The sequence below is a fragment of the Citrus clementina genome, unplaced genomic scaffold (genome assembly GCF_000493195.1).
Source record: "Citrus clementina cultivar Clemenules unplaced genomic scaffold, Citrus_clementina_v1.0 scaffold_3, whole genome shotgun sequence".
Lineage (NCBI taxonomy): Eukaryota > Viridiplantae > Streptophyta > Magnoliopsida > Sapindales > Rutaceae > Citrus > Citrus x clementina.
Genome location: NW_006262339.1, coordinates 40,699,185 through 40,769,703, shown reverse-complemented (window position 1 = coordinate 40,769,703; position 70,519 = coordinate 40,699,185). Strand labels below are relative to the sequence as shown.

The window sequence follows — 70,519 nt, the reverse complement described above, 5'->3', positions numbered from 1 at the left end:
AAGAAAAGAAAAGCTGTTTGTGATATAGCGAAAATATTTAAGTTTTGGTGTTGTTTTAGTTTTACTGAACAGCGAACAAGAGAGAAAAATGTAAGACAAAATAAACGTGATAAATTGATACTGACATTCATATCATTTTTTTAAGGTATAAGAGAGTGGGCAGAGTCCCTATTATCTTCTAGCCCTTACCTCCCAAAATTTTGAACTAAAAGAAAATTACTTACTAAAAACCATTCGCGTAAACATCCATTATACATAAGAAGAAAGAAATAAAACATTGAGAAGCACAATTAAGGACGCATAACATATATTTCCTTTAGCTAGATCAAACCCTTATTAATGGAGGTGCCTTAATTTACCTTCTTATTGATAGAGGTGCCTTAATTTACCTACTTGATGGGTGTCGAAGCCAACAAAAATAAATTCCTACTCTAAATAAATTGTGTATAGTGATTGAGCAGGGTCGTGTCCACAGAGATCGGTAATTATTTAAATCCTTTTGAAACGTAAAACGTAAAATGGGGGAATTGTAGACAATAATAAAAATCAAATTAAATAACAAGAATGCAAATTAAAGTTGTAATTCAAATTGGAGAAAGCTCTGGTTGAAGGAATTAACTAAGCTTGATTCGACTACTGATCATTGATTCAAATATAGATTATTATTACTTATGAATAGACCGGTTATAACTATTGAGACCCTCTAATAGCCAATCTCTCCTTATCTAGTCAATAACCAAGGTACGACCGTTGGATATTTCCCTAAACAATAGACAACCCTAGATACGATCATAGGATTTAATCAATTGACAGCCTGAAAAATCAGAGAGACCCAAATCCTAATTAACACATATGATGATTCATTTAAATTAGATTGTTTATTCTCACAACACAACTCTCTGCTATGTTATTTGTCACAAACATTAAATTCTTCATACGATGAATCCTTTAATTGACAATAGATTAAGTTGATAATTAAATAGTGGCCAATTACCTAATTAACAAACATAATCATGAAAATAATTCAGAGAATAAACAAATACCCAAAAAGTACTAAAACAATTAAAGCATAAGAAAGATCTCACAGTAGTGATGAATCAAAACTTCATTATCCTTCAACCAGAAAAATAGGTTTAGTTCTTCATAGAGAGAAGAGAAAAATTAGATCTAGGGTTTCTTTCTTTTTCTCCAATCCAAAATCCCCCTTTTTCACAATAGATTCCTCCCTTAAATACTCTCTCTCTCTTCTCTTTTAGAATTCTATTTAAAATAAAATACTAATATCTGAATATTAAATTCGTAATTACAAAAATAACCAAAAATACAAAACACGTTAAACTAAAAACTGCAGGTCCGCAGTTGACAGCACGCGCCCACGCCTTATCAACAAAGTTCTTCTGACGCTCATAATTTCTCCAAGAGAACAATCATCCTTAAACATCATCTTTTAGCTCAATTTTACCACCAATCAATAGAATTGCACCTACAAAAGTAAAACACAAGTAAATCATTATTATTAGGTGCAAAACATAGATATTAAGGGAAGTAAACAATGCAAAACTAGTGCATAAATTGCACTCTAACACTACTCAACATGATACTTAGCCCGAAGAGAAAGAACGTTCTTCTTATGCATGGCAAGTCCGGGCAGAACATCAAAGTCATGGCTCTTCAATCCAGGCGGCATTTCCCAATCAAATTTGTAAAGAAGATTAGCAAGTGCAAGCTCCACAGTTACAATTCCCATATTCAACCCAGGACAAATTCTTCTGCCAGCACCAAACGGTATTAACTCAAAGTTTTGCCCTTTAAAGTCAATACAACTATCAACAAATCTCTCCGGATAAAATTCCTCAGGATTCTGCCAAGCTTCAGGATCTCTCCCTATCGCCCATGCATTTACAAAAACACGTGTTTTAGCTGGTATTTCATACCCTTCTACTATGCACTTTTGAATTGCTTCTCTTGGAAGTAGTAACGGCACTGTAGGTTGCAATCTCATTGTCTCCTTCACTACGGCTTTAAGATAATGTAGTTCTTGAACATCATCTTCATTGACAAAGCCTTTGTTGCCCCCAATCAACGATCTAATTTCCAGTTGAACTTTTTTCATTGCTCTAGGATTCTTCGTTAGGTAGGTCATGGCCCAAACCACAGTTGCTGCACTTGTGTCCGTTCCAGCAACGAATACGTTCTGCAAAGCAAACAATATACATATTAAATTAGTTAAAGCGAATAAAATTATATTAAATTAATCATGCTCAGGCGGAGACGTCAAAGAGCACTTTACAGCATTATAAAACGTTTTACAACACTGTAAAATTGGGCATCTGCACAAAATTTTGAGTCTGCGCCTAAGCACGAGTCTACATATAACTATTTATAAAATTATCCACCATGAGCACTGCTTTGATGTTATCCAAAGTCAGGTCAACTTTAAATCCACGATCTTTTCGTATTTGAAGTAAAACATCAATTATATCCTCCTGTTGCGGCAATTTTGATTTTGTTCTGTTTGGATCCAAATGCTCGTCGATGAGTTCCTGGTAGAATCTATCAAGTTCTTGGAAGTTATTTTGCAGACGTTGCAGCGTTCCTGTGAACTTATCAATCCAGCCCATGAAAGGAAAATAATCTGTAACAAAAAAGCTTACAAACAAGGCTTGAGTTTCATTAAGCAAGGCTTGGAATCTACTTCTTGCACTTGTTGCTTCATCTTCATCGTACCTCTTGCCAAAACCAATTCTACAAATAATAGTGCTAGTAAGAGACATCATTACCTCACTTAAGTTTACGAGCTTAGAAGCAGCAACTGATTTTGAAATCTTTTCAATCATTCTTGAAACTTCATCTTCTCTAATGGGTCGAAAATTTTGTACCTTATTAGAGTTTAAGAGATGAATGACACAAATTTTTCTAATCTCTCTCCAATATTCATCATAGGGTGAAAAAGCCAAATCAAGACCATTGTAAGATAACTTTTGTTGCCCTACCAAGGCTGGCCTGCTACAAAATTGAAGGTCATGGGTTTTCAATATCTCTTTAGCCATTTTTGCTGAGGAAACTACTAAGGACGGCACAAAACCAAGACGCAAGGACATGAGGGGGCCATATTTTTTCGATAGTTCCCAAAATGACACATGAGGCTTTGAGACATCAAACTGATGTAAGTTACAGATGAAGGGAAGGCCCCGGGGGCCTGGTGGTAATTTAGTATTATTTTTCGAGGTTTTGTGCCTTTGCAAAACAAAGAAGAAGAGGAAGAATGGGAGACACAGAAGGAAGCTAACGATGATAAGTAAAGCCATAATATCTTCAATGCCCTTGACCGCTGCAAAAACATAACTGCCTTTCTCCATTAATAAGGAAACAGATATGCTATATTCAGTAATATCACGAGTCTCTGTTTTGTAATCTTGTAGAGTCCTTATCACTTGTGAGGTTAGCAAATCGTCGTCGTCGACAATGATAGATTAAATAAGGAAGAAAAATAGCATAGACGTGTCATGCGAAACAGCCAGCTTGTGATGAAGCTTCACATGTGTCATGCGAAACAGCCAGCTTAACTCTTGCTTGCGTTTGTCGGATTTGCTTCACCGCTTCCCTTCTTGAGCTTTTGACTTCATTGTTGGCTTGTTGCCTTTTTCTTGCCTCTTTTGCTAACTCTCGGTTGCCTCTTGGCTGCCTCCTTAGCCGCCCCCTTTTTGGTATGTTATACTGGATAAACTTCATTTCACCGAACCACAATCTTCAAATAATTGTGAGAATTTTAATTTATTCTTCCTATCTTATTATACTAATGTGTACAACAACAAAACCTGATTAAACCTGTAGAAAATGCATATGTATTAATTATTAGTTTTCAATAAAAAAAATAATTAAATGAAATACTTTTAATTTAAATTTTTTAATTAATATGTTTACTTATTTGAGAGAATTTAAAAAATTAGTTTGTAAATTCTCTCTTATTTAATTATATCAGTTACGGTGGAAGTAATTCTAGTTAAAAAAATATATATCAAATGATTCTAATCCTTTCATTCCCATGTTTACTGTTTCAGCTTCTGCAAATGCTGCATTGTCATCAAATAAGGAGGTTACTGTCTTGTTCCCATTTGTCACAAATAGATTGGTTGGTTAACTTACAGAGCAAGGTTTTCAAAAATCGACATATGAATGAAATATACTTGCAACATTCGCCTGTAATTTTTATTTTCATTGTGAGATTTCTTCCAGAGTTGCCACATAAAATGTTAAGCTGTGTGCACAGGTTTTACTCCGCTGTACTTGAAGTTTAGTTTTTATCATTCCGTAGATAGCATGAATGTAATGCACCGTGCATGCTTCACCGCTTCTTTATAAGCCAAACGTGGCTAATTATCAAAGCAGCAGCAAGCTACCAGATGCTTCACCCGTATGCTCTACTTGTGTGCTTGAGTCGGTGGACATATATGAATTTGAAGGAATTGAAACCAGCTCTCATTTTGCATCATTTTTTGAAGTGAGACAGAGAAGAAAAAGAAGAAAAACTGAGAGCAAAAGAGAAGAGGAAAGAAAAAAAATAAAAGAAAGGAAGAAGCCAAGAGTGGGAAAAGAAATTTAAAAGATAAATTGAGGGGGAATGTTATAGGAAATGAAATTAAACAGTTACATTAATATCCAATGAATTAATGGGTAATAGATATATGAAGTTTGAACAGTTATATTACAGTTTTTGTGATACGTATCAATTTTTATATCAGTTTTAATAGTTAATTTTTTAATCCTATATTTTAGGAAGAATTCGAGAATTCAAGAACCCATAGGAGCCCCAACAAACACCCCGAAGTGAAACATGATCTGTGAGTGGATACTATTATTACTAATATGTATTTCGTGAAGCATTTATATTTGATAATATGATTTAATATCATGATTATATATTTGCATATTATATGTTTGATTGAGTCATGAGATGTGATTGTCAGTCACCATATATGTACCCTGCTCCATAGGCTCTACGCATGCATATTGAGAGTTAGGCTACTCTACTCGTGCGATTTAGTTAAATTCCGCTGGGTATTGAGAGTTTTCCCGCTCTTCTCGTGCGACGATGATCCCGGCAAGTACTGAGAGTTATTTCCCCTGGGTACTATTTGGTACAATTTTGTCATGTGTGTATGATTTTCATGTTTGCTGATGCATTACATTCAGTGCGGAATTATGTCACATAATTATGTATATACTCTAGTACGCTACTATATTTTTCTATATATAAATTATATCCACTCACTGAGCCGCAAGCTCATTATTTTCTTATTTATCCATTTTTTTTCCCAGGATTCTACAGAATTTCGTGCAGATCGGTTCCAGTCAATTGGGGTGGGCCCACGAGACGCATTGTTGCATGTCTTGTATTTTGAACACATTTATGTTGTTTATGTTTTTTTTATATATATACTTGTAATGTAAGTATGTATAATGAGACATAAACTGTGCAAGTTTTGAATACATATATATTTTCGGAGGAGACACAAAGGTTGTTATGTGTTTATAGTAAAGGTCATATATATATATATATATATATATATATATATATATATAAATGTTCCAGTCCGGAATTTTAAAGTGCAGGAAAGTGCGGGAAAGCTTTAAAACTGCACGGCTTTAAAAGCTTACAATTCCCTAACCAGAAAACTATTAATATATATACATGAATTAAGTTAGTGCCACGAGTTTTAGTTACTAGACCGCATGATTCGCCTCGGATCCAACATATAAGTCGGGACGGGGTGTGTCAGTGAACACAGTAGAAAATGTTCTCTCTCTCTCTCTCTCTTTCTTAAAAACAAAAAAAAACAAAAGACGTTTACCTACTTCTTTTTTAGGTAAATATATATGGATATACTAGAAACTAATGGTGCATTTACTTCCCAAATTGGGGAATCGAAATCCAGAATCGGAATGATTGACGCGTTTACTTCGCAAAAATGAAGCAGGAATGGAAATCGAAATGGTGGGGCCCACAACTATTTGGGAATGGGGAATGGGAGATTGATTCCCATGGGGGAGGTGGGAATCAATCTCCCATCCCAGGAATTCCCATTTTGCCCTCCCCCAAAACTAAAAATACCCACTTTGTCCTCAGTTATAATTAATTAATATATTATTATAATTAATTAAATAAATATTATGATTAATTAATATATTAATATATTATTAACTATAATTATTAATAATTATAGTTCTTGAATAAATAATCACAATAATTAATATATTATTATTATAGTTGATTAATTAATATGCTATTACAGTAATTATCAATATTATTACTATAATTAATTCATATATTATTATTATTAATTAATAGAATTATTACTGTTAATTAATATATTAACATATTATTAACAATAATTATTATTAATTATAATTTCTGAATAAATAATCACAATAGTTAATATATTATTATTGTAATTAATTAATATATTATTATAATAATTACTATTATAATTATTAGAATTAATTCATATATTATTATTAATTAATATAATTATCACTATTAAATAATATAATAATATATTATTAACAATAATATATTAATAATTATAGTTCTTGAGTAAATAATCACAATAATTAATATATTATTATTGTAAATAATTAATTAACATGTTATTATAATAATTATTAATATAGTTATTATAATTAATTAAATAATATAATTATTAGTACTAATTAATATATTAATATATTTTTAACAATAATTATTAATAATTAAATTTTTTAATATTAATATTATTTGTTAATATATTTTAATAATAATTGTTAATATAATTATAATTATAATAATTAGATAAAAAATTTAAAATTAATTAATATATTAGTTAATAATAATAATTATGACAATAATTCATTAAGTATTTTTTAGTAATTTGTTACAATCTAACTCATTCTGATTCCGATTCAAGACAAAGTAAACACATTAATGGCAACCCAGCTCATTCCGATTTCGATTCCTACAGTTCAAGTAAACAACTTATTTTGATTCTCATTCCAGCTCATTCCGATGTTTTTTGAGATCTGTCATCTACAACTTAATCCATGTGAAATATAACTTAAACAAAACTCTAGTGTGTGTGTGTGTGTGTGTGTCTATATATATATATCTCCTTTGGCCGCCGCAAGAAGACTCCATTTTAATGTAAGATGTTTGCCTTGTAACCAACACTTTATAAAAATTAAACCAAAAAAAAAAAAGCACTGATATATGTACAAAATGCTGGATAAATCTTAATAAAAACACATTCAAAACGATGCCGTTTTGGATTAATTTACTAATTTAATTAAATTTTAACAGAACATCAAGGACCTTTTTGTAAATTATCTCATTACTGGTGGGTGTGATTACATAAAAGGTCGGAAAAAAACTTCAATATACTTTTGCAGGGTCTTGCTACGGTGCAACTGTGGTACTGTGCTACAGTTGCATTCAGCCGTTGGATCCATTTAGATGGTTGGGGTCCATTGAGATCCAACGGTTGAGTGCAACTGTGGCACGGTACCACAGTTGCACCACAGTTTTTCCCACTTTTGCAAGTGGATCCCCAAGTGATTCAAGTTCCCTACATTAATTTTGAAAGACAGGTCTTACAAATAAAATCAAACTCTCTTGTATCTGGCTATTGATATTTATTCCACAAATGAATATAAAGCACTTTACACAGGAACTGCCAAACCTATACCAAATAAAACTATTACACAGGGAAAAAAAAAAAAAAAAAACTCAGGTTAAAACGGGACAAAATTTGAAGTTCAGAAGAATGAGAAACTCAAGCAACAAACTATTACAAGTCCATACATTTTAGCAAAAACATTTTACCATTTGATACGAACATGATCTTATTCTTGCATTTACATCTTTCTACAGCTTCAACAACAGGATGCACACAAACACAAATACGAACAGAGTAGGGGAGGGCTTGCAATATGTAGTTTATGTCAAAAGTTATGACTCCCATGACAAGAAATGGTCCATATTAACCTTAAGTTGTCTTTAAACCCACTGTAGATGGAATCAGTAGCGATCTTCCCGTCCTGACGATTAAAAGAAAAAGTAATAAGCACATGTTAATGAAAGACAAAAGATATCAAATGCAACTCCAATTTTGTATGAGCATGGAGACAAAGCCATAGGAATAGTGTGCTGTAACAATCATGAAACAGATTTATATAGCTTAACCGATAAATTTTATGTTTCAAAACACTACTCCTGGGATTGAATCAATTAACAAACACTAAGCACTCTTCCATCCAATAGTGATTGTAAAACAAAAGTGCAAGATACAGATACAAGTCATAAGCTGGAAGCTCAGCTTTGAAATCAAATTTGATAAAAAATCATTCGTTACATATGATAGAATAAATAAGCTAACACAGTGGAGCAACTGTATAACCACTAAAAGGTAAAAAGAGTTCGTGAAGATTATTTATTATAATATTGCTGTCTCATTGTCAAAATATTTCTATGTCAAACTTTTTTTTTTTTTGGGTAGATAAATCTCTAAGAAAATACCCGTCTAATAGTAAAAATTGAAAATTATAATTACAGCTCAAGACACGAGTTCAATAAGAAATGTGTGAAGACAAAATATGCATTAACATTATGACATAACAGCAAGAATTTCAAGATCCATGTAATCACACACAAAGATAGTAGGTTATGTGATAAAAGTTAAAGCAAAAAGCAGCAAGTACCTGAATCTCTGAAACTAATCTTCTCAACTTTAGATTAATCTCAATCGTAGCTTCCCCAGGTCCAGTCTTGAAAATAAATCGATCAACATTTCTTACCTCAAGCTTTAGTGATGGGCTTTTATATGATTTAAATTTATTGTGCCAAACCCCAACAATTCTGTAATCCTTGGAATATGATTTCCCCATGGGCCATCTTAACCCACCCTTGACCTCTGGATCCGGAATGGCTGAATTTATCAGAATTCTGATGCTGTTCTTTTCATCATCCTGAATATTTAAAAATTTCAGTTTGATCATAGAATTCATTTGCTGCGAAAACATAGAAAATATAAGATATGATAAATATATCAAAGATGGATTAGACCGTGTGTTTGCATTTAAGAAGGTGGAGTTTTTGTAGTATCTTGCCTGTAGCACTTTGGATGCTAAATAATTAGAAAACTACAGTAACCTTCATCCTTGCTTGGCCACTAGTGCTTGATTAAATCTAGTGAAATCCCCATTCTTCCTCTATTTTTTGTATGGCTAAGCTCGTTTCATCTTTCCCAATGGATGTCATGCTTGTCTTCCTTAGATCCCCCCAGAATTTCACAATGGCTCTTTGGATATCATTACATAAGCTTCTCGGAAGTTTGGAAGTGCTGATAGTGTATGCTTGTACTACTTGGGCTACTGCTTTGATGAGAATTTCCTTGCACCCACTAGAGAACATCTTATGTTGTCAGCTTTATATCTTGCTTCGCACCTTAAGCTTGACATCTTTAAAAAAACTTGTCTTCTTTCTGCCTATCATGGATGGGAGGCTTAGGTATTTTTCATGTCTAGACACCACCTTGAGCTTGAAGGTATCTTTGATTGTTGTGATTCGGTCATTTTGGATTTGGCCTCTAAACAACATAGATGACTTCTAAAAATAAAAAATCTACCCGGAAGCTCTAACATAACATTCAAATATTCCCGTTAAATGCTTGTAATCTGCCACTGATGCATTTAAAAAGAAAAGGCTATTGTCTGCAAAAAGTAAGTGAGAAATCGTGACATCCTTTGTAAACCTTAATCCTCTTGTCAGCTGCTTTGCTTTCTACCTGTATCAGTAAGTTTGAAAAAATTTCTATACATCAAATGAATAAATATGAGGAAAGGGGACATCCCTATCTTAAGCCTCTTTCAGGTTGCATTAAACCCTTTGGAACTCTATTGATTATCACTAAAAAGGAGGCTGTTGTGATGCAATTCATTATCATACTCACCCATTTATCAAAAAACACAAGTTTAATTAGTCATTGCTTGTTTTAAAAACTGCCATTCAACCATGTCATGTCCCTTACTTATGTCTGGTTTTAGTGCTACCAAACTATTTCTTTTCCCTTTGTTATATCAAATCTTATGAAGGCATTCATAGCCAATAATAAAATCATCTGTGATGAGCCTATTAGGTACGAATCCGCTCTGTGTTGGGGGTATAATTTGAGGATAGAATTGGTTTCAGTCTGTTAGCAATAGCCTTAGCAACAATTCTATACACAATGTTGCAGAAGATAATTGGCCTAAATTCAATCATTTTTCTAGGCTTAGCCATCTTAGGTATGAGAGCAATGAATGTATGATTTGGGGAAGCAAATTACCTTGCTCATTTAGGATGTACAGACAGGTTTCAACCAAACCTCTGTGAATTGTTTGTCAGTGCTTCTGGAAAAAAGCAGCAAGCAAGCTATCTAGACCTGAGGCTTTTGTGGGGCACATTTGAGACGAGGCTTCAACTATATCTTCTAGTGTGAAAGGCTCCTCCAGATAGGCATTCATCTCTAGGGTTACCTTTGTTGGCACTCCATTTAAGGCAGCTTGAATTTGAGTTTAAGTCAGGCTGGAGGATGTGAACAAGTTTGGGAAGTATTTGTAGAACTCCCTTTCTATTGTCACTTATTCCTCTATCACTTGTCCTTGAGTATTCTCAATTCCCCAAATTTTGTTCTTTCTTTTTTTAGCAGATACTTTAGAATAAAAGAATTTGGTGTTTTTATCTCCTTCTCTTAGCCATTCAGCTCTTGATCTTTGCTTCCAGTATATTTCTTCATCAACGAACATGTTATTGATCTGGTTCTAAATCTTTTTTATCTCTTTCCCACTAACACTTTGAGTATTGTTCTGTTTGACATGGGGACCGGAGAACATTAAAAGTATATTTCTCCTCTTTTCTTTATTAATCATGACAAACAAGATCATTTTTATCTCGTAAAAATAAAAATTCAACAGTGTAACCAAACATGTTACTATCATTTTTTTAATTTTTTGTAAAACAAAAAACAATAAATCAAAAGCAATACCCGACACCCTTTAGTCTTCTTTTTTAAAGTTTAAAATTTTTAAAGGAAGATGATAATTAGACTTCCATAATTTACTTATATATACATGTGAACCTCAAACCTTTGGAAACAGTTACAAAAATCTATTTTTATCCATGTATATCACTCTTTGATTATGTTAACTCAAAAAATTTGACTATAAAATTTTTATAATACATACAAATATGTTTAAGGAGTGGTGATGTTTTTTTTTTTTTTTTTTGAGAAGATAAGGAGTGTTGATGTTAAGTCCAAAAGGAGTGACACAATGATGACATAAGCAACATCTCATAGTGCCATATTCATGCCCCCACAATTTTTTGAACTTAAAAAAATTAAAATAAGATTGGCCAAACAAGGAAAATTTATAAAAATAATCCTGAAACCCTCTTCTAATTTTTTTTTTAATCATAATTAGTCAAATACAAGTTTTTTGGATCTAATGGCACTTATCACTTTCAACAAATCAATAAACCAATACCACTCTTAAAAAATCACCAAATCTCACTACTTCATCAAATTACCAAATCTCATCTCTCTCAACAAATTGCCAAAATTCAACAAATAAATGTAGTAATAAAGAATTTGTTGTGGGTTTTATTGTAAATGTTATTATTTTTCATTTATAAAATCATGTGGATTCTTAAAATACTTAGTTTAAGTTGATAGATAAAAAGAAAAATAATAAAAAATTTGTTTTAAAACGAGATTGGAGGCAAAACTCAAAATATGTGTGACAAGTATCTATTGCTGGCGATAAAAAAGATGACAAGTGCATATCACGCATAATTACAACCATTTAATTATAAGTAACAGGCACCTGTAGTGAAAAATGGATGTCTCTTGCACATATACACAGTACGTGCAACAGCCAGTGATATGAAATGTGGGGGGTATTTTGGTCCAAAAAGTTTACATTTTTGCTAATTATAATATAACAAGTTAAAGGGTCAATTTAAAAAAAAAAGAGTAAAAGCTTATTTAATCTCTATATTTTAAGATTAATGTCCGTTTAATCCCTATATTTTTAAAAATGTCTCGAAACATCCTTGCCATTAAAGTATTGATACCCCTACCGTTACTTTTTATTTCTTTTGGCTTACTTTTACAATAATACCCTTTTATAATAATTTTTTTGTTTGGACATTAATAAAAAGAAAATAATTAAATTATCAATTTCACCTTAAAAAATAAAAAAAAAAATTATATTAATTTTTTTGCAAGCACCATTTGCACACTTGATAGTTTGCATATAATTTTTGACAATTAAAAATTATTATAATTTTTTTTTATTTTTTAGAGTTAAATTGGTAATTTAATTATTTTCTTTTTATTAATGTCCAAATAAAAAATTTATTATAAAAGGGTAATATTGTAAAATTAAGCTAAAAGAAATAAAAAGTAACAGTAAGGGTATCAATACTTTAACGGCAGGGATGTTTTGAGGTATTTTTAAAAATATAGGGACTAAATAGATACTAATCTTAAAATATATGGACTAAAAGGGGTTTTTATCCAAAAAAAAAACTCAAAAATTTTGAGTCTATTTTTATAAATATTCTGCAAAGCAACACGAGAGTGTCATTCATGTCGCCCATGTGTTGTGATTTATCATTATGGGTGGTACTTTTCACAACTCTTTAAAACCGTTATAAAACCTCACATTTATAATCATAGTTCTATTGCTAAAGGAAATTATATAAAATATTTTCATGAACTCCCCTATCTTTAAATGATATAAATAATTATTTTAAAATCAAAATAATTTTGAGACACTAAAGTAATAAATTATAAAATGATAAGATTTTTATTATAAAAATTTTTGTTTAATATTTTATTAAACTCTATTGCAACACATTGTAATTTTATATAATTTTCATCAAAATAAGAATTATATATCTAATAAGTGGAGTTTCAAATGGGTGTTAACAGCTTCACTCTTATCATTATTCATGTCACACTGTTTGAGTCCACGGCATGCAATACTTAGATTAAAATAATCTAAAGTCAATGAAATGCTACAACAGAAAATTAAAAAGAAATGATGTTGCCATATATTTTCTATTATTTCTCCATCTCGCCAATTGGCATTTGTCTCGTGGGCACTTTTTGTATACATATATGTGCGTGCGCGCGCGCTCATGTATAAGCTTAACATCTGGTGCATTCCATTGTCATGGAGATCAATAACGTTTCTTCAGAAATCATTAAACCATCTTCTCCAACCCCACAGCATCTAAAAACCCATAAGCTTTCAGTTCTTGATCAGGTTGCTGGTGATTCTCTCTTCCCAATCATTTTATTTTATCCCCAAACATGCAGCAATAATACTTCTCTGAATAAAACTACTGATCTTCTCAAAAGATCCCTCTCACGAACACTAACCCTTTACCACCCATTTGCAGGGAGACTCAAAGATGAATTCTCTATTGATTGTGACGATACCGGCGCCACCTTTATCGAAGCTCGTGCCGCCGCCAGCGACATGTCTGAGATCGTTAAACAACCAACCGTCGATATGCTTGAACAGTTAATGCCGTACAAACTGAATGAAAAGCCAAGTGTTGCTGTCAACTTAGCTGCCAAGGTCACTTACTTTGAACATTGTGGTGGCATGGCGCTTTGTGTTTGCTTTTCTCATGTGATTGCTGACATAACCACAGCAGCAAATTTTATCAAAACTTGGGTCACCTTCGCTTCTGGTTCTGATACTTCCAGTGAGGATGATGATGTTATTAAGCATGCGGTTTTTGGTTGCAGCTCGATCTTCCCACCGCAAAAGTTCTCAAGCTTCTCCAGGAATGTGATTGCGGAGAATCTTTCTAAGTCAGCAGAAATTCTAACGAAAAGATTTATATTTGAGGGTGACAAAATAGCCGCCCTGAAAGAGAAAATGGGCAGTGAATCGTCTTCGGGGTATCATCCAACGCGTGTTGAAGCTGTGTCCGCGATAATTTTAGGTGGCATAATGAGTGTTGAAAAAGAAGCAGATGATTTTAATCATTCACATTTGGTAGCATCAATTGCTGTGAATTTACGAAACAGGGTGAACCCACCAATTCCAGAACAGAGTATTGGGAACATTGTTCAAGCAGGGATAGCAAAGTTGCCTATAGAGAAGAAGACAATTGACTATAGGAATTTAGCTGAAACACTTCATAAATCAATTGAAAAGATAAATGATGAATATTTGAGGAAGTTTCATGCGGATGGTGGGTTTTTGAGCAACATGAATGATGTGTTGGAAGGTCTATTTGATAAAAATTGTAGGTGGTTTACCATAAGTGCTTGGTGTAGAAGGCCATTGTATGAGGCTGATTTTGGGTGGGGAAAGCCGGTGTGGGTAAGCACTGTGATGAAGCATAAAGACGTTGCCGTTTTGTTAGACAGCAGTGATGGTAAGGGAATTGAAGCATGGGTAGCACTGCCTAAGAAAGACATGGCCAAATTTGAACAAGATTCTGGCATTCTTCGTTATGCTTCTATTGATACAAGCTTAATTTAAATGCTGTGTGGGTTCACTTTGAGATTTGGGTATTGGGAAATTTATACGAGTAGATAAAAGGATGTTAATGCCTGGGTTTTGTTACATTACAGGGGAAAAGATGCTGTATCTGTTAAGTGTATGAATTTAACTTTAATAAATTTCTTCCAAGTTGTATGACTTTTGATAAGCAAATCTGAGGCTAAAAGTTTTAACTTAGGCATAGATACTAACTAGACCATAGCGTTACCATTCAAAGAAAATTTAATAGAAATTAAGTTTTCCAATATTTCAGCGATTCATATGATCAATCTTGTTATTACTAATCTATACTTTATATATAAAACTGTGGGCTTGGGGGTTATTTAAGATTTGACAACAAAAGCCATTTCCATCAACTCAATAAGCATTGAGTAAAAACATGGAACCAGACCAAAGTTATACTATGCAATAAACTATTGTGACACCAAAGAAACTATTACTCCGGATGTATTGCATAAATGTTCTAAGATTAAATGTAAATTTTTTAAAATGCTTTTCAATCGTGAATCAAATATATATGCGGTTAAGTGTTAATATCATCCTCTTGCATTTATTCAGTACCACAAATAAAATGCAAAAAGGTACATTTTGTTATTACTAATCTATACTTTATGATAAAGGTACTTTATCATCCACATCTCCATGTGGATGATAAAGTCATCCAAGATCAAGTCCCTTTTGCTTGTGCTTTCATTATTAGTGACTCTAACTTGTTGAAAATCAAAGCCTGTTGGCAAACCGATCATAGTGCCAAGTTCTCCACTGCCTACATTTTGAGCTTGCTTATTGCCCTCCTCTCTTTGCTGAAGCACTTGATGATAACACTGTTCATCAACTGTTAGAGGCTGCAATAATAATGGAGTTGATGAACTACCTTCTTCTTGTTGTAGTGACTGTAATTTCGGTGCCTTAATTCGCTGTTGGGGCTTAAAAGCTTCTACTTTCTTCATGATTTGCTTCTCTTTATTATTTTTCTGAGAATTGTTCACGATCTTTTTACTCAAGTGGCAATTCCAGTAATTCTTTACATCATTGCCTGCTGGTAATCTACCAGCAATTAATGACCACCGGATCAAAATCAAAACAAGAGCGCTGTCTTGAGTACATCCGTCGTAACTCAACAATCTAGTGAGAATATGACATGTGGATATTTTTTAGGGATGGCAAAAATCCCCACGGGGACGGGTACCCTCGGGGATTTTCCCCATTCGGGGAGGGTATGGGGATAATTTCATACCCAATTTCTTATTCGGGGAGGGGACGGGGAAATTTTGTTACCCAATTTCTTATTCGGGGAGAGGACGGGGATGAGGTGGAATCCCCATCCCCTACCCATTTCCCCATTTTTATTTTTAATTTTTTAAAATTACTAGTAAATAAATAATAAAATTTAAATTATAAAATTATAAATATTGGTAAAAATAAAAATATCAAAATATTTATATTATTAAACTTTTAAGCTTAATTAACTAATTAAAGTCCTAAATTTTTATTTAGGACATTAAAAAGACCGAGTAGATTCTATTAGCCCAAAAATTTTTTATTTTTAATATTCTTTAAATATTTTAAACTTAAATATATTTTTTATTTATTTTTAGATGTTATAATTGCCCACAGCGAATCACAATTTTAATATCTAATCTAATCTAATCTAATATTTACTATTGATTTGCTCCGATTTAACTATTGTGTTGTAAAGGGAATAGTCCACATTTATAAAGTGCCCACGCCACCATTGAAAAAGTTAATTTTGAATCTAAATTCGATTTTATTTGTAACAATTTTGTATTAGACTATTAATTTGTTCATGATAGTTTGTAAAAGAAGTTTGTATCCCTTGCATGCTGCGTTACTTACTAATTTAATGTATGTGACTTTTGTAATGGATATTAATGTAAGATATATTTCAAACTTTACTTTTATTTGAATTTTTTATTTTAATATGATTAACTCAAAATCGAAAAAAAATATATATTAGTTATTCGGGGATCGGGGACCCTCGGGGATCCCCTGTTATTATTCGGGGAGGGGATGGGGATTCGCTCAAGTAATTCTGACGGGGACGGGGAGGGGACGGGGACATACGCAAAATATCGGGGATGGGTACGGGGAGATTGGTCCCCTCCCCTCCCCTCCCCATTGCCATCCCTAATATTTTTTTTAAACTATATATTCAGTTGTTAATTTGTCAATTTTCCAACATAAGTACATCTATGAATGAAGAGATATTTTAGAATACTTCTAAAGTATCATATCAGTTATTTAACAAGTAGATAATATTATAGTATATATGTATTTATTTTAAAGAATCAATACACAATTAGTGGTTATAAAAAATTTAAATACACATGTTATACATGTATTAATTAGTTGTATTATCTCTGATATATTCTAAAATTTCTTTATAAGTGAATGTGATTGGCTCGTTGTAATAGTTATGTAAAATCTTTTTTACATCACAGATACCGCATAATGGATCACATCCTCCTCGAGAAAAAAAAATCTTTTATATTTATATATATCAAAGATATCACATCATTTATACAACAAGCTAATGATCACAGTAGATACTCATTTAATTCATATTTTTTATTTAAGTGCTTGTTTAGTCCATATATTTTAAAAAATACTTTAAAAACATTCTATAATTAAATATATTACATTCTTATCCCTATTTTTTTCTTTATTTTTACAATAATATCCTTGCAACGATATTATTGACATTATTTTTCTTCACTTTTACAATAATATCCTTGCAACGATATTCTTGACATTAATTAGTTTATCTTTAAAAAAGTTAAGTTCATCAAATTAACTAATACATATCAGTGCTAATATTCATTCATAAATAGATCATTATTAGTCAACTTAAAGTAATTTTTAATACACTTACAACAATCTAATTAATAATTATTTAATTAAAAATTAATTTACCAAATTAGTCCTAAAAATAAATAATAATGTAAAAACTTAGGTAAATTTTTGTGCTATTTTTAAGGTTGTTTTAATAATTTTAAAAATACATATATATTTTTTTTTTACAGAATTTCACTTGAAGTAACCGTTAAGAGAACTAACAAAATATTGTGTAAATAACTTTTTTATCCTTAAATATAAAAGATAAATTATCTACCGACCACCTTTTTTTTTGCATGTTTTAAAAAATACATAATTTTTAATTATTATTTTTTACTGAACTCCACTTAAAGTTATATTGTTTTGTACATGTCTACCACTGTATCATTGTGAAATGATAATTTTACCCTTATGATATCAGTAAAGTTCTAACAGTGTTATAACGAGAGTGAATTAATAAAAAAAATGTTAATTTTAAGTGGAGCGCTGTAAAAGAAAAAAAAATTATGTATTTTTAAAAAACGATGAAAAAACAAGTGGTCGGTGGATAACTTCCTTATTTCTTATTATATACCAACATTGCCTGTGCAGTAGTCATCACTTTAGTCGAATTGTTCTTTGGTCGAAGTGAACTAACTTTATTTTGTGTATGATAGTTCCTTGTAACGCAGTGTTCATATTTTTTTTTTTCTCATTTACTCATGTAAATTTGATTAAGTTGACGTACGGTTAGGACAATTTAGCATTTTTTATTGGCCACCAATTTATTTACTCTGTATGTTGTATTCTTGATCTCAAGTCTTGATTAATTAATTGGAAAGGTTTTCCATCGAATTAATCAAGATGTTGATGAAACAATATTGATCAGAACAACACAGACGAAAGAACAAATCTCCTCAACAGAAAAAATTTCTCAGAAATAACCCAGATATGTTTAAAATTACCTACAATATGCCCCGTCGATCAGCCATTTACAAGTCCAAAACTTCATCACCCTGACAAAAATAATAGTATACCATTAATACGGTAACTTCAGTCTAGGGTATCGTAATTTCCGTCAGTCTTTAATTTCTTTAACATATTTTTCTTATCTACATGGTAGTATCTATTAAAAGATAATATAAGTGATTTCAATCCAAGAAAATTGAGATTAAAATTTCCACTCACAAAATGATATTTAGAAAACAATTTCATTTAGACTCTATTTAGAAAACAATTTAATTTCTTTAACTCTATTTGGTATTGAGGTGATATAGCTTTAAGTTATGTTAAAAAAAAAGCTCTTTTTATAAAATTAAAGTTAATAGTTTGTTGTAAATATTACTTTTAAATAATAAGTTTGAAAAAAATTATAAAGATATTATAATATTTTAATTATAACAATTTAGTTTTCAAGGCACAACAAATAGTATTTATCAAACACTTTAGAGTACTAACAAAAAACTCTTCTAATTTAACTCTTCAAATACTTATTATTTACTTACTTACTTATGTCGTACATAGAAGAGTAAAAAAATTAGTCATCTCCCAAAAGAATTTTCAAATTAAAATAAGTTCATATTATTTTAGTCAAACTTTTTTTTCCATCAAAATAATAACAATTATAACACATCTCTCCTTTCAAGAATGAAAAGAAAAAAAATAATATAATATTAAATTGAAGGCTCTAAAAGAATTGAAGAGAGAAAAAGATAATTTCATTTGAAGAATTTATTTAAAGAGTGTTTTGGAATACTTTTTACTTATGTGGCTCTTCAAATAACAAGTAAATCTCATTTTAAGAGTTTTTTGGCGATGCTCTTAGGTAACGTTTGGTTTTTTGTCTGAAATCTAAATGGGTCTGAATTTTTCTAAAGTCTGAATAGGTTTGATTACGAAAATATGAATGACACGTTTTTTTTCTTTTTTAAATATCTGAATATAAATGGCATTTTATTTGTTTTCACAATAAAAAAAGTCTTAAATTTGGTTATTTGACATTTATGTCCTTGTAAATTAAAACAAAAAAAAAGAAGATTAGATTTTATAGTTTAGGAAATAATTTATTTTACAGATATATTTTTGAAATATAATATTTATTTTTCATTCAGACCTTTTTCCATTCAGATAAAAACTCACAAAAGTTTACTCTCTTTCTATTCAGCTATAAATGTCTGAAAATTAGATATAAATGTCTGAAAATCAGACATAAGTTCCAAAAAATAAACAAGCATATTTTAGAAAAAATCTGAAATTAATAAAATTTCATATTTCAGACATTTATAAAACAACCTCTTAGTATTGTAACTTTTAAGTTCTACCTGCCTAACTTCAATACTAAACTAAGAGCATCATCAAAAGGTTCTATTAATTTTACTTTTCAAATATCTATTTGCTTACCTATATGACAAATAGGGGAGTGAAAAAATATGTTATCCTCTAGAAGGCTCTTCAAATATAAAAAATTTAATATTATTTTAAAAATATAATTATTTTTCTAAAGAAAAAATAAATAGCAATTAAATCACTTCTCTCTCTGAAATAAAAAGTAAAACAATATAAATTGAAGAGGGAGAATTACTCTACAAAATTAAAGAGAGAGAAATATTCTTATTTAAAAAATTTTAATAAGAATATCTTTTGAATTCTTAAATATTAATTTGACTATTTAAATATATAATAAAATTTTATTTAAAAAGTATTTTGGAGATGCTATAAGACCTCAATAATATTCGCTTTTGTAAATGTTTGCGTGGGCTTACATTTCAGTGATGTTAATTAGGCCCATTTCAAATTGTAGATGGCAGAGCTATTCAAACCCAGCTATTTAACCTTTGAAGCCCCATTCATGGCTTTTAATTATATATAATAAAAATTAGATTCTATATTCTGAAAATTTCATTGAGCTCCTCAATGATCAGCAACCTGAAACCTTTTCCAAATTTAATCAATGAATATTTACTCCTATTTTAATTATTGAAGAGGTTGATGATTTGCTTCCCCTTGGCAAATGTAATTTGTCAGTCGTTTATTGGAGTTTTGCCAGACACTAATTGACTTATTCAAAGTCCTATATTACTCTGTTCTGCGAACTAAATATTTTCCAAGTCATTCATAATAATGTAAATTTAGAAATGGGGTTTGAAGATAAAACAAGGGGTTAAATAGCTTCACTCTTTCCACGGTGTGGAAATGTTTAACCTCATAAAAATTAATTAACAATTATAGTACCATGTCCATATTATATGACCTAGAGATGTATGAGTTGGTTCGGATTGAATTTTAAGTCAATTCAAACTAAATTAGAAAAGTTTGATCCTAACCCAAACTAACCGAACATTTTTTAATCTAAACCAAGCCAACTCATTTGAATTTAGTTTGAGTTTTGTTGGAGCTTTATGATCCAAATATTTTTTGTTTTGGTAAATACAATTATATGAAAATTATAATGATATTAATTATTATACATATTAATTACTACATATATATTAATATTACAATATAATGGATAAAAAATTATAAATAATACACTTTGCAATAATTTCATCCCAAATCAAATAATATTAGAAAATTAAAATAAAGTTTAATCATGAAAATTATCATTTTTCAATAAATGAGAAAATAAACTCTTAAGAATAAACTTTCAAATAAAGTTTGATGATTGGTTGGTGCCTTTAACAATTTGGTTTTTATAGGCAGTTAGGCATCTTTGTAATTTTATTTTTTTCCCCCATGAAATGTGGATATAGGTAGATATATCGCTGAAATACTAGTGAGAGCAAGATATACCTCTATGTGTGTTGGATAGGGTTCTGATCGTCTCTAATTGTAGGGGTGGGTACAAATTCGAAATAAATCAAAAATTTTGGTTCGGTTCGGTTTTTCAAAAATCGGTTTGAATTTGGTTCAGTTTCAGTAATAGTCCATCGGTTTTTTAGTTATGAAACACTAAACTGAAACCAAAAAAACTAAACCGAACAAGATATTTTGATGTCCGATTCAGTTCTATCATCCTTAAAAGCCATGTGGCGTTTCTTTAATTTAAAAATTATTTTTTGATTTTTTAGTTCGATTTTCGGTTTAATTGTTGGATTTTAAATTTTAAATCGAAAACCAAACCAAAGTATTCGGTTTTCACCAAACCATAATATTTGGTTTTTTCTATAAAAAAAATACTGAACCGAGCCTCCAAAAAATTAAACTGAACTGATTATTTTTGTAGTCCAATTCAATTTTGCCCACCTCTATTAAAACCACTTATAAACAAGTTGGATGATCTTTTAATTATTTATATTTTCACTTTGTAATCTCTACCTATAGACTTTTTTTTTTTTATTACACTCTACCTATAGACTTAATTGGATTTGTTGGTGGTGTAATTTCTCTTCCCTTAAACTGTTTATGCAACTCTTATTATTTGCAACCACAGTGTTGTTACCAGTAAAAAAAAGAAAAAAAATCACTAAAAATAAAAATTTTGTGATCATTACAAGAACAGTCGATCAAAAAATTATTTTAAGTCATTAAAATTAATAATATGTAGTAAGACTGTCAGAGTATGAATCGAAGAATGAATGTTGCAATAAAGTCAAAGATTGTCAAATTCTGGATCTCGCCTTGTTTGACCTGTTTGAATTATAAGCTGTTGATCATCAGGTCCTAAACTTCTTCACGTGACTCCATGATCCTTGATTTTCTAAAGCAGAAAAAATAAAATTATAGATTTATAATAATTTGTCAGTATCTCATGCCAATTTTTGACTCGCCAGGCCTATATTAATCGTTAATTATGTGTGTGTACATACTTACGTACATATATTCTCAAGTGATAATTATTTAAAAATGCAGTAGTTTTTTTTAATATAAACACAGTTAAATTATACGATTTAATAAAATTATATTTTAATATATTATATAATATTAAAATTTAACTCTATTAAATTATACTACTTAAAAGAAATATCAGTGTAAAAAAAGAGAGTGGGCTCATTCTAAAAAACAGTGAAATTTATTTATTTATTTTTTATATTAATCACGAGGTATTTGGGGGAGGGCTCCAACTGTGAGAGGCACCTTTAAATATGTACCACAATCTAGATTAAAAGTCCCCGCTCAAATCGGGAGGCACATGTTCTCCCAACAAAGGCGACTTCCCTGCGACTTGAACTGGAGAGCAAACCCAATCAAATCACTTAAGAGGACTCTATTGCCTGTGGAGCCAACTCTTTGTTGGTGAAATTTGTTTTTTTATTTCAACGGAGAAGAGGGATTAAGAAGAAGTCAAATGGACAGCATGGATGGTGATACATGTGGCAGGCGGTGGTCAGGCCACGGGCATTCACAAATCACAATCTCCAAAAGCTTTAGATTTATTTTCAAAGTCAAAATCCGCCACCACATATCACTCCACGAGGTTTGGCAATCACCTTGCAGATTTGCTGTTCCTCTAGATCGACGGTCGAATTACAATATTCAGATAATAAAGACAATAAAAATTTGAGCATTCATGTTTGCAAAAAATGTCTTTTTCTTTCATTTTTTCAATCGAAACTAATCTGGCCAGATGTATGTGATCGTATCACATATGTTTTGTAATTATTAGTCCAACGGCAACTCAATTTTTTTTTTTTAATTTTTAAGTCATGTGAGCAGTATTTAAAATTTCATATCTTTTTATTTTTAATATAACAAAATTTTATTATTTTAACTAAATGGTACTCACATCACATATATAATCATATAATATTAAAATAGCTGGTAAACTGTACCTTAAAATACTGACCACAAAGCCGATAAAGCCAAACGGAACAAAATTCATTATCAAATTTAATATATTAAATGCTATTTGAACAGCGGCAGTAAGACTGTAAGAAAATAAAAATTATAACACTACAATATAAATAATATTATCGTTTTATATGCTACAATATTACTATAACAATAACAATATCTGTACTTTTATTTGATAATATTTTTTTAATTTCCTATAATTCTTTTATTATTATTCAGTAAATCTTAGTCGTTTGATTAAATCTAACTTCTTCTAACTCTATAACGTTTGTTACCCTATCATCTAACCCATCTCCTAAGGTAAACAAAATCCCAACGATTGTAAAATGAGCAGAGAATTCACTGATTTAACTTTAGCTGACAGTTGCTTCCGAAAAAGCACTTCCATCTGCTTTTGCCCTTTTCAACCTACAGTGCCTTTCTGTGGAAGCATCAAAGGCCAACAGTAGTACCCCCAGGCCCCAACCCATTACCAAAGCCATTATTATATATACATTATACAGTTCCAAAGCTTTCAGTTTTCATGATAACATTTAAAAAAGATTATATATAAAAAAAAAAGTCAATTTGGTCATACTTTCACTTTCACAATCACAACCAAACCCACTTTCTGTAACAGTTAAAAGAGCACCCAAATCAATGTGAAAACCCAGAACATATGGGACCCATTTGAGCCGCGTGAATCAAGCAAAAACAAAGGCCCTTTTTCCTCATTTTAATGTTTTTTTAAAAAAGGGGCACTTCTGGGTTAGAGTTGAAAATGGCAGCAAAAGCAGCATATAATAATAATAAATCAGAAAAAGTTGACGAAAATCAAACAGACCACAGTCGCTTGGTTTCTCATCACTTTCTCTCTTGTTTCCTTTTTGTATTTTGTACTCTGCCTTCTTTTAATATCACTCACTGTTTCCCATTAATAGAAGCTGAGCAGCAGCAGCTCAAGTATCTTTCTTCCTAGATTCTCTCTCTCAGCTTTTACTACCACAATTTAACTCCCGTCTTGAGTTGAGAACCCCCCCATACTTTCCCCCCTTTTTACTTAAAAAGCACTCAAAACTTTTCTCTTATATCCCCTTGTCTTGGGCTCTTGGATTCATCTTCTGCTGCTACCGTCACCAAGACGAAACACAAAATATGGATGTAAGTTCTCTCTCTCTCTCTCTCTTTTTGAAGGTTGAGGGTGAGCTAAGCATAAACTTAGTTGCAATCAATACATCATTTATTTAATTTCTTCGTTTGTTTTTATTGATTTAGTTTATTTTCTTCTTGTTAAAAAAAAAAAAAAGCCTTTACAGGAAAATTGTAAAAGGAGTGGGCAAATACACATACCCGCATTCGGAAACTGGGATTACGCAAATGACACGCCAATAACTCAGTATTTTGAGTGTGCAAGACAAGCAGGCTTGTTAAGATACAGTTCTTCTTCTGGTGAATCTGATCCGTACGTTCGTAATCCGACCACTGCTGCTGGTGGTGACTTGTATGCAGTTGATGATCATCGTCATTTGCACAAACCTTCTCGTTATCATGCTGCTGTTGCTGTTGCTCCCCCTCGAAAGGTATCTTTTTTTTACCCTAATAAAATTTTTCTTTTTAACAATGTAGTAGTTTTTCACATTATCTTGTTTACGTAACACCGGTTGCAGAATAGCGGAACCTTAAAATCATATAAAATTTTATGACATTAGTGTACAATTAAATTTTACGTAGTTTAAGCTTTACCACACCTCTGGAATTTTTATTTTTTTTATCAAAATAAAAGTTAAATGTGAATGCAATAATGAAGTTGCGGGTTTTGATGTTGAATTTGGGTGAATTTCGTAGACAAGAGTGAGGGATAAGCGAGGGGCGAATGTCAAGGAAGTGCAAAGAAGGCAAGTGAAGAAGGTATGTGACGTGACGGAACCGCCGAGGAGGCCGCAATCATTACAGCAAAATTTTAATAATAATGATGTTAATAAGAAGAAGCTGCATCCTCAACACGACGTCGTTACGTCGACTACAGTTCGAGCTAGGCCAGCTAAAGCCGTGGATGAAGATCTCTACAAAATCCCTCCTGAGCTTCTCCACTCTTCCAAGCGGGTAAGCTTTCTTTCTTTTGTTTTTGTGTATTTATTTAATTAATTATATATTATATAATTATTTAAAGGCTGCTGCTGAGTAGTGAGTAACTTAAAGATTATTTGACAATCAAAAAGAAAAGAAAACACTTATAAATATTTTATCACCACTCTTAGGTGGACATAAGTTACTAACTTAGCATGGGCACGGCATGACATAAGTTATTAATTAATTTGTATAATTGATTGGGTAGGGCCCCAAAAAAAACTAGCAATTCATTCGCATGATGGGTTTTTATTAGTTTTCCATCCGCATTTTCAAACAATTAGGTTTATGGGAATGTGGAATTCTTGAAGCCGAGTAAAAGAAAGTCTATGGACGTTTCTTTTTTTTTTTTTTTTTGAAAGAAAGTAAGCCTTTCCAAAGATTAAAGCTGGAGAAAAATATCTCCAGCGGGAACTGGGCAATTTCCTATCCAGAGGACAGGGTCTACACAATCTAAAGCAACTTTTGCCAAGTTATGAGCCATGACATTACACCTTCTTGGCACAAAAAAAATAGATGTCGTGCTCTGCCCTTTTAAACATTCCTGAATTTCTTCTATGTTCCATGATATTTCAGCTAAGCTGCTCTTCCTTTTCAGAACAAGCTCCACAACTTCTTTAGAGTCTGATTCAATAACAAAATGGGCACAATTTGCTTTCCTCGCTACTTGGATGCCTAGTAGCACAGCTTCAGCCTCCATGTCTGCAACATTACCTTTAAGGGTAGTTCTCTGGGCTGCTGCAGCTACACAATCTCCTCTGGAATCTCTGACCACAGCCCCAATCCCTCCCCTTTGCTTAGATAAATTTGTAGCCGCATCTACATTTACTTTGAAACAGCCAGGTAGAGGAGGCTTCCAAACTTGCTGCCCATTTTGTTGCTGCCCAGCCAAAGCATTATTTTTTCCAGGATTTATCCTCCTATATGACTCCACAACGGCTTCTGCTCTTGTAGCTGAATACAGAGGATCTTCCATCTTTCCTTCAAAAACAAAGCAATTCCTCGAGTGCCATATTGCCCAGCAAACTGCAATTATTTGTTCAATGTCTTTCTTCCCCCTCATCATTGCTAACTCTTGCAGCACACTTAACATATCCTGATGAGCCAACCCCTTAATCTCTTCATAAAAATCTGTCAGCTTCCACACTTTCCGAGCAAAACTACACCCCACCAGAGCATGGAACACATCTTCGCTCATCCTACAGCATCTCTGACACACTGGATCCTGTACAATTTTCCTCTTCCATAGATTTTCTACCGTTGGTAGCACATTTTGAGCAGCCCTCCACATAAAAATTTTTACCTTCTCTGGAATGTCATTTACCCAGATAACCTTCCACATTGTTTTGGATATGTCTGAGCAACTTGGCCTATCTGGGGATTTTAACTTCACTGCCAACTGGTAACCACTTTTAACCGAGTAGATTCCATGTTTATCAAAGTGCCATACCAGCTTATCTGGTCTTGGAGTTTTTGGCAGTGGAGTTCTCAATATTCGTTCAGCAGTTTCCTTTGAAAAAGACTGCCCAATCAAGTCTTCCCTCCACTTGTTGCTTCCATCAATTAACTCAGCCACCACAGCCTCCATTGATAAGCTGGGGTGTGGGTTTGCTCTAGGGATCTCAAAATTTTTTACCCAATTGTTTCCAGAAATTTTTACTTGCTTCCCATCTCCTATCCTCCATCTTAAGCCTTTATGCAACACTTGCCTACCCCACAGAATACTCCTCCACACATAAGATGGATTGGACCCCAGCTTTGCTTCCATAAAGCTAGAGTGCTTGAAGTATTTTGCCTTCAAAATCTGTGCCATTAAAGACTCGGGATTATGCAGGATTCTCCACCCCTGCTTTGCAATAAGGGCTTGGTTGAAACATGAAAATTCTCTGAAGCCTAGTCCCCCTCGTATCTTGGCATGACTTAGTCTTTCCCATCTAGCCCAATGTTTCTTGATTTTGAAAAATTTGGCAATTGGGGTTGAAATTATTAACTTGCAGCAGTTGGGGCCCTGAGACTCGATGACTCTAATGGGTCAAAAGACAAAGTCATTTATGACGAGAAAGTAGAAAATTTTGTACCACCAGCACCATCTAGGTTACGTGTCCACTGTCCAAATGCCACGAAAGTCTATTCTATTTTTTTTTTAATGATTACATTATATAATTCTCTCTTGAACTTTTCGCAAATTACAAATTCACATGGGTAAAAGTCATGAGAGCTCAAAAATTCTGATCCGTCCATAAATTGTTGAGATAAACTCGAAAATCTATCCTTGATACCCGGCAGATGGACTGGGGTTGAAGTTTTTTGATCTTATAAATTGGCGCAAAATTAGGGTCTTAATTGCTCGGCCCATGTGGGCTAATACTATGCTTGGGGCTAGCTGGCCTGGCCCTCTCCCGGCCTAATCTCAGGCGTACAAACTTGACTTGATTTGTGACATATTATTGATTTAATTTTGTATCTTTTGATGGTGTCCAAATCTATCCTTAGCATTCTCCTATTTTCTCATGCAGAAGAAAATGCCCGGATTCTTTTCATGCCTTGTTCCTGCTTGTGGCTCTTGAGATTGGAGCTTCTCTGTTGGGTTTCTTTAAAATGGGAGAGGAAAAATGCAGCAATGGCAGTTGTATTATCTATGCATTTTTTTTTCTTTTTTGGGAACCGCATTGTGTACGATATTGCTACTACAGTGAAAACAGATGGTACTTAACTACTTGTGCTCTTGTTTCTTAATTTTTTTTCATTAAAATTTGCATTTGTATAACCGTTTACAGTCACTTAAGTTAATAATTGGTTACTGATAATAAAGATTGTAACAAATAAAACAACATATATACTGCCCATACATATGAGACCTAGGCCATTCACATTTCACAAAATCCCATGAACTTAGAATTAATGAATACTTTGTGGGTTAGGACAAGAAGCTTTGGGTCAAAGGATTAGTTTCCACCATTTTTAACAAATAATTCTTTCACAAACTTTACATCACCATTTCAATGATCGTTCGGGCTATCACAATCCAACAGGTGTTGTTATGCACACATAATATAACAAACAATTATCACATTGGTCCGTTTATTTATTGATTTATTTTTTATTTTTGGTTTTGTTTAGCCGGCAATCGCTTTACCAAAGTCCAATTTTTGGGTAATTAGGGAAAGCTGTAAAGATAATGGAACCAAAAAGCAGATCCATTGGTTCTGAATTTGAATTATTCACATCGCTATCCAAAAAAGGCACTTTTTGATTCCTTTCCCGAGGAAAAATATTTCAACTTCCCCGCTTTACGCGAACGACTTCATACCAAAAACAAAAATAGTTCGATAAATACAAATGACACGTGCCCAGTTACTACACTCCATACCATACACGTCCATTCAAAAAATTTAGACTCAATAATGGCCGGTGCAAAAGTTGTCTTTAGTTATTTCGATATCTTTCCTTCGTACACAGACCTAATTTTCCAACACTAGAATCCAATTATTCTCCAGAATTTAATCCAGAGTTCGTTCAAAATTGAGGTGGTCAGCAAAATGAGTGCATTATGTTTCGTATATTTTACAAACTTAATGACAGTGGTTTAGTAACCAACTTATAGATTACAGGGGAGCATGACTAGTGATGCAAAGCATGGCAGCAAAGAAACAAAAATTAAAAATTAAAAAGAATAAAATATTCAGCTAATCCAACAAAGAGTGACTCGGGCTTTAATATGAGAAGATTAAAGGGTAACTTGTCAAAGTGCCACCTAAGACTATTGAAGTTTGCTTCAATGAACCACTATTGGTGGGCAACTCTTTAACAGGCCATGATTTCAGGGACTGTATGGTGTAGCTTGCTATCAAGCATTTTTCAAAAAGAAGATGAGAATTAAAGTTTGTTTGAAAATGAACAAGATGAGAATTTATAAAATGCAAATTCAACCCACTTTTTGATTTGTAAATTCATATTGATTGCTGCATTTTTAACTTAAATAGCAGTCCTGGAAAAAGGGCAGGTGATGGGATTACTAGTCAGCACATCATGTTCAAACTGGATTTCCACATCAACTAGCTATTGGTTAGACCAAATTTGTTGGTGACATACACATATTGTAAAATTTAATCCACTTACTATTTATTAAGAAAATTTTTGTAATATGGTGCCGACACTAGCTTAGTGGGAGAATTGAAGGAGACCCTACAACTGCACTCACCAGCCTTAAACAGTTTCATTCAATGGGCCCTTTGGTGGCTATGCAAATATCACAATTTCAATCAGATGTGAGGTTAACACAGGGCATGTTCTGATGCAAACTAGGCATGAAGCCAGAGAAAAGAAAAACGATGATTAATTGACAGACAGATAAGCAAGAATGCAAAACATACCTCTATTAGAGTTTCATTCATGATCGTTGAAGGTAAAAAGTACACTATCTTTTCTACATCTGTAGGCTAGTGAAGTGCTGGATCAAAACTTTCCTGTTATGAATGAAGGAATGTGTACAAAATTTGCAACGTTTTTACAGGTAATGACCTCACAACACTGTGTACACTTTGGAGCAAGGTAAGAGTATTTACAATGGGTGGTTACTGAAGGAAGGGATTTATTTCATCATGCTGTATGCACAATTAAAGCAGCTTTATTAAGCCTCTCAAGGATGCCATTGGCCTTTCTCTTGGCCCTTGAAGTCCCATTCTCTGCAAGTCTAGAAAGCGTGCCATTAGCATTTTCCTCCTCCATAATTTCCCTCGTTCGGGTCCGATCAGTAAAGCAGATATTGTACAGAATAGCAGCACAATTTTCTTTGTTGCGTTCACAAGTGCTCTCCCTTATGATCCTGAGCAAGCAGGGTATGGCACCTAGTTCCCCTATTTCCTCGATTGCATCTTGGTGGGAAGAAAGCATTGCAAGAATAGCCAACAACTCATCAACAAGTGAATTTTCCATGATTTTTCTGAGTATTACCCTGACTGCCCCTGCATGGACAGCCCTCCTTTTATTCTCAAGGAGAATACAAAGACTGAAGATTGCTGAGGCAACATCCTTCATGGCTAATGGATGCCCTTCCTCCAGAAGATCAATTAACGGAGTCATGGCACCCAATTTTCCAATAATGAGCTTGTTAGAATCTAGGGCTGATAATGAGAAGAGTGCAGCAGCAGCATTTCTTCTTGTTTCAATGGTTCCAGTTCGTACGGAGTCAATTAGCAGAGGGATTGCCAATGGATTCTCAGCAACTAGTCTCTTATTTTCATCATGAATTGAGAGGTTCAGTATTGTTGTGATTAAATCCTCTAGGAGACCAGGATCAGTATCAGCTCTGCCAGGTGACAGTGGACTTAACAATAGGGGAATGGCATCAGTAGACTCACCAAAAAGTGCCCGAAACGATGGCATCCTTCTTTCGTTAGCAACCGAAGCTCTTTTGCTGCTTCTTTCTGATCAGAGAGGGAAGAAGACATCTTCTCAAGCAGTGAATTTAAATGGCTTCTGCTGGCATCAGTCACAACATCCTCATCTGTATCCTTAATGGGCTTTGGCAGCTCAATGCCATGCTCTTTGCACCATTGTGAAATCATTTCTCGTACCAAGTGATTAGGAATAAGAACTGTATGAGAGAGAACTTGTCGGGTTTGAGGGCATGTTCGGTTCCCTTCGTCTAGCCATCTCTGGATGCAAGGGCGATCAAAAGTCTGCAAATCCAGCACAAATTAAGAACTCATATGAGTAATGCTGTCAATTTACTGATCATCAAGAGATTAGACAAGAAAGATTCACCAGATACAAGAAAATAAAAATTCCTCAATAAGTACCACGCCTGATTTCACAGATATTATATTAGCATCAATAACACCGGAAGATTTCTCTTTTGCAGGCTACATATTTATTTATGCCTCTAGAAGATACGTCTGAAACAAGATTCTTTATATATCTTTCATACATAAGAGCAAAGTTTTATTTCCATAGAACAGACCATCCATTATAAATTTCTTGCAAGAAAGATTAAACTGGCCCGGCTTGTCATAATATTTTTAATACGTCTTTTCTACCACCATTTGAAAAGCCACACACAAACCATGAACCAAGTGTTAGAAGTCCTACCAAACAACCAAATTTCATATCCAAGTTTGGCTAAGTACCAATAAAATAGTGGCTTAAATTCAATCAACCAAACAACTTTCTTAATGCTTCAAAATTGAGACACCTAAGGGCTCAGGCTGACAACACTCCAAGGAAACAACTTTGCTATATCCCAAACATCAAAAGACAGTAAACTCCAAGAACCAAAATAGAAATATTAACCCAAAACTCACAAGTATTGCACACATAAACGAACAAGAACTAAATTCATCCCATCTATGCAATTACAGAGACACCCAGATGCTAAAATAAACAATAAAGTAAATTGAAGCACTAACCTGACCATTAGCCAAGACAACAGGATCAGTCATAATCTCTCCAGAAATAGGACACCTGAACTCATAAGGCAAACCCAGAAGATGATCATCACCAGCAGCACCACCTTTAAAAGAATGGGATTTTTTCAACTTCAAATCTTTCAAGCAAGACAAGACTCTTAAGGCCTCATTAGTGACTTGTAAACCTCCATAATCATCTTCATCAAGAATTGCCTTCACCAGTCTCTGCAACTCTTTCTTCAACTCTACAGCCTTTCTAACACATGACTCTGTTTCTTCAACTTCTGGGTTGGCCATAAATAAAATAAAAAAAATAAAGAAAAAGACAATGAAAGAATAAGAGAGAATTAGCAAACTGGGTTTGTTTCTGAGAAGAAAAGGGAATTTAAGTACATGTGTTTGCTTCTCTTTTGTCGTTATTTTCAGTTATTTTCTCTGATTTTTCTTCTTCTTCTTCGGTTTGGACTTTATTATTTTCCTAGCAGAAACTGGCGTACACTTGTTAGTTATATACGAACCACTACGTGCATTTGTTTGAAAAATAACATTCCACTCCCTAGACGTTTTGATTTTCTCAAGCAATGACGTGATTGTTCTATTTACATTAAATAGGATACAAATCAAAAAATTGTCATTCAAACGACTAAATTGATCCTCATTCAAGAATAATATATTGCCACGTAGGTCATAGTCTAGTGATAACCCACCCTCTCAGTAAAATATTGAGAAATAGATGTAAATTTGAGAAATATTGCCACTCTTTACAGTTATAAAAACTCTTAGTTTTCTTCAATAATTAAGTAGGTGTAAATTTATTTTGTAATATATATAGAAATAGATTAAAAGTGTAAATAAGGTTGAGGTAATTGTACCTATGCTTGGAGTATATTCTCATTAGGCTCTCATGCTAACAATATGACACATAATTTTTGAATAATGATAGGTATCTCAATATTTAAGTTCTAATTTAAATTCCAACTGGTATGACATTCATTCATTGAATGATAATTAAATAATTTTACTAATTATAAAATACATCATCTAATAAACGAGAGACACATAACATTAAGATTTAAGTTGAGATTCAAATATTAAAAATCCTAACATTATTGATAATTTTTTATATTGTGCCATCCTACAATATTTATGTCGGTGACAAGTTTTAAATTGTGGAGTGTGTCCTTTATTTGTTAAAACATAAAACGGACGGACTCAAATATCATTGGACCAATTCGTTGTGGATCTTTGTTTGTTGCCACGTCTCCGGCGGCTGTGGCCTGTGGCTTGATTCGGTCAGTGGTCACTGTGGAACTCGATTGGACAAAGAAGAGGGTATGTTTTGTCATTTTGACATTTATAGAGCTCTAATCAAGCAATCACATGTTGCCATATAAGAAGCCGAATGGTCTTCGCCCTATACTTGGTAGGGACTAGGGAGGCTTGTTTCAACTTCAATTAAATTTGTGTAAATGGTTCAATGTCAAAGGTTGATTTGGATTGAGACTCTTGATTTTTAAATTTTTAATTAATTCAATTAAAATTTATATGTCAACACTGATTTATTGTTTAATGTTAATTTAACATATATATAAATTGTTAATTTGTTTGCAGAATCAATCTGATTACCCGACATCATTTATTTAGCTTAATTGACCGATCAATTTGAATTTTATTATAAGATTGAATAATTCTTTTTAAATTAAGGTTAAATTATTGAAAGAGTGAGGTTATTTGCACTTTAAAAATTACTCTAAATTCTCAAATTTTATTAAAAATATGTATTACAAAAACACTCATAATATAAATTATTATTAAGAATAATTTATTATAAGTCAATATTATATAATTACTTTGAATATCCATATTGCACACTCATTATTCAATTTATAATTCTTATACCTTAAACCCTAAAAATTTTATTTCCAACATCTTAATTAATATTTAGACGAACAATGAGGAAATCAATTTTGAGAAAAATTTTGACTATGAATTATGTGTGATACTTTTTTATTTTAAAAAAGTAAAATGAAACAAAAATATTGTAAAAAAACTTTTTTTTGGGCTTTGATCCTTCTTCTTCATGTTCTTCATCTCTTCGTCTTCTTATTCTTATTCTTTTTCTTTTTTTAGTCGTATTTATGGAATTGTTTTTTATTATTCTCATTGCAAGTTATTCTAGGTGCAAATTCAATATTGAACATAAATAAACAAAAAAATTAATAACTAAAATTGTGTTAAATAATTTGTTTACAACTGGACTTAATTATATTGTTGTAAATATTTGTTAAATCTTTTAAAATTAGTGCGCTAAATAATTTTATTAATGTTTTAAGTAAATAAAGTTAAGTAACTTAAATAGTTCAAGTAAGCATATATTTGGAACTTTAAAAAGTGTATAAAGTAAAACTTAATTTTTTATAATTAGAGTATGAGTATGTAGAGTAATAGCGTGTTCAAAGTAATATTTAGAGTATAAATAACCCTAATGTAATTGACTAGTATTAACTAAGGGTTTGTTTGTTAATATCTTGAGTATGTAATTTTATTAATTTTAGACTTTCTTAAATTTGATTTTTATTTTATAATTTCTTCAGACATTTATATTTGAATAAAAAAAGTATTTTTTGTGATTTTTATCTGAATAAAAAAATTTAAATGAAAAGTAAACACTATATCCTAAAAATATCTCTATTACATATACTTATTTTCTAAATTCTAAAATCTAATTCATTTATTTATTTTGACTCATAAGACTATAAATATCAAATAATTGTGCTTAAGATTTTTTTTTTATATGAAAAATCAAACAAAATACCATGTATATTTGGATATTAAAAAAATATAAAATAAATATGTCAATTAAATATTTATATTCAGACATATTCAGATTTTAACTAAATTTAGATTAAAAAACAAATGCTACCCAAGTACAAGAATAAAAATTTACGTGAACACAACAAACTGTTTCATTTTTAACTACTAAAGTACTACCATGTTTGTTTTGTTTTATTATTATTATTGTTTTCAAATTTTACTCTCACCACCACTAAGTGATTAAGTTAGAAATTTGTTCCCCTTGATTCATTAATAAAATGTTGAAGCTGCCACCAGAAAATAGTTGATTGATTGGGATATTCATCTACCTTTTTTTAAAAGAGATTCATGCATTTACACCAGTACATGTCTATGTGGCCGCAGATGCACAGGACAACAACAATTACGTTTTACCAACTTTTAGGCATGTCCCATAAGAGGCTTTCTTCCTCAGAAAAGCTTACACTAATAAATCGACAAATTGAAGCTGATGAAGAACCTTTTTCCAGAAAAAAGAAATAAAAAATCACTTTGAATACATATGCAGTTTATGTCCTTAATAGACATCTTTTTCCTTTCAACATGTTCTAATACTCTTTTCGGTGCATGTGAGCAAATTATATTAACCTTTGGTAAATTTTTGATTACAATAAATTCACTTGAAACTGATGAAAATTGATCCACTTAATAAATAACACATATCATATCATTTTTACGAGAATTCTATAATACGTAAGGAGTAATACACCCAATTCTTGTATGTTAAAATTTAATGGCACTTCAGAGCTGCTGTTGAAGCTCATCTCTTTTGATCAATCTTGCAACATAACCACCATGTTAAAATTTTTAATCTTACTCATATATGTTCAAGTACCTACCACGAATATCATAAAACCGCTCATTTTTAGGTCACAAAATCAGTTTTCCAAGTAGTTGCCGTGGAAACCAGAAAACCTCTTACAAGCAAATCAAACTAAATACAGAGAATTTTTCATGAAACTACCATGTTTATATACATCCCCATTAATACTGGCACAAAATCTATACGTGCAGATTAATACCTCTGCATAATGATTAATCTAACTTCACTTCCCATACTGGAAACAATTTCTTGAGCGGTTGTCAAACTTGCCTCTCCCTCTGCATATGTAGAATCGTGACAAGAATGAAATGTTAAGACCATGATCTAAGCATCTAAGGTACAAGTAAATTCAAATTGATAAGACATCCTTAAAAATAACATACAGCGAAATGAACTTGAGGTCTAAGGAAAATGAAAAATGGGACCAGAAAAAAATAATACATAAAGCATACTGTTCTGTTAAGGAAACTAAATCTATAGGCATTCTTGGACACCACGGTCCATTGCAAAACTGCAGAGTCATGAACTCACAAGCATGTTGGTGTCTCTTACCACATTCACCTGCATATCTGATGACCTCTCTTGTCATCCTCCAGTGAGGATTTTGCATGTTACTTTCATCCACAAATTTAACAACTGGAAATCAATGACAATGATCACCCAATTGACTACAAAATATTACTAACAGTCGTATAAGAGCGCAATGGTTACCTTCAAACTATATCCAAGTAATATATAACATATTAAATACTTTGGTTTCCGAATGTTATATGAAAGTGCTATCAACTGTGCCAATATAATTCAAAATAATAAGCATGCACTTACACTGCATCAATTTTATTCGATTCCCACAACAAGGCATTTGGGGTGATACGGCTTTCCATTTTTGGAAAAATTATGATTCTTCATTTCTTGTATTAAACAACTCAACGATACAGCCTTTGTTTTGAAAGCAGATATTTACGTAAAGACACAAGATCAAATAGAGGAGAGCTATTAAGGAAAAGGGAATGGAAACAGATAATAATTTTATCATTGAACATTGCTTGAGGCCCAAAATTTTCCAATTTCCAAAATGTGGAACACCTCAATGAAACATCTGCGCTTAAACAAGTTGACGAATGCCTGCTAAATCATTATGATATCCATATCCATACCCTACAGTAAAAAGATAATACTAATCCCCATTGGTTCTTGAATTTTTAAATATTCTTTTTATTAACTCCTCCCCCTCTACAACTAGTGCCCCATTTTAGAGGCCAGCATATCTGAAATAAAACTAAAATTATGTCACTCCTAGTCTCAATACTCTTCTATTTTTATACGTCTGCATCTAATCCACTAGCCGAAATAGAAAATTCTCAACCATAATTGATCCTAAGAAAAATGATGAGAGAATATAATAATGGAGGATGACATGCATTAAAGTGTTCTGATAATGTAACTCATGACTATCAAGAATAAAGATGACTAAGTAAAGAGAAATAGCACTTATGGTCCGTTTACTTTCTGGATTGGGAAATCGGAATCCGGAATCGAAATAATTGACAGCATTTACTTCGCAAAAAAGAGTCGGAAATCGGAATCGGAATCGGAATTGTGGATAGAGTTGGGAATCGGAAATGGGAATCGTGGAACCCATTACAATTTGGGAATGAGAGATTGGTTACCAAGGGGGGCTTGAGAATGAATCTCCTATTCGCAAGAATAAAAATACCCATTTTATCCTCAGTTATAATTAATTATATATTATTATAATAATTGTTAATGTAATTATTATAATTAATTAATTAATACATTATTATTATTAAGTAATATATAAATATATTATTAACAATAACTATTAATAATAATAATAATTTTTGAATAAATAATCACAATAATTAAAATATAAAATAATAATTATGACAATAGTTCATTAAGTATTTTTCAGTAATTTCTAAAAATTTCGATTCCAATTCCAAGATAAAGTAAACACATTAATAGTTATCTAGCTCATTCCAATTCTGATTCCTACAGTTCAACTAAATAACTTATTCTGATTCCCATTCCCGATTCCCATTCCAACCTATTCCCATTCTTTCCCATTCCGATTCAAGTTTAGTAAACGCATCATTAATATGGAATGGGGGAACTTCACCAAACCCCCAAGTATATATGTGTGTGTGTGTGTGTGTGTATTAAAAGTGTGTATATTAAAATGAGAAAGGAACAAACAAAGTAACAACGGGCTAACAAAACAAAAATATAACTAAGGATACAAGGGAGGATACAGGCGTAGAAAAAAGTGCTGAAGCCTGATAACTTCTTACTGCAAAGTTGTGGGAATAAACCATGTCAAAAGTTTGCATTTTTTAACTTTTGATTGAGACAATATTTAAAATTTAAACAAGTATAACTTGAATGACTTACCCAACATAGTGGAACTGCAGAAGTGTTTATGATGTTATAAAAGTGTATTGGCCTTTTGCAAAACAGCTTCTCTAGTTCATAATCGAAGTTATTCTGGTTTGATATACTTGCCGCCATCAGAGACATTATCTTCATCCCTGTTATGAGATTCCGAAGGATCATATCTATCCTCAAACGCATTTCGTACCAGGGAGTCTGTACTATGATCATTATGTCTGCGCCTTCGATGAGAATTAGACGTGGAATAATATGATCTATAATCACAATATTTGGAACTGCCTAAAGATTGCCTTTCAACCCCTATACGTCCGGTCGCGGTCAATTCCATATCTAGCTCCCTTCGATTACTTCGCTCATGAGAGAGATCAGGACTCCTATGTTTCTCTGTGCTTCTAGAATAATAGTCACCATGTTTTTCTCTACCCACATTGCTTTGTTCTCGTAGATGTCCATGTTGCACATGGCCCCGTCTTGATCGCTCACAATCTCTAGTTAAAGAATCCTTGGTTGATGCAGATTTGATATCACGATCATGGTGAGATTGTTTCTGATAATAATTTGGGCTACCTCTTACTGCCTCAAATAAATCATTATCACTTGTTCTACCATCATCGACACCCATACAAACATTGTGTGCAGGGGTTTTTGATGGCAATGTCCCGCACCCTTGATTTCCCTTCTCAAAGCACCCAATTCCTCCAGCTTGCTTGATTTGTTCCATGTATTCTTCTATTATATCCCTTACAACCTGTGAAATAAAGTACAGAAGTGATTAAAAAAATTACTATAAAGCATGTTTCAAAGAAAAGACCATGTGATCCCCAAACAAAAAAAAGAAAAAAAAATCTAAAAGAGCAAATAATTAAGACAGAGAATGGTGGATACTAAGACTACAAATTGTTAATTTTCCACTTAACCAAGAAGCTTAAGCATAAGGTAAGGGCTCAAACTCAAAGAATAGATTTAAGCTTCAACAGTCTCCCTCATGTGCAAGCCTGATCTCTTAAAATATATGTCACATGCATTCAAATAAAAGAAATTAGCAAAAGTTTCAATTAATTATCAAAGGTTGAGCATCAAGATAAGTATTTACGAAAAAATTATCTATTTTGCATCATTTAAATTTCCGGCCATATAACCTTCTACATGATGAAGAAATGCAGATCGGAGAATCTATTGTGAAAAAGCAGATTCAGCAAAACTCTAGATAGAGCAGATGAGAGAAGATTTCATCCAACAAAATCATGTTCATATTCATATTCATATACATGATTTAACATAAATTATATGGTTTAATACAATATAATGTCAGGTCATGCACATGTAAATAATAAGGAATTATGAAAACAAAGTAAGCTAAAGTTAAAGCATATCAAACACAATGCACAAGCTAGAATTCATTAAATAGGCAGGCTATGTAATATTTTTAACAGGTATTATAATTATAAGAAAACATTTGACATTTCCACACCAGATTTACCTGTAAATTTGTTCGCTTCACCTTCTTCCCACGATATGACATTCTTCGGCGTTTGTAGTCCCTTTCTTCAGCCAATAACTCCTCTCTTGTCTTATTCTTGCTTGAGTCCTTGATGGAACAGAAAAAATTTGTAAATGACAGCTTACCACAACCACCTCTTATATGCAAATCAAATCCAAGAGAGGATTATAAGTTGTTATGTTTTACTGATAAGATTAAATTCGGGTTATTACCGGCATCTTACTGCAAATTTCAATGGTGTTGACATAAATGCACCCACCGACCTTTTAAGATATTGTTATTTTCACTTCACTATAGCTGTTTATGTTGATGACATAAATGTCCTCACTGACAAAAACAAGTTGGCTCCTAATTTCATGCAAAACGGAATGCCAATGCCTATGGTACATAACTTCCGGCACCTTTTCCAAGATGAGTTCAGACTAACATCATCGTTGCCCGGAAAAAACCCCAGAACCATTTTTTAGGGAATTTTTGCCACCACCGGCATTATAATTAATCGCAAATAATCAGTGAGACCAAGACTCAAACAGATCAATTTTCTTCTTCATAGTAATCAATTTTATGCATAAAAAATGTTATGAATGTATGCATGGCTAGTGGGGAAAAAAAATAGAAATGCATCAACAAATTGCATATGAAAACTACATAATTATTTTTCAGAAGAAATCATAAATAAAATTTTAAACATCAGAGTTTGTGCTTAGGTGAAAGCCATCTTAGCTATCTATCTCTATAAATGAGGCATCATCTAATAATATTGACTGGTTTGTCGATTTTCTGAACCCTTTTTGAATTCTAAAACAAAACTTAGACAACTTGCAACTGTTCAGTAGATGTAAGAAGTCTTGTTACCTGGTTAGATGATTGTTGCCGAGGAAGCCCATCATGCTCAATAATGGGTCTATAGTTGGGGCGCTTTTTCCTCTCCTCATCCGCTTGACTAGACAGATAAGCATGCTCAGCCATTCTACAGAACAAGAGAAATTATCATACACTTGTATTGAGAAATATATACATTTTGGACGAAAACAGAGCCACAAATGATTAGAAACATGAAGTGCTGAAAGAATGAGCCATATTTGGACCAGAAAAAGAAAGATGCACAACAGCCAATACCATAGAACGGCCAAGTTTCATAAACTCAGGCTTATAAATGAACAAATAAGACAACTGATAATTTATACTCTTCAAAACATAACATTCTAGAAAACTTTCAATTGGATGTTCAAGTTATCAAAGACTTCTTTCAAGTGAAACAAAAGCAAGCATATTGGAAAGAAAATGATAGCAGTAACATACCGCTGATGGCTAGAGAGTGATTGGGAAACCCTTAATCCCCTTAATGCCCTAATCTTTTCTTCAAGCAATGACCGCTCATGCAGTGCCGCAACGGCTGCTGCCACATGAGACACGAAAATCACCTTGCTGTGGACAGTTTCACCAACCGTTTCATCTAATCCAGAGTTAGCATTCCTTTCAAGTGGCTCCTGAACTCTGACATCCCTAGCACCACTGGAGCTAGCATGTAAAGTCAGATCACCCTCTTTCAAATCCAAGGACTCAGTCAAACTTTGCTCTAATGGAAACAACAACAAACCGGATGCACTTTCCAATATGCATTGCTTAAAAATTTCAATGGCAAAAATTTTTCCACTCACTTGCCCATACAAAACAGAAAGCTGAGAAGCTAACCACATCAAAACTTGTTTTAAAACAGGACACTTTAAATTCATACTCTTTAAACCCCTTTCCAATTCTTGGCTCTTCACCAACTCCAGAAACCCCAATGCTTCACTTATAACAGCTTTTAAACACAACCCTACAAGCACAGAAATATGATCCCTCATATAAACATCAATCACAACACCAAATCGCGGAGAATTAACAAGTACCCATTTGCTCAAATCACTTACGTTCACCGTTCTTAAACCCAGAATTGCACAAAAAACATTGAAAGAATACATACTCATATGCTCATAATCCCTCCAACTCTCAACTTCTCTCCTTATAAACCACAAATCAGAACATAAAACCCTAAGCCCTACTTCACCGAAACCTTCAGCATTCTTTTTGGCCTCGCCATCGCTAAGACAAACAACATTAGCACATTCCATACACAAAATACCAGGCAAAGCAAGAGTCTTTTTACTAATGCTAGTACTGGCATGAAAATCTGACAAAGCAACAGCAGCTGGGCAATCTTGATAAAAGAAGCTAACAGATCTAACATTTGATAAGTAATCATCCAAGGAAAAACAGAGTTCTTGGATGTGATCCTGAATTGTGAGGGGCGCATTTTGTTGGTTTAATAAAGAGGAAGAGTGAAGGGTGTTTCGGTAATTTGGGGGGTCAAGATCGAGAGGAAATGGGCAGTGGAGAGTGTGGAGGAAGAGGGATTCAGGGGGCATGAGATGCTGGGGATTGTAAGGGCAAGGGAGAAGGTTGTCATTTTGAGGTTTTGGAAGTAGAAAGCTGTAATTCTGGAGGGTTTGGTGACAGAAAGAGATGAGGGCGTTGAGAGAGGAGAGTGTTGTTGATAGATCAGATTGGCCTGGGATTGAGCTAGAGTTAGGGTTAGGGTTTTGGGAGGGAAAACTGGTGGGCTGTGGAGCTGCTGAATATGATGAGCTCATGGAGTTCGTGTTTTCTTCAGAAACAGAGAGAACGAGTTTGACAAAGCTCCGTTCTAACTTTAATAATTTTAATTTATACCCAATAACAATTGACAAACATTATGGCGCCCCAATTATTTTTAAAAGTTTTCAGCACGCCCCCACCGTTATTTTGTGGGGGCGTAATAGAGATATTGGTAATTCTCGGTAATATTGGCATTAATTGGCGAAATTAAATTTTGCTTAATTTTACTCTATTTTGGATAACAAGAAATTAAAAAAAAAATATTGGCGAATGTTTTCTGAAATTCACTCTTACTTTCTATCTTTTAGATTTTAAATATTGATAGTACCAGTTAAAAGAAGTAAAGAACATTTTATCTTTTAGCCAATTTATAGTTTACAAAAAAAAAAATAATAATAATAACAGAATGGAGGAGTACTGATGTTTTTATTTACAGTAGGATAAATTGAAGTATGTCATTTTATAGATATAATTGAAAATTACCATTGAAAAATGAAGATCCTGTCAAGGCACTATCATTTTCTCACAAATCTGAACTTAAAAAATTTTGCGCAATCAATCTATAAATTTTGTAAAAAGAAAAGATAAACTTATATGTTTTTTTTTCTTTGATTATATTGTCAAATTCCATCATGTTAACCTCAGGGCTCAGGCTTCACCATTATTGGTTTTTTTCCCTTGTTTTTTCATTGGTTTTAAGAGAAATTTTTGCTCAGTACTAACTTCAGCTGATGTTGAATTGACCAACGCTTCTTGAGCATTTAAGCCTCAACCGCCATTAAATTTTCTGATCATGTGCGTTTTTGGTTCAAGTTTTTCTTAATCAACGAAATTGACATAGAAGGATATTCAATTCATATTCTATTAATTAAGGAACACAGACATAGAAGAATCCTTGAGGTATACATATGTATATGCATACGTATTATGCAACCTCTTTATTACATTATTCCAATGAGGGTGCATTTGACAATGTTTCTCTAATCGCCATTCATGAATTTATTCTGAAGATCTTTCACTACCTGTGGGTCCAACTGGAATGCCTTGCCAAGAAAATCAGGATTGATAGGAGGATCGGCTCCAAAGACCGTGTTGGCTATGGTGATGACACCAGGATTCTGGCTGCCCAAACCGGCAAAGGCAACCGCATTTGTTTTTCCAATGTTGAATTGGAAGTGAATCATGCCAATCGGAAACACAAAAACATCTCCCTTGTTCAGAACTTTTGCAATGAGTGTGTTATTGAGCTGGTTTGATGTCACAAAACCAACATAAAGTGTTCCCTCCAGGACCACCAGGATTTCAGTGGCACGAGGGTGAATGTGGGGTGGGTTTTGGCCATATGGTGCAAAGTCAATGCGAACAGCAGAGACACCGAGAGTGTTAAGTCCTGGGATTTGTTCAACGTTTACAGTAGTGACCTTAAAACCAAGACGATTTGCAGTGTCTCCTGGCTGATCTAGCCCTGAGAAGAAGAAATCTTCTGGCTTGGCAAGCTTTGGGTCCTTGCAGAACTTGCCGTTGACAAAAACTGCACAAAAGAATTAACAATATATAGTTATTAGATGTCTTTTTGTTTTACATAAGGACAAGAAATGAGTCATTTTCCAGTGCAGAAGTAAGCACTTTATTTAGAGGTACTATATGTTTTATAGTATGGAACTATGGATGTCTATGCTCGAAAATGATTATACAGCAAGATATAGCCTTGCCAGCAAACAAAATTAAAAGATAATTTAGACACAGAAATTGAGCATATATATAAATACCTGCGTTCTTGGGCTCATCGATGGCTACACAGATATCCTGAAGAGGACTAGGGTCATAGGCGGAGGCCAATGAAGAAGCCAAGATCAAGAGAGCAAAACCTAAAAGCAATTGAACACCTTTCATTGTGAATTATTAATGTGTTATTTGCTTTTCGGTGAGTTGGGGTGAGAAATGTTGCAAGGCAAGCTACTTTATTTATAGATGGGGTTCATTTGAACGAGTCCGCGTTATCCCTGCTCGGCGTAGAGATCACAAGCACTAATTTCCAAGTCTTCAAATGTTTTTAATTCCAACCAGTCATTCCGTAACAACTACGTACTGTCTCTAATTTTAATTACATTTATTCTACTTATGCTTACTTGTACACCAGCATAGTTTTGATGTAAGCATAAGAAGAAGAAATGTATATGTATATATGTTCTATACACTTCTGTACTAATAGACTTTTTCTCGCAAGACTACTCATTTTGCAAGATAAATACCCAGTCCGAGTTGCCATCTGGACTCATGTCTTCAACATATGTTGAGAAAGTGAGTACGAATCCCGTGGAGCTCATAGTTGGTAGACCTCTGGATTGTATTATGAGTGTGTGTATCTAGAATCTCTGAAGATTTCAAATTGTGTCTATCTACATATTGCAACAATTTTAGAAGAGAAAAATAACTAGTCCGAATTTTCCAACAATGTTTAACAGCAATTAGTCCTTGTACTCTCAATTTTTAATCTGAGAATATGGCTGGCGCCTCGCGGCCGTTTCTAATTCCACAGTTATTATTTTTTGAATTCATTTCTACCTTCATGAACGATGTCCATTTCGTCCAATTACTCTTCCTGATGCAATCAACCTTCTCAAAACTTACATCCTTAAATTTATAAGCAAAAATTTAAAACTCGGAGCAGGAAGCATATAGCCATTTTTTTTTTTTAACATTCTGACCATGATGTACATATGACTCACAATTTGTTTTTTTTAACAGATGGAGAGTTTTGTTAAATTTTCAAACATGAGAGGAAAAATGATCAATTCAAAGAAAAATAAGGCTGCTTTGTTCATTTTCTCTTCACGTGGTTGTTTCGGTCAATTCAGTTGTTCAAAATTACATTGGAAAAAAATTTAGGGTGGCGATATATTTCCACCCTACAATTCTTGTTAAAAGTATTTACATAATTCTTAAAATTTCAAATAAAAAAGAATTTTTGAGAATTAATTGATTAATTATGTTTTAGTTTATTTTTGTGACTTACGTTTTGTTAATTATATTTAACTACTAATATTGTTTTAACTTAAGTTTAAATTGACTATTTCACCCTTATAAATTAAAAGTACTAAAAATTCACTTTAACTTCAATTTATTTAATTTTTATACAAAATTCGTTATTTCTAAATGATGAGTTAATATTACTTACTAGTGTGATTATTAATCTTTAATTGAAGTAACATAATATCTTTATGGTTCAATACTCACATGAATTATCATAATGTCAAATTCATGTAATTTACATGTAGGTGTTGAAAATTATTAGATTTTATTTAAAAATGTTAGATTATAAGTCACAAAATTAAATATATAAATTATTAGATACAAGAACATATATTCATTCGGCCAATTTGTTCATTTTATGTTGGAAGGATAAAATAGTCAACTAATTTTTTGTGTTGTAATAAAATTTATGTTAAAACAACTTGAATGATCAAAGAAATCTACCTAAGGGAAAACTTATAAGAAGCATTTAATTGATTAATTGTAAAAATTTATTATCAATTTGTACTTATTAAAAATAATGTGAACTTGTTAAATATTTTTTAGAAGTGGAGTACAAATAACACCACTCAAAAGATTAATGAAACACTCAAAAGATTAATGAAAAAAATAAAAGTTTTGACCGAAAAGAAGATAAGAATTCTTCATCACTTGTTAGATATTTCAAACGCATGCATGAAAACAACATCATACCTGTTGATCAAGAGCGGTTGATCCACAAAAGCTTTTTAAAATAATTCCGGTAGATCTATGAAGCTTCGAAATGAATGAGTCTTATATTCGTTTTCCCCCTCAATATATAACCAATAATGGTGATTAATTATATAAATTTGGCAGCAGAGAGCTTCACCCTCTATATTATTAATATCAATTGATATTGTGAATTTGTAATAAATTACTTGCATTTGTAACAAATCACACCTGCTCCAGTCACTAAATGGACCACATTCATTAAGACTGACCGAATCACCTAATAATTTGATTCCTTCCCGAGTCTTGTATTCATGTATGTATTTGCTTAAACTTTCGTATAATCAAAATCAATAATGCTAGACATTAACGTGTATTTGTTGCGAAGATGCGGGGGGAGTGGTGGAACCACCTCGATGAACTCTTCTAGGATATTAGTCTGCCGTAGTGGGAAGTTAGGGACTTATTCTATCTTGGGTTAAATTAAAATAATGGGTACAAACTGTCGTTACATATATAGGAATTTTTTAAATGACTAATACGAACATTGTTTATTATTTTATGGATTATAAAAAAGGAAAAAAAAAAACTTGTTGAGGACCAACATAAAAAGTGTTTATATATCTTATAGGATACAAGAGAAATAATTTTAAAATTAGTCAGTCTAAAATATATTTTTCAAGGAACCCTTCGTCATTGCTTGTGTTGAGTGTGGATTGAGTTATTGATGCTTATACTCTTGTAACTGGGACAACCATTATAATGGATTTTTTTTTTATCCATGGACGTATCCGAATTTGGGTGTACTACGCTAAATTATTGTGACTCTTTGAGTTATGTAATTCGTGTTTTTCTTTCTTTTAATATACATTTTATACTCACTAATTTTTTGACACTATTTGCTTGCGGAGAACTTAAGAGGGACTAAAAATTTCCTATAAGGTGTCATAAACCTTTACATAAGATGAGTTGTCGATAAACCCTCGCAAGTACTACTTAATTCGAACCTGTCCATGAACATCTACAAAGATCAATATATTCTCCATAAACTTATAGTGTATCACAAACTTTGTCAACTCAAATTAATTTTTTAAAAAGAAACTTTACAGATCTAACTTTCTGAATAAGAAAATACACAAATTTTTTTGTCTTATTTAGTATTGTGGTTAAATAATTGTAACTTAAAAATTACCGTAATAAAATATTTTGTAAAAATTTTTATTTAAAAAATCACATTTATTATACACTATAAATTTTCATTTTAATCAGTTATATATATATATATATATATATATATATATTTAAACAAAATAGATACAGTTTTACTTCAATCTTATTTAGTGAATTAATTTTTCAAATATGAGAGTTTTAAGAATACTTCAACGTCCTGAAATGAATAAGGAATTCGGTTAAGAGAAAAGTAAACCCACCAGTTGAAAAGTGAGTTTATATATAAATATAAGTGAAAACCAGTTGCTTCTTGAAACTCGACGCTGAACAATCAACTTGATTACCTAACTGATTAGTCAACGTAGCTGTGTAGGGCCAGTCAAGATAGCAGATTCTCCAGTTGCGTGTAACACGTTAGCCAGTCAAGATAGCAGATTCTAAGTTTAACTATGTTGTGGCTCCCAACTCGCGAAGGGGAAAAAAAAAGATAACGAAATATAATTAAGGGGTTATCATAGCATCATTCAACAAAGAGAACAAAAATCCTCGTTACGCCTCTTGGCCTTATCCTATTTTCTCTTAAAGAAGAATACAGGCATTGGGGTGAGGCTGTGAAATTGATATGATTATTAGCGACATTAGAGGAGAGATGTGTTAATTAATAAACCATTTAGTAGCACACACTATTAAGCAATTTGATTTAATAGCAATTATATGATTTAATAATTTTTTCAAATTATATATATATATATATATATAGAGAGAGAGAGAGAGAGAGAGATCTAACGACTCTCACCAAAAAGAAATTGATATTCATTATTTTAATATTTAATAAGTTTGGAAAAACAAGCAAAGCTGACTCGAGATAGGAACGTTCGTACGAATCTTTTTATCATATCAAAACTAACAAGGACAATAATGAGAACAAGCTGAAACATAAATGGCAATATGTTATTCAAATAAGTGACACATTTAATCAGAACTTAGCCTCAAGTTCTTTCACCACATTCACATCCAACTGGAACGCCTTGGCAAGAAAATCAGGATTGATTGGAGGATTGGCTCCGAAGACCGTGTTTGCTATGGTAATGACACCAGGGAACTGGCTGCTTAGAGCAGCAATTGCAACTGCATTTGTTTTTCCGATGTTGAATTGGAAGTGAATCATGCCAATCGGAAACACAAAAACATCTCCCTTGTTCAGAACTTTTGCAATGAGTGTGTTATTCAGCTGGTTTGATGTCACAAAACCAACATAAAGTGTTCCCTCCAGGACCACCAGGATCTCAGTGGCCCGAGGGTGCGTGTGAGGTGGGTTTTGGCCGTATGGTGCATAGTCAATACGGACTGCTGATATGCCAAGGGTGTTGAGTCCTGGAATTTGCTCAACATTTGCATTTGTCACACTAAAACCAAGACGGTTTGCTGTGTTTCCAGGCTTGTCTAGCCCTGATAAGAAGAAATCTTGAGCTTTAGCAAGCTTGGGGTCCTTGCAGAACTTCCCGTTAACAAAAACTGCACAGAAGAATTAAGAATATTTAATTCATAAGGTGAATTTGACGCCAAAAACATACAAGCTTAAGACACAGAAAATGAGAAATTAAATTAAAGTTTTTCTATGTTATATATATATGCCTGCGTTCTTGGGCTCATCGATGGCTACACAGATATCCTGAAGAGGACTAGGATCAAAGGCAGAGGCCAACGAAGAAGCTAAAACCAAGAGAGCAAAACCTTTAAGAAATTGAACACTGGTTTTCATTGTGTGTTTAATTAGCTAGCTAGCTAGCTGTAGGATCTCACTCTGTTTAATCAATTTCTGAACTTATTATTATTGGTTTAGTGAGAGGTGAGAGATGTTGCAAGGTAAGCAACTCTATTTATATCGGAGTAGATGAAAACTTGCCAAGTCTTCAATTGTTTGTCTGTGACTTTAATTAAACTCAATCCATTAGTACTGGTTCTAAAACAACTAAGGCAACTTGTCGTTTCAGTACATTTTCTTCTTCACATGCTTACATGACATCAACATATTTTTGAGTTACTGAAGTCACGGGAATCTTTTTCTCTATTATTATAATATCTGAAAATTTCATTGACAAACTCCAACTTCAAGTTCATTTTAATTTCTTTATGTTTTTCATTACGTTTTATGCAGGGGCGTAAATATTTTGAGACTGGGTCCTCACAGGCCCAAAAGAATTTCTGGTGAACTTACTTTGCGCAATTTTCTTGTTTAGCTGCCTTAAGGTTGTATCTTTAAGTAATATGTCATCAATTATTATCATTATTATTTTTTCTGAGTGTTAGGTGCTATTTAAACTGATCAAAAGATCTTCTCTGCTACTTCTAAATATTTGGAATTAGATGAACCACACAAGTCACACTAAAAGACTCCAACAGTTACCTAAATGGGTCGGAAGGGAGGTGGTTTACAGTCAAGCCATTGGATGGATTAGAGTCTTAATTAAAAAAACAAAGACTAATTCTTTATAAAGAGGTTACGTGCTGCAAAATTTTCTACGAGAAAGAACCTAATCCACAGATATAAATTCCTATACATATTCTTTCCAATTGAACAAAACTACAATGAGTGGTGAGGATCATTATGTTTCTCATCCTTTATTATATTTTTTTCAAATACCTTTATATAATAATTTTCGTTACGTTATAGTAATAGTTTCCTAATGAAAACCCTTTTCTTCCGTGGAAAATAGAAAAATGAAAATAAAACAATATCTGAAATTTTTAAAATATATAACAATGATATAATCTAGATTTTTAATGAACATAAATGAAAGGAATTATGATAACCCCAAAGGGTTGGATTATTTTCAAGCAGTCTTTTTTATTAGTTGGCCACTTGAGTTTTAATTTTCAAGAAGTAAAGAGTACGATTTAAAATTCTCCCATAGCGGCCCCGCGGCCCCACGCCCCCTTTTTTTTTAGATTTATAAAAATATATTAAAAGACAAAAACACTCAGAAGGAACCAAATTTAGTCTTCCAACAAAAATAATAATAATACCTAACTACTACTGGAGTAGTTCAGATTTGTTAGAGATATTGATTATTTATTACAATATCAATTGATTATTGATATATATAACTTCAACTTTCATGGCAGCCGCAAGCTAACTGCTGGCTAATTAATTTATTGATAAAATTAGTTTCCATAGTCATTTTAATTTCTTTATAAAATTTTAGTACACTTTAATCCACCCTCGATGTGGATAGGAATGGCAATGGGAGGTGATCTTATTCCCCATTCACTCTTTGTCCCCTTCATAGTTGTTTCAAGAACGGGATAGAGATCCGTAAGGATATTCAATCCTTGAATAATTAATATTTTTATTTTTCAACTCGATTTAATCATATATTACAATTTAATTTTTATATGTATTCCCTAAAAATTTTAAAAAATAAATTAAAAATTAAAATAGAAAAAAGGATTAGGAGGGGATGTGGATTTCAACTAATTCCTATCCCTTCTCTAAATAAGATATTGAGTAGTAAATTATTTTATTCTTTTCCTTGAATAAAAAATTTAATATCAAATTATCCACAAACCCTTCCCAAACGAAAAAAAGAAAAAGAAAAAGAAAGTGTCCCTTAGAAGTCTCTTCCTCATAAGAATTTCCACCATCCCTAGGCATTAATGAGGGAGAAAAGCGTATTAAAGAATCATTCTTTTCGAATCTTTTTATGTTGATTTTGTAGGACAGTAAAAACTCTTAATTGATAAACTGCTTAAATTTAGCAAGACTAGATGTTGCTTTCATCTCCCAGTCCTCAACAACTCTTTTCCTTTATGTGTTCATTTTTTTAATGAAGTTTATATATGCTCCATTAGTTGTAACATTTGGGGGCCCGGAAATGATTAGTTTAATAAAATAAAAGGAGTTTAGTTTGATCATTTCCTCCGAATTAGTTTCTTTCGTGTAGCAAATGATTTGTGATTTGCTGACTTTAACGCAATATAAAATTATTGACTCGGTAAAATAATTCCAGGACTTGGGTAAAGCTGTCGCGTATTTAGAGGCCGGAAAAATATACATTTTTGCTCTGTCTCATGAATGTGCTTCGGCATTTTATACTACTTTTGCAGATAATATATATAATTACTGTATGAAAAATGTTTTATAAGAACTATTGCAACATGCAAGATTCAAGATTAAATGAAATGAAGTTGGTATCATGTAGTTCTATGTTCGACAAAGTAATCCTGTAGAAATACCAAGTGGTCTTTTGACAGATTGATAGCATTTTATTTCATATAATATTTCTCAGGCGGACGCTCTCATTTTTAAGATATAAATTTAGAATTAAAAAAGTTTTAACAAACATCGTCAAAGGATTTTTCAACAGTTTACAATATTGTAACAATTTTTCATAATGTTATAAAATCTCAAATCCATATTTTAATAAATGAGAGACGCCAATACTAGATAATAGCTCTTAATCAATGTTTTTTTTGGGTGTCAAGTGTCCTGTAGAAATATCAAGTGGCCTTTTGACAGATTGATGGCATTTTGTTTCATATTCTAATCAAGGCTTTTTTTTTTTTTTTTGGGTGTCTTAATTGCACTATACTATTCAATTATGCGTGTGTATCGAGAAGATCTAGAAAGGGGGGGGGGGGGGGGATTCACTTTCATAGCCAGGTCGCATGCATTTGATGGGGATAATATATTAAAAAAATGTAAATGATGGTTTTTGCCAATATTTCGTGAATTTCTTGTGATAAGTTCGCTTAAACTATTCTCATATTACAATAAAATTAATAATAATAACAACAATTATAGTTCATTAGACATCATTATAAAAAAGGGGACATGGCTACGGTGCAGAAGCTGCAAGTAACAGCTTCGTACTTTCCCATTTCCATCACCTTGCATTGGGACCTCTTTCTCTCCTCTAGCACCCGTGGAAGTCCGCCATTGCTGTTACTAACAGAAGCCGTACCATAGACTTCTCCTATAAAAAGAGGTAAGCATTGAATCCAGCATTTGACTAATGGTTTTCGTATTGACTAATCTTGTTTGTTTGAAATAAAACCCACTAAACTAATTATACAATTAGATATTATAATAATATTTTGACCCACCAAATCAATTAAAATAGTAAGTTTTTAATGTTCAAATACCGAGGTGGTGCACCTAATCATATGAGTTGTTTTTTCCCCTTGAAATTGCAAATATAACGTCAATAGTGAAAATTCCTGCGCCTTAATTACCCTTTAGTTCAGATTGATAACAACGTTGTCTGCAAGCAGATGAGATCAATTCCAAACTTTTGAGAAGATAAAATGAATACAATTAAAAAAAAGGGAAAGAAAAAAAAACTTTTACTTAAAAAATGAAATTAATTAATATAACTATATAAGACCTTATTTACATTCAGTATTGCTAGAATCACATTTTCTTTTCGTAGATATGGACATATGTACACAGTGATTGAACATATCTTGTTTGAAAATATAACTAATCACAGACAATTAATGAAGACTTGGCAAGTCTTCACCTGCTTCGAGGACTAAGAAATTGAATGCACAGACATTTTCATGGACTCCCTTCTATAAATAGGCAAATTTCTCTTGCAAGATATACATCTCAAGCCTCAACACTACCCAAAAAAAAAATTGATATAAATTAATCAAAATGAAAGCTGTTCAATTTCTTTCGGGTTTTGCTCTCTTGGCTTTGGCTTCTTTATTGGCCTCTGCCTATGACCCCAGCCCTCTTCAAGATATCTGTGTCGCCATCAATGATCCCAAGGATGGTGGTATGTAAGCTTAACTGATAAAACATGTAATTTTCAATATAATTTGTGCTGCTACTTAACTATTCCTTTTTTCTTTGTCTGTGTTCTTGTAGTGTTTGTGAATGGGAAGTTCTGCAAGGACCCCAAGCTTGCGAAAGCAGAAGATTTCTTTTTACCAGGGCTAGACAAGCCTGGAAACACAGCAAATCGACTTGGCTTTAGTGTGACAAATGCAAATGTTGAGCAAATTCCAGGACTTAACACTCTTGGCATATCAGCAGTCCGTATTGACTACGCGCCATACGGTCAAAATCCACCTCACACTCACCCCCGTGCCACTGAAATCCTGGTGGTCCTGGAAGGAACTCTTTATGTTGGTTTTGTGACATCGAACCAACTAAATAACACACTCATCGCAAAAGTTCTGAACAAGGGAGATGTTTTTGTGTTTCCAATTGGTATGATTCACTTCCAATTCAACATTGGAAAAACAAATGCAGTTGCGTTTGCCAGTTTGGGCAGCCAGTTCCCTGGTGTCATTACCATAGCCGACACGGTCTTCGGAGCCGATCCTCCAATCAATCCCGATTTTCTTGGCAAGGCATTCCAGTTGGACCCAAACGTTGTGAAAGATCTTCAGAAGAAGTTCATTAATGGCAATTAGGAGAAAAGAATGAGCTTTCCGGTGGCTTTAATATTTTTCCTCCATTATATCATATCGTGTTGTAATAAAAGAGGTCTCTTATACGAATCTCTCTCCGTGTTGATTGTAGCTATATATATATAAACAATTTTATTTCTGTTTTTATTTAGCAGCTGAATTCCAACTCCCAGAATAGTGATAGCGAAAGTCATTCTTAGTTATCTTCATTGAATTTTCGCTCATTTTCATGTTAATTTTATCTTTTTCTCCTCAATTCATATCTATAGTTAATATATTATGATAATTCTATGTTTATTTTTTTTTTTATGGCCCGTTGAACGAAAATTATTCCTGATTGACTACTCGTTTGAAGGACGAATATATACTCTTACTTTTATCCTCTGTATGAACTCTCGCTGTAAGAATTTACTCTGATTAGTCCAGGATCCAAATATTTCTTTCAAATTAAATATAAAATGGAGAAGGACACTTATAATTATTATTAAGAACCTTATCACCTTCTGTTTATATCTTTTACCACTTAGGAGTTAGGTCCCTCTATTTTTCCAATTACCTATTTCATTCATAACTTAAATAATTTTAAACTTGTAACATTGAGAGTACAGTTTTTGAATTCTTCTATTATTATAATCTTATTGTTAGGCTCCCCCACTACAAGAAAAAAACAGAATACTTGACATTTTTTATTTGATAATTTTTAAGAAATATCAAATATATATGACATTTTGTGAAAAATTGAGTAATTGTGAAATATAAATGACAATTTATTTAAACGTCAAATACTTATGACGTTTTACCAAATAAGTGGAAATATATTATATATTTATTGAATAATTACCATTTACGTTTTCCTTTTATTGACTTAAGAAAAAAACAAAAACGCACATGTTGTGGACCTGTAATTGATATGGTATTAAGTCCAGATGCCCATCTTGCCCGTCTTCCAAGAATTTCAGCTTGCTTTAGCCTAGTGAGCTTGTTTCGTTCACATATTACATCTGGACTGTCTTTGTTTCTTTTAAGAAAATTCAAACTTGTATTTCTTTTCAATAATCACCTCGCATTTTTTATCAACACTCAATTTTGAATTTCATCTCCATCCTCTCTCGAAGAAGAACGCACAAAGAATTTCAGCTTGCTTTAGCCTCATTTCCTTCTCGAATTTCAGGTATTGTTTCCTTTAATTTTGATAATTTTTTTCTACTTCTCTCTTTCTGGTTTGATAATTTTAGGGTTATAGTTGAATTATTTGTATTTTTAAACAATCTAGGGTTGATTTAATTGATTCCAAGTGTCGTATCTGCTCTGCTATTTGAATGCACATTACTTGTTTGATGAAATGTCTCTTTAAAAGATTATTTTTGTTTTTAACAAGCATCTTATTGAGATGTTTCTCGTAATATATTAACGTAATGCACTTAGCTTCAATTTGGTCTGTTTAATACATTTTAACAAAGGAAACTTACAGAACTGCAACAATTTTCAAATTGCTTGCAAATTAGAAGTAATGTTATTGTTTTTTATTAATTAATGAGATTTTAATTTATTGAGTCTATAAACTCACTCTAAGAAGTGATTATTGCTTCAATTTAGTCTGTTTCATACATTTTCATTCTCATTATAAATGACAGTCATCTCTCATTTTTTCATCAATCACTCAACCTATAAAGAAGAACCCACGAAGAAGTTCAGCTTCATTCGCTTCTTGAATTTCAGGTATTTTTTCTTTTAATTTTGATTTTTTTTTAATTCTCTCTTTCTAGTTTGATAATTTTAGTGTTATACTTGAATTAATTGTATTTTTAATTGATACTAAGTCTTATATCTATTCTCGTTCAACAAACAAAGAACGCACAAATAATTTTCACTTTCATTCTTAATTAGTAAAATTGTGATCTCATTGCCTTATTTTTGGGGTTAATTATATAATTTTATCAATTGTTCTTGTGGTTGCAAACAATATCATTTTTTAATATTAATAAAACTAAATGAATATTATGTGATGCATTTGAAGGAAAGTTAGTAGTTTAAATATGGATAAATCTTGGATGTTGATGTCTAGAACGTCTATAGAATATGAAAGTGGGGTAAATGAGTGTCTCAAGTTTGCAATACTTCATGCTAGTAATCCTGAACTTTTAAGATGTCCATGCCAAGCATGTGGTAATTTGGTCTTTCATGTACCTGCTGAGATAAGAAATCATCTTTATTGGAAAGGTATTGACTAAAGCTATCAGACATGGACTTGGCATGGAGAAGGAGCTTCTAGTAGACGACCATCAAATGTAAAAGCTTCATTTGATGGCAGTCAACAAGATGATGAAGCTGCTGATACAGTAGAAATATTCATGATGCATTTGACACTTGTAATAGTGACCCCAAGTCTTTCGAAACTCTACTTAAAGATGCTGAAAAACCTTTGTTTCCTGGCTGTGTGAAATTCACTAAGTTATCTGCCTTAATAAGGCTTTACAACATTAAAGGAAGAAATGGATGGTCAGACAAAAGTTTTTCAGATTTACTAAGTTGTTTATCAGATATGCTTCCTGATAAAAATGAAATACCTTTATCCGTATATGAAGCAAAGAAGATTATGGTTGCATTAGGCTTAGAATATGAAAAAATACATGCATGTCCCAACAATTGCATCCTATATAGAAAAGAATATAAGGATTTATCTGCATGTCCCACTTGTGGAATGTCAAGATGGAAGAGTCCCAAGAAAAGTAAGGGAATTCTTGCTAAAATCTTATGGTATTTTCCTCATATACCAAGGTTTAAAAGGATGTTTCAATCTCCTCGAACTGCAAAAGACTTAATTTGGCATGCCAATGAAAGGGTGATTGATGGCAAACTACGTCACCCAGCTGACTCACCGTCATGGAGGCTAGTGGACCAAAAATAGCCAGATTTCGCTGCAGAAGAAAGAAATCTTCGGCTGGCTATTTCTGCAGATGGGATAAATCCCCATAAAAACTTTCGCAGTTCGTATAGTTGTTGGCCAATTGTTATGATTACTTATAATCTTCCTCCTTGGTTATGCATGAAAAGAAAATTCATGATGTTGACTATGCTAATATCTGGTCCACGACAGCCCGGTAACGATATTGATGTCTATTTGTCACCACTGATTGATGACTTGAAAACTTTGTGGGAAGTTGGTGTCCAAATTTATTATGCATATAGACAAGAATTATTTACTCTACGAGCTGTCTTGTTGTGGACAATTAGTGATTTTCCTGCTTATGGGAACTTGTCTGGATGCTCAGTTAAAGGATATTTTGCATGTCCTATATGTGGGGAAGATACACAGTCCTGTAGACTTAAGAATGGGAAGAAAAATGTGTACATGCGCCATAGGCGATATCTCCCAGAATCTCACTTGTTTCGAGATTTAACAAAGGCTTTTGATGGTAAACCAGAAAGAGACTTTCCTTCTAAGCCGTTAAGTGGTGAACAAACATTAAGAAAGGTTGAAGGGATTCAAAACTCATGGGGGAAGAAAACTAGAAAGCATAAAAAATTAGATTCTGATGAAAAAATTTGCTGGAAAAAGAAATCAATATTTTTTTCTCTCAAGTATTGGAAACATTTGCATGTTCGCCATATGTTAGATGTAATGCACATTGAAAAAAATGTGTGCGAAAGTATATATGGTACATTATTGAACATTCTAGGAAAAGCAAAAGATGGACTTAATTCTCGGTTGGACCTTGTTGATTTCAATATTAGGAAAGAATTAGAACATGTTGTTGAAGGGAATCACACTTATTTACCTGCTGCATGTTATTCCTTGACTAGAGTGGAAAAAGTACTGTTTTGCGAAACATTATTTAATCTGAAGGTTCCTGAAGGATACTGTTCAAACTTTAAAAATCTTGTATTAATGAGTGATTTAAAGCTTATTGGGTTGAAATCTCATGATTGTCATGCTTTGATGCAACAACTCCTACCATTGGCTATTCGAGGAATTTTGCCAGAACTTGTTAGATATGCCATCACTAGACTTTGCTTTTTCTTCAATGATCTTTGTAGCAAAGTTGTGGATGTAGAGAAGTTAAACCAAATACAAAAGGATCTTGTGGTCACAATTAATTTATTTGAAATGTATTTCCTTCCTGAATTTTTTGATATCATGGTTCATTTAACTGTGCATCTTGTTAGAGAAGTCAGATTATGTGGGCCTGTATGTCTTAGATGGATGTATCCCTTTGAAAGATTTTTAAAATATCTAAAAGGGTATGTGCGGAATAAAAATAATCCCGAAGGTTGTATTGCTGAATGTTACATTGTAGAGGAGGCAATTGAATTTTGCACATAATATTTACCCAATGTGGATCCAATTGGAATTCCAATTGCAAGAACGAATAATATAGAAATTGAGGGTCCGCTTCCTGGTGGTCGTTTAATTGATATTGATCGTGACGAATGGAAACAAGCACACCATTATGTTTTGCGGAACACACAAGCAGTTCAACCTTACATTGGGTAAGTTTTCTTATCTTAACTTTATTAAAACATGGTAGATTCATCACTAATATATTCGTTTTATTATGAATCTTAATCTTAGGATGCATATGACATGGTTGAAATCGAATTATCCTCGCCAATCTAAAAACAACAAGTGGTTACGAGATGAACATGCTTGAAACTTCATTTACTGGTTACAAGAAAAGGTTTAATAAACTATTTCCTTTTATTTCTAAAATTTCTATAAAATGTTATGTATAGGCGTAATTTCAACTATTTCTTTTCTAAATTTTATAGGTTTCAAATGGTAACGATAATCAGTCATCCAAATCATCTTTATTGAAATGGCTAGCACAATGACCTCGCCCTCATGCATTATTATATCCTGGTTATCTTATTAATAATTACTGTTTTCACATAAAAGATCGTGATAATGATAAAACCACTCAAAACAGTGGAGTGACTCTTGTAGCTGAAACAGAGCAAATTGCAAGTGCCAAGGACAAGAATCCTATTTTTGGAGAAATGCCTTACTATGGAGTCATTAAAGAGATATGGGTGCTTGACTATCACATGATCCAAATTCCCATATTTAAGTGTGATTGGGTTGAGAGTCATAGTGGTGTTAAAGTTGATGAGCTTGGGACAATCTTAGTTGACCTTAATCGTATAGGTCATAAATCATATCGTTTTATTCTAGCCTCACAAGCAAAGCAAGTCTTTTATGTAACTGACCAACTAGATCCAAGGTGGTCAGTTGTACGGTTTACTGCAGAAAAAGTTTACATGCATCCTCAACGTGATATGGATTTAGGACATAATGTGGAACTCCACCTTTTCCCTAAAATGATGCCAAATCCTGAAAATTTTGAGAAAGGGGAGAAGGACAGCAAGAATTACAAGCGTGATGATGGTGAGAAGATCTGGATTCATAATAAAACAATTAAGAAAGCTTAATTGTTTGTGTTGTAAAGTGAGTATGTAGTTTATTGTTTCTGAAGTTTAATGATTTCACTTCTTTGCTTATTTAATTAATTATAGTTAATGATGTCCTAATAGCTAAATTATCTATTGATATGTGACAAATGAGTACTTAATATTGCATTGTGCTTTCGCAGGATTATGACCATGGAGGAATATGATGATGATATTATGTCCATGGATGATATAGATGATGCTGATGTTAATGTAGAAGATCTTGATTTAGAAGACTTTGATACTAATAAGAAGATACAGAAGACTAGAGGAATTGTCAAGATGGAGGGTGTTACTAAGAATCGTAGTGATGGGAAGAGAGAGAGAGTTAGATTTAATAGCGATGGACAATTGGTGCTGTCACTAAGACATTAGTTTCCATTCTTTTCATGGATTGGCGAAAAGTACCAAAGGATTCAAAAGAAAAAATATAGGAATACATTCAGGTATGCTTTATAAACATATTATGCATTTTGCAAAGGCATGAGAAATTTTTTTAAACTGTCTTTATATTTCATGTCTTATAGAGTTCGTTTGATGTGGATGATCGATTTAAAAGACAATGTTTGCAAATTGGTGGAAGTTCATTTCGTTCTTTTAGATATAATCTCACACGACATGTTAAAAAGTACAAAGCCCATCCAAATCATTTGCGTAACCCACCGCTATTGTACTCTTTCATACAAAAAGGTCAAGAAAAATAATTTATCGGGGGCTAAATTAGATAATAGTAAAATATAAAAAACTAAAATTTTGAATATATAAAATATTTGCTAATACATTTATAATTAGTCTCTACGCATTTTTATATTTTAAAAATGTTATCCAATAGACTTATTATTAATATTATTAAATTTATTGTTTCCTATATAAACAACCAAACTATCACTTATCCCATCCGATTCCAAAGATGATTCTTAATGAGTTTTATTATTGAAAACGTTCGTTCTACTATTATTATATAAACTGGAAGAATTAACTATATTTTTTAAAATAGAAAATATTTTGGGTGGTGGGCTATCATTATTTTTAATTAAAATATAGGTTTTTATATTTCTTAAAAGTTAAAGTTAAATTTATGGGAGTTTATATTTTATAGTGACTATTTTAATAAATTTAATGGGGACTAATTAGAAAATTAAAATATTTTTCTCTTTTATTTTTTTAATTTTTTTTGGCCAGTGGCGGCTCAAGCCCCCACTGGTCATGTGCTGCATCCGTCCCTGCCCCTTAGTACAATTTTTTTTTTTCTGATAGGATTTATTCAAATAGAGCTCTTATTAGTAAAACTTTGACAAGCATAGTTTTTATTAAAAAAAATTTAGTTATTTAGTTGTTGATGAGAACTTTTATAAAAATTATATAAAATTATTTTAATAGACAAGTTTTTACTAGTATAGATAAAATAATTTATTTTATCCCTAAAAGCTCTACTTAAAATACAATCAAATAACAATAAAAATTTTTAAAAGTACTTATAAGATAAATAAGCACTTATAATCATTAGATAAGTCATACCAAATGTGCACTTTGTCTAATATGATGCGCACTTTTTTTCCTTCCCCACACTAAAAGTTATGGAGTGTGCTATATGTTAAAAAGCTGCATGCATGGTTCAACTGAATAATTCAAAATAAAAATATAATATTAGAAATGTAATAGGTATCTTTAAAAATCATGGACTAAATGGTAAAATGTGTAATTAGAAAGTCTAGAATATTTGACAAAAATGTGTGACTACGCATTACTTTGATATGATATTTCTAGCTTAATTTTTTTACCTTGCATTCTAGGAAGAGAGACTAGAGACTTAATTAAACAGCTTGTTATTTAAAATAGCTAATGAAACTAATTTTAATTAAAAAAGTGAACAAAGGAAGAGATTATTATTTTTAATTGCATTATAATTTATCAATATTTACATTCATAAATTTATTAAAGGGCTGTTTGTTTCCTAACTTAATGACTTAATTGACTTAATTTTAATCAGTTAACCCATGAAGAGCCAGCTTGATAATGTTCTAGCTTTTAAAATAATTGTCGTTCGCTGTGCTGCAAAAATAACCAGTTGTGAAGATAATCAACTAAACATTTAGTAAAATTTATTTTTAAAAGTGTTGTGAGTTTTAAAAATAGCTCTATGTGTTTGGTAAGTCTTATTGTTAAAATACTATAAGAATGTGAATGATTGAATTGAACGTAATATTGAATAAATTTTATGTACATATTTATAAACATGTATGTGTATATATCTATATATCTATATATCTATATATCTATATCTATATCTATATCTATATCTATAATATTTTTAGGTATATATATATAATAATTGATAACTAAAATAAATATTTTATATTATTAGTTTTATTTTTTTATTTTGTTGTCATAATATAATTGGTAATAAAAATAATCTCTTTAAAAGTAATGGCTTTATTTCCTAATTAGCAAGGATAATTTTGGAGTTTTATCCTATATATGATGATATATATGGAATTGTATTAAATAAAAAAGTGATTCTCAAAATTAGATTTTAAAAAGCTACTCTTTCCCTATTTTAAAAAATCTGCTATAGGATGGGGTGATTTTGTTAAAAGTGATTTTAAAGAAAATTTACCAAATATCCAAATTACCTTTTAGTTTTTTAAAATCACTTTTGAACCTCACAAAAGAAATCTCAAATGGACCCTAAGGTGACGTTTGTTTTTTAACTTAATGACTTAAAGTGACTTAACTTAATTAATTAAGTTAATTAGAGGTGTTTGTTTTTATAACTTAATGAGACTTTTTAGATAATTTTAACTTAATAAAATAAGCCAATTTTTTTGGCTTTTTACTTAATGGAGAAATCTCAATTAAGTCAATTACTTGCTAATGTTAAAAATATCCCTTTATTTTTCATATCTATCCCAAAACTCACCCATAGACATTTACCCCACAGAAAAATATCTCTGTTTTTTCTTTTTTATATTATATACTTTCTTATATTATATACGATAAAATTTGAAATTTATGGTATTTTATATATTAAAATTCTAAAATAATTATGTATTCACTTGAATATAGTTTTATTTATAAATGTTAAAATATTGTGGTATTTAATATATTATTTATTTGACATTCAAATTTAATAAGGATACAAATGTAAAAGTACATATTTTCAGCTTTTTAAGTTGAAAAAAAAACAACTTAATACTTATTTTCTGAGATTCAGACGAAAAAACAAACATATTATTTAGATTCAGATATTCATATCTATTCGGAATTCAGACTAATTCAGGTTTATTCAGATTTCAGACAAAAAAACAAACGCCACCTAAGTCTGTTAATTTTTCAATTTAATAGTAATTAATAAGCCGTTAAGTTATTAAACTAATTATTTTTTAACTTTTTACTTAATTTGAAAATTATCACATCATTTAAAAATAATCTCCAAAGTACCTTTATCTAACTAATTTATTTTCCTCCTCACCTTAATAAAGCCTACAAATATACAAGTAGATTATCATTATTTTTATCTTTTTATTTTCTTCAAACTAGAATTATTTATCTTCACAAAATTTTATCAATGTTATTCTAATTTAGAATATTAAAAGGTTGCATTCACTTGACTATGAATTATGTTATAATAAAATACTATCTTATTTATATTCTTTGAGATGTTTATTATATACTTAACATTTAAAATTATATGGACACAAATGTAACAATAATGGTTTTTAGATTTTTTTTAAGTTAAAAAAATAACTTAATATTTCTTCTCAAAGCTTCAAACAAAAAAATAAATAATTAGGTTCTTCAAATTCATACATTTAAGTTTATTCAAAATTCACATTAATTTAAGTCTATTCAGATTAAAAAAAAAAAAAAACACAATGTGATATAAGATGGTAGAATCACAATAATAGGGAATAAAATACATATATAAAGCATCGAAAAGAATTATTCACTTTTATTCCAATATCCTCCTGATTATATAACAAATCAAGGTAACTAATTTTATAAAAAAAAAATTATCTAGCCGGTAGGTAAGCCTCGGGCAGCCATTAAAGTTGAAATTATATTTATCAGTTGACATTGTAAAAGGATATCACTATCGCTAACTAATCGCACCGACTCCAGCTTCTAATTAACCTGACCACCGAAAATAAGATGGAAGACTTTTGGTTCCTTCTGATCCGAGTCTCCAATTTTTATTTTTTTTTCTTGAAGCAGATGATTTGATGACTCTAACACGCAATGAAAAAAACATGAACATTATTGACTTGGTAAAGCATTTGTAGAACTAAAAATGGTTAAAGCAGCTAATTGTCCAATTATATGTACTTAATTTTTTTGCAGGTATTATTTCTCTAAGAAAAATAGCTTTACAAAAACCTTTTTTGACAACTATATTTTAGGTTTCTTCAAGGGATTAGAATCTTGTCATAATTTGATATGTTCCTTTTGATCCGAGTCTTCAATTTTTTTTTTTCTTGAAGCAGATGATTTGATGACTCTAACACGCAATGAAAAAAACATGTACATTATTGACCTGGTAAGGCATTTGTAGAACTAAAAATGGTTAAAGCAGCTAATTGTCCAATTATATGTACTTAATTTTTTTGCAGGTATTATTTCTCTAAGAAAAATAGTTTTACAAAAACATTTTTTGACAACTATATTTTAGGTTTCTTCAAGGGATTAGAATCCTCTCATAATTTGATATGTTCCTTCTAATCCGAGTCTTCAATTTTTTTTTCTTGAAGCAGATGATTCGATGACTCTAACACGCAATGAAAAAACATGTACATTATTGACTTGGTAAGGCATTTGTAGAACTAAAAATGGTTAAAGCAGCTAATTGTCCAATTATATGTACTTAATTTTTTTGCAGGTATTATTTCTCTAAGAAAAATAGTTTTACAAAAACTTTTTTTGACAACTATATTTTAGGTTTCTTCAAGGGATTAGAATCCTCTCATAATTTGATATGTTCCTTTTTGATCCAAGTATACAATTTTTATTTTTTTTTCTTGAAGCAGATGATTTAATGATTCTAACACGCAATGAAAAAAACATGTACATTATTGACTTGGTAAAGCATTTGTAGAACTAAAAATGGTTAAAGCAGCTAATTATCCAATTATATGTACTAAATTTTTTTTGCAGGTATTATTTCTCTAAGAAAAATAGTTTTACAAAAACATTTTTTGACAACTATATTTTAGGTTTCTTCAAGGGATTAAAATCTTCTCATAATTTGATATGTTCCTTCTGATCCGAGTCTTCAATTTTTTTTTCTTGAAGCAGATGATTCGATAACTCTAACATGCAATGAAAAAAACATGTACATTATTGACCTCGCAAGGCATTTTAGAACTAAAAATGGTTAAAGCAGCTAATTGTCCAATTATATGTACTTAAATTTTTTGCAGGTATTATTTCTCTAAGAAAAATAATTTTACAAAAACTTTTTTTGACAACTATATTTTAGGTTTCTTCAAGGGATTAGAATCCTCTCATAATTCGATATGTTCCCCAGCTAAATTCACTCAATATATTGATGGCTAATAAATTAAAAAATAAAAGTAGTTAAAACATAATCATATACTAGTATTAAAGGATATGTGGCACAAATCTTTGAAAACTTATAAGAACTCAGATTAGGCAAATAGAATCCTCTCTTAATTTAATATCTCCTCAATTTTTAAAGATTTTGGTAATTAAGATAAATGAATGATGATTGGTGTCATAGTTCTATAAAAACTAATGTTACTGAACAAACCTATTATACTAGGAAAACTTTCGTCAAATTCATACTGTTTAAAATTCTTGCCGACAGAGTAAGTTCGTTACTTCCTAAAATTATCTCATCTCAACAAACGGTTTTCATCTAGGGCAGAAGCATTCGTGAGAGTATCAGCTCTGTTTTTGAATGAATTAATCTGCTCAATTGCAAGATTCATGGAGGGAATGTGACCTTGAAGATTGACATTAAAAATGCCTTTGACACTCGTGATTGGAACTTTCTAATTCATGTCTTTGTTCTCTCTATTACATCGTATTGTTTGATATTGAGATAATGTAGCTTAAAAAAGTTATATCTGTTATGAAAAAAAAGTTATTGATGGAGCGAGGCGTAACAGAAGTAGAAATTGATAGGGTATGAAAACTAGATATCGTTCTAGTACTGGACCAAGCCAACGCGATTAGCTTATGCTCTAATCGAAACGTAATTAGATATTGTTTTAACCCAAACGACTCAATGAGATTTTATAATAACGCATAATGCGAGATTAGATGACGCTCTAATCCAAACGACTTTACAAGAGAGATTTTGATAGATAATCCTAGAGAGAATTATAAAAGCAGAGTTTTATTGAATAATTGAATCTCAAGTCTTTAAATAATGACAAGGCCTCTCTATTTATAATAGAGGAAACCCACTTCTCTAAGTTAACCTAAAATGGGAAATTAAATCACAATTATAATGGAAATAAAAGACTAAGATACATACCATAATTGACTTAAACTAAAATAGAAAATCCTAAAATAATAAATATTCTAGAATTCTAAATTACCTAAAATAACGTAAATTAACTTCTTACATCATTCTCCCCCTCTTAAAAGAACTTGTCCTCGAATTTGAATACAATCGGGAGGATGAAACTTGTAGTGTAGGAGCAAATCATCTTATAATTCGAACTTATTGTCTTGCTCATCAATCTTTCTTAAAACCTTGAAGTATCCAAACTTTATCAACTTCCTTCGCTTGTACATTCTTTGAGGTGATGAAGACTTCTAAGAACAAACAATGATAAAATAACTTTTGCCCTTCCCCAATTGTCTCTCAATGCGCTCTTCAATAAGTTTCACCCTTTCAATCAAATCGTCTTCAAGTACAATTTTCTTTTCTTCAATGTGAATAGGTAGAACCATTTCAATAATTTCAACTTCTTCAACTTGATTTTGCTACACATCCTCGATCGTACTATTAGGTTCAATGTAGAAATTAAGGGTAGGTTGTTCTACTTCATCAAAAATCCTAGAGAGATAAAAAATTTCATCATCTTCAACATTTGTCTTGTCCTCCAAGGAAACATCATGCACATTTTTGCATAAATTGTTAGATTGAAACTTTAAATCACTAATGAATTGTATATTTTCTTCTGACATCTTGTGCGAGTATTCTTTCTCAATGATAGGTGAACTCATTAGTACATCTTTAGGCACTTTCATAGAGACACGCCATTTCTTGCTTAAATTCTAGACTTCTTCAAGTTTCTTAATCACATCATCAAAGTTTCTTTGTCATTGTGACTCAATTTGCGATTTGATTTGCTTGGCTAAGTGAATTGCATGCTGCAAATTGTAGATAATGTATGTAAGCATCCTTTCTTGAATATGCAAATCAAGCCCTTTCACAAATCTTGTAGCTGTATTCTCCTCAGGTTCATAATAATATTTGTATCTATAAAATTGTTCAAACTCATAAGCATAAGCAGAAACGGATATCGTATCTTACTGTACCAAACAATAATCAAGAGGGATAAACTTAGATCGCAAAATACGCTTCATACGGTTCCATGATCGAACTTTGCGTTTGCCTTGGTCAAGTCGAGAAATTTGCAACTCATCCCACCATTCGGAAGCAATTATGCTTAATCTACTGGTAGCAAACGAGACTTGCTCTTTTTTAGGAGTACGCCAAAATAAAAACCAGTGCTCAACCTTATCCAACCAATCAAGAAATTTGTTTGTACCTGTAAATGCAAATAATATCGGCACATGATAAATAGGAGGGCAATGATGATAGTTTGCCATTTACGTTTCCACATAATGGCAAAACTGTAATTAAGGCTCAACTCTAGGGTTTGATATGGCCGGCGGCCGATGGCTGTGATTGGGACCGAAGTGTATTGGATGTAGAAGATCTGGGGTTGGGGATCACGATGGTGGTCGTGGTTTGGCTAGACTCGCCACGATTTTTCGCGAATTCCGGCTTAAAATTAAGACGGCTTGCGGTGGAGAGGTGGCTTTTGCAATGGAGATTCCAGCGACGATGGGTCACCGAAATGGTTGGGTTTTGATTGGTGAAGGCTGGGGAAGGTTTTAGTGGTGGTGGTAGACGGAAAAAGTAGCCGGTTTTGCGGCGGCGGTTGGTGGAGGCTCGCGGTTTGGGTCGTTCGCGTGGTGGTTGCGGGCTACGATCAAGGGCTGAAGTTTGTCGGATTTTGGGCGGCTACTGATGGTAAGTTTGATGGCAATGTTGGCTGGCGGTGAAAGTGGCTGAATGGTGGTGGATTGCGCCGCGGGTTTGAGTTGGTGATTTGCGGTGGTTCAGCCGGCGGTTGAGACTGTGATGGCTGCGGTTTAGTCGCTGAATGATGATGAGTCTAGTGGTCGGTTGAACAATGGCGATGGTGGCGGCAATGGGTGGAGTGTGGCGGCGGCTAGGGTTTGTCAAATTGGGAATTTTTGATTTTTGATTTTTTTTTGGAGGTGGATTTGGTATGGATGGATCTGGAGGGGTACCAAGTTGTGCGAATCGCATAAAACCGCTCTGATACCAATTGATTGAGCCAGGTGTAGCGAAAGCATAAATTGATATGGTATGAAAATTAGATATCGTTCTAATATTGAACCAAGTTAATGTGATTAGCTTACGCTCTAATCGAAACGTAATTGGATGACGTTCTAATTCAAATGCTTCTATAAGAGAGATTTTGATAGAAAATCCTAGAGAGAATTATGAAAAATGAGTTTTATTAAATAATTGAATCTCAAGTCTCAAAACAATGACAAGACATCTCTATTTATATTAGAGAAAACCCACTTCCTTAAATTAACCTAAAATGGAAAACTAAATTATAGTTATAATGAAAATAAAAGATTAAGATACATATCATAATTTACTCAAAGTAAAATAGAAAATCCGAAAACAATAAATATTATAGAATCCTAAATTATCTAAAATAACGTAAATTAACTTTCTACGTAAGTTATAAATATAAAATAAAAATTGATAATGTATATTAAATGACTTTTTAATAATAGTTTTAACAAAAAATAATAAAAATATTATAGACTTTTCATCATTAATTATAAGATAACTATGTCATAGATCACGTAGGGAAAAATTTAATTTATTATAGTCGTATATGGCAAATGTGCACATTGATTGAACATGTTGTCTTCGAAATATAAATTAAAAGAGAGGTAACCAATGAGGACTCAGTAAGTCTTCACCTGCTTCGAGGACTAAGAAATTGAACACACAGACTCGTTCATGGACTCCCTTCTATAAATAGGCTAGTGTCCCCGCAAGATTCTCAAATCACAACACTTGATTAAAGTTTGAGACAAATACATCCCATTAATTCATCACCATGAAGGCTATTCAATTTCTTATAGGTTTTGCTCTTTTCGCTTTGGCTTCTTCCTTGGCCTCTGCCTATGACCCAGCCCTCTTCAAGATATCTGTGTGGCCATCATTGATCACAAGGATGGTGGTACGTAAGCTTAACTGATAAAACATGTGATTTTCAATATAATTTGTGCTGCTACTTAACTATTCCTTTTTTCTTTTTATGTGTTCTTGTAGTGTTTGTGAATGGAAAGTTCTGCAAGGACCCCAAGCTTGCGAAAGCAGAAGATTTCTTTTTATCAGGGCTAGACAAGCCTGGAAACACAGAAAATCGACTTGGTTTTAATGTGACAAATGCAAATGTTGAGCAGATTCCAGGACTTAACACTCTTGGCACATCAGCAGTCCGTATTGACTACGCGCCGTACGGCCAAAATCCACCTCACACTCATCCCCGTGCCACTGAAATCCTGGTGGTCCTGGAAGGAACTCTTTACGTTGGTTTTGTGACATCGAACCAACTAAATAACACACTCATCGCAAAAGTTCTGAACAAGGGAGATGTTTTTGTGTTTCCAATTGGTTTGATTCACTTCCAAGTCAACATTGGAAACAAAAGTGCAGTTGCCTTTGCCGGTTTCAGCAGCCAGTTCCCTGGTGTCATTACCATAGCCGACACGGTCTTCGGAGCCAATCCTCCAATCAATCCCGATTTCCTTGGCAAGGCATTCCAGTTGGACCCAAAGATAGTGAAAGATCTTCAGGATAAGTTCATTAATGGCAATTAGGAGAAGGAATTAATGAGCTTTACTATAAATGGCCTCTTCACTAGTGGTTTATTATCATATCATGACGTAATAAAAGCAGTCTCTTATGAACCTCGCTCCAGGTTGACTGTAGCCATATAATATACATAATTTATTGTTGTTTTTATTTAGCAACTAAGCCTTTCCCATCCTTCTCCTTACACATATATTTTGTCCATACGTACGCACATATAATTCTAATTAATCTCTTCATTACTTTTTGTTACGCAAAATCTGATGTGAAACAGATTATATTAAGCCCCAAGATCAAATGGTAGATGACCAGTTGATGTCGCTTGATAAGAGCAAACACAAATAACCAAGATTTGCCTCAGTAATTGAAACAAACACAGCTAGCAAGCAGAAGGCAGAGCACACACGGGAGAACTGATCAACAACAATCACAAAAATTTACGCACCACAAGCCAGCCTCAAGCTCTTTTTCATTTAGAATAAAAGACCCATATTTAAAGAGATTACAACCAGATTTCTAATGAGTCATCAAGTGCTTTCTAACTCAGAGAAATGCATTAACTACAAGCTCCTATACCTGCTCTGTTTATCAGCCTACATAACAGCTCAGGTCAACCAAAAGTCAAAGCAGCAGCTGCCGTAACTAACTTCCGTTGGTGCGCTCCAGTCCAGCATGCAGCTTAACAAACTTTCCCGCCAAAAGCAGTCAAACTGGATCATGAATTCGAATTAAAAATCCAACATTTCTATTTAAACTAAAACTAGTATAACAGAACCGGAATCGCCTATGTTGCAACTATCGTATGGTACCACAATTTTTGTCCTTAACCCAACTAACCGTTGGTTCAAAAGTCAAATAATCTAACGTGTTTTAAATTGCCACGCATATCTTCAAGTATATTGGTGAAATCAGATGGGTTATAACTTAACTTGTAAGGATCCACTTACACATACCATCATCTACCATCAACGATTAGGATTAACATTTTTTTTTCTTTCTCAATTTCTCTTGCCTAATAAAACTTAGTTTCAATTAAAGGGTATTGCTACCATTTTTTTGTATTTGGTAATCTATCGAACACGAACAAATTGACGAACGCATAATTTCTTTTTCTTTTTTTCATTTTGCTTTTCATCAACTCCTTCAACGTTTTCTGTGCATTATCTTTCTTCTTTTTGCTGGAATCAGTTGGCTGTTGATGGTATTTGCCCCAAAATTTCATCTTTACATCTTCAAGTTCTTCCTTTTTTTTTTTCTGTCTAATTCTTCAATGTAATGATCCATTTCACTTATGCAACTTTTGCGTGGACTTCAAGATTGATTTTTGTGTGTTAACTTACGTTTGAGTTAAAAAGAACTTAGATGTATTTCGTGTCTGCTACATGTTTGACGAAATTCCTCACAGAAGAAAAAGCTAAAACAAAAGAAAAAACAAAAATACAGTTTCAGATGCTATTCTTGCTAAAGAGCGTTCAACAAGAGAGATATATTTATGGTATTAAACATGAAAAAAAAGCAATAAATAGAAAATTAATTAATGACAACTTCTGCAAAAAGAAAAAATCTAATTGAATTTTGCTATTGGTGATGGATATGATGACGATGGAAGTGTGTTATGTAAGACGAAAGAGGATAAATCAATGATTAATTTTAGCGCTCAA

At 32.3% G+C, this 70,519-nt stretch overlaps 8 protein-coding genes and 2 pseudogenes across 17 annotated transcripts; 5 read left to right on the top strand and 5 right to left on the bottom strand.

The window, feature by feature from the left end:
- Positions 1 to 1,585: 1,585 nt before the first annotated feature.
- On the bottom strand, positions 1,586 to 3,359 carry LOC18046366 (cytochrome P450 83B1). Its single transcript, XM_024187529.1, has 2 exons — positions 2,397 to 3,359; positions 1,586 to 2,194 (listed from the first exon to the last, which is right to left on the bottom strand). The coding sequence occupies exons 1-2, from the start codon at positions 3,357 to 3,359 to the stop codon at positions 1,586 to 1,588; spliced, it is 1,572 nt and encodes a 523-aa protein (XP_024043297.1).
- Positions 3,360 to 13,180: 9,821 nt separating this feature from the next.
- LOC18046364 (vinorine synthase) lies at positions 13,181 to 14,675 on the top strand. The gene has a single exon (XM_024189192.1). The coding sequence runs from the start codon at positions 13,249 to 13,251 to the stop codon at positions 14,575 to 14,577; it is 1,329 nt and encodes a 442-aa protein (XP_024044960.1). The 5' UTR covers positions 13,181 to 13,248; the 3' UTR covers positions 14,578 to 14,675.
- Positions 14,676 to 24,036: 9,361 nt separating this feature from the next.
- On the top strand, positions 24,037 to 28,042 carry LOC18046362. Of its 2 annotated transcripts, none has more exons than XM_006443252.2 (4): positions 24,037 to 24,363; positions 24,510 to 24,782; positions 25,048 to 25,305; positions 27,846 to 28,042. In XM_006443252.2, the coding sequence occupies exons 1-4, from the start codon at positions 24,358 to 24,360 to the stop codon at positions 27,894 to 27,896; spliced, it is 588 nt and encodes a 195-aa protein (XP_006443315.1). In that variant the 5' UTR covers positions 24,037 to 24,357; the 3' UTR covers positions 27,897 to 28,042. The 2 variants fall into 2 exon arrangements, with proteins under 2 accessions (XP_006443315.1, XP_024045680.1); XM_024189912.1 differs by having other exon boundaries at positions 24,351 to 24,363; positions 24,519 to 24,782.
- A 1,646-nt stretch (positions 28,043 to 29,688) lies between these two features.
- LOC18046361 lies at positions 29,689 to 32,176 on the bottom strand (annotated as a pseudogene).
- Positions 32,177 to 35,426: 3,250 nt separating this feature from the next.
- LOC18046360 (U11/U12 small nuclear ribonucleoprotein 48 kDa protein) lies at positions 35,427 to 42,024 on the bottom strand. Of its 2 annotated transcripts, none has more exons than XM_024189122.1 (5): positions 40,628 to 42,024; positions 40,181 to 40,295; positions 39,305 to 39,412; positions 37,825 to 38,572; positions 35,427 to 35,690 (listed from the first exon to the last, which is right to left on the bottom strand). In XM_024189122.1, the coding sequence occupies exons 1-4, from the start codon at positions 41,959 to 41,961 to the stop codon at positions 37,913 to 37,915; spliced, it is 2,217 nt and encodes a 738-aa protein (XP_024044890.1). In that variant the 5' UTR covers positions 41,962 to 42,024; the 3' UTR covers positions 35,427 to 35,690; positions 37,825 to 37,912. The 2 variants fall into 2 exon arrangements, with proteins under 2 accessions (XP_024044890.1, XP_006443313.1); XM_006443250.2 differs by lacking the exon at positions 35,427 to 35,690 and adding an exon at positions 37,413 to 37,723.
- A 907-nt stretch (positions 42,025 to 42,931) lies between these two features.
- Positions 42,932 to 43,884, bottom strand: LOC18046359 (germin-like protein subfamily 1 member 17). Its single transcript, XM_006443249.2, has 2 exons — positions 43,735 to 43,884; positions 42,932 to 43,496 (listed from the first exon to the last, which is right to left on the bottom strand). Exons 1-2 carry the CDS (start codon positions 43,856 to 43,858, stop codon positions 42,946 to 42,948), a joined length of 675 nt encoding a protein of 224 aa, XP_006443312.1. The 5' UTR covers positions 43,859 to 43,884; the 3' UTR covers positions 42,932 to 42,945.
- Positions 43,885 to 47,829: 3,945 nt separating this feature from the next.
- LOC18049415 (germin-like protein subfamily 1 member 17) lies at positions 47,830 to 48,674 on the bottom strand. Its single transcript, XM_006443248.2, has 2 exons — positions 48,494 to 48,674; positions 47,830 to 48,373 (listed from the first exon to the last, which is right to left on the bottom strand). The coding sequence occupies exons 1-2, from the start codon at positions 48,618 to 48,620 to the stop codon at positions 47,835 to 47,837; spliced, it is 666 nt and encodes a 221-aa protein (XP_006443311.1). The 5' UTR covers positions 48,621 to 48,674; the 3' UTR covers positions 47,830 to 47,834.
- Positions 48,675 to 52,355: 3,681 nt separating this feature from the next.
- On the top strand, positions 52,356 to 53,432 carry LOC18049414 (germin-like protein subfamily 1 member 17). The gene is made up of 2 exons (XM_006443247.2): positions 52,356 to 52,641; positions 52,734 to 53,432. The coding sequence occupies exons 1-2, from the start codon at positions 52,518 to 52,520 to the stop codon at positions 53,282 to 53,284; spliced, it is 675 nt and encodes a 224-aa protein (XP_006443310.1). The 5' UTR covers positions 52,356 to 52,517; the 3' UTR covers positions 53,285 to 53,432.
- Positions 53,433 to 54,151: 719 nt separating this feature from the next.
- Positions 54,152 to 59,415, top strand: LOC112100322. Of its 8 annotated transcripts, XM_024189441.1 has the most exons (7): positions 54,152 to 54,452; positions 54,916 to 55,000; positions 55,502 to 57,772; positions 57,855 to 57,960; positions 58,052 to 58,727; positions 58,873 to 59,175; positions 59,257 to 59,415. In XM_024189441.1, the coding sequence occupies exon 3, from the start codon at positions 56,295 to 56,297 to the stop codon at positions 57,603 to 57,605; it is 1,311 nt and encodes a 436-aa protein (XP_024045209.1). In that variant the 5' UTR covers positions 54,152 to 54,452; positions 54,916 to 55,000; positions 55,502 to 56,294; the 3' UTR covers positions 57,606 to 57,772; positions 57,855 to 57,960; positions 58,052 to 58,727; positions 58,873 to 59,175; positions 59,257 to 59,415. The 8 variants fall into 8 exon arrangements, 7 of the variants coding, with proteins under 7 accessions (XP_024045209.1, XP_024045214.1, XP_024045211.1 ...); XM_024189446.1 differs by having other exon boundaries at positions 54,955 to 55,000; positions 56,060 to 57,772; positions 57,855 to 58,727; XM_024189443.1 differs by having other exon boundaries at positions 54,955 to 55,000; positions 57,855 to 58,727.
- An 8,685-nt stretch (positions 59,416 to 68,100) lies between these two features.
- LOC18049413 lies at positions 68,101 to 68,866 on the top strand (annotated as a pseudogene).
- Positions 68,867 to 70,519: the final 1,653 nt, after the last annotated feature.

Bases quoted from the DNA above. Each gene is read 5' to 3' on its own strand.
- LOC18046366 (XM_024187529.1), bottom strand. From the start codon at position 3,359: ATGGAGAAAGGCAGTTATGTTTTTGCAGCGGTCAAGGGCATTGAAGAT. The intron at 2,195-2,396 runs GTGGATAATTTT...TTTGCTTTGCAG, and splicing joins ACATCAAAGCAGTGCTCATG to AACGTATTCGTTGCTGGAAC.
- LOC18046364 (XM_024189192.1), top strand. From the start codon at position 13,249: ATGGAGATCAATAACGTTTCTTCAGAAATCATTAAACCATCTTCTCCA.
- LOC18046362 (XM_006443252.2), top strand. The intron at 24,783-25,047 runs GTATCTTTTTTT...TGAATTTCGTAG, and splicing joins CTGTTGCTCCCCCTCGAAAG to ACAAGAGTGAGGGATAAGCG. The intron at 25,306-27,845 runs GTAAGCTTTCTT...TTTCTCATGCAG, and splicing joins TTCTCCACTCTTCCAAGCGG to AAGAAAATGCCCGGATTCTT.
- LOC18046360 (XM_024189122.1), bottom strand. From the start codon at position 41,961: ATGAGCTCATCATATTCAGCAGCTCCACAGCCCACCAGTTTTCCCTCC. The intron at 40,296-40,627 runs GTATGTTACTGC...CTTGTTCTGTAG, and splicing joins TCACTCTCTAGCCATCAGCG to AATGGCTGAGCATGCTTATC. The intron at 38,573-39,304 runs GTAAATCTGGTG...TTTATTTCACAG, and splicing joins TGAAGCGAACAAATTTACAG to GTTGTAAGGGATATAATAGA.
- LOC18046359 (XM_006443249.2), bottom strand. From the start codon at position 43,858: ATGAAAGGTGTTCAATTGCTTTTAGGTTTTGCTCTCTTGATCTTGGCT. The intron at 43,497-43,734 runs GTATTTATATAT...TCTTTTGTGCAG, and splicing joins CGATGAGCCCAAGAACGCAG to TTTTTGTCAACGGCAAGTTC.
- LOC18049415 (XM_006443248.2), bottom strand. From the start codon at position 48,620: ATGAAAACCAGTGTTCAATTTCTTAAAGGTTTTGCTCTCTTGGTTTTA. The intron at 48,374-48,493 runs GCATATATATAT...TCTTCTGTGCAG, and splicing joins CGATGAGCCCAAGAACGCAG to TTTTTGTTAACGGGAAGTTC.
- LOC18049414 (XM_006443247.2), top strand. From the start codon at position 52,518: ATGAAAGCTGTTCAATTTCTTTCGGGTTTTGCTCTCTTGGCTTTGGCT. The intron at 52,642-52,733 runs GTATGTAAGCTT...GTGTTCTTGTAG, and splicing joins CAATGATCCCAAGGATGGTG to TGTTTGTGAATGGGAAGTTC.
- LOC112100322 (XM_024189445.1), top strand. From the start codon at position 56,295: ATGATTACTTATAATCTTCCTCCTTGGTTATGCATGAAAAGAAAATTC.